At 42.2% G+C, this 72,089-nt stretch overlaps 1 long non-coding RNA gene and 1 pseudogene across 2 annotated transcripts; one reads left to right on the top strand and one right to left on the bottom strand.

Annotated features, from left to right (window-relative positions):
- Positions 1-30,848: 30,848 nt before the first annotated feature.
- LOC123568401 (serine-threonine kinase receptor-associated protein pseudogene) lies at positions 30,849-33,139 on the top strand (annotated as a pseudogene).
- Positions 33,140-37,718: 4,579 nt separating this feature from the next.
- On the bottom strand, positions 37,719-43,792 carry LOC123568400 (uncharacterized). 2 transcript variants are annotated; one of them, XR_010580509.2, is made up of 3 exons: positions 43,723-43,792; positions 41,960-42,325; positions 37,719-41,397 (listed from the first exon to the last, which is right to left on the bottom strand). It is a non-coding gene; the product is annotated as an uncharacterized lncRNA (long non-coding RNA). The 2 variants fall into 2 exon arrangements; XR_012422466.1 differs by having other exon boundaries at positions 37,719-40,981.
- Positions 43,793-72,089: the final 28,297 nt, after the last annotated feature.

Below are 72,089 nucleotides of genomic sequence, written 5' to 3'. Positions count from 1 at the left end.
GGGAAGCACCACCCCGGTTTATTTTCAGAGGTAGAAACTGAAGCAACAATTATCTCCCATCACAGCAAATTAAAAGCCCAGGCTCACCCATCCCAGGAGCGGGGTGAGCACAGGACCATAATGACAGGCCAAGGTTAGTGCATTTCCTTTAAAGGCATGAGCCACTCATGAAACACACAAAATAAACAGAGACATAAAAGTCCATGGAAAAGGCCCACAAGTGAGAGCAAGTGTTTGTGCCAAAATCAGAGAGTGTATTTTGATTTTTGAGGAGATTGAGGATTGTAGCAGCAAAAAAATGCTTGGCGGATGAGTTGTGGTCTGTGTTTAGGATAATGTGGAAGCTATTGTGTACAACGCTGCAGAGGGTCGGGGCCGAGTGGCTCTATCTGTCACACATGTATATTTCTATGGCCTTAGAGCCTGGTCTACTTCCACCCACTCTTACCAGAATCTCCATTCCTGCCCGGACACCTGCTCGACAGAGCAGTGTGGCCCTGCTGGCCAGAGCTTTTGCTTGGAATGCCTCTCTTCTCATCTCTCTGTCTCTTTTTTTTTTTTTTTTTTTTTTTTGAGATGGAGTCTCACTCTTTCGCCCAGGCTGGAGTGCAGTGGTGCGATGTCTCACTCTATTGCCCAGGCTGGAGTGCAGTGGTGCGATGTCTCACTCTATTGCCCAGGCTGGAGTGCAGTGGCGTGATCTCGACTCACTGCAACCTCCGCCTCCCAGGTTCAAGCGATTCTCCTACCTCAGCCTCCCAAGTAGCTGGAATTGCAAGCGTCCGCCACCACACCCGGCTAATTTTGTATTTTTAGTAGAGGTGGGGTTTCCCCATGTTGGCCAGGCTGGTCTCAAACTCCTGACCTCAGGTGATCCATCTGCCTTGGCCTTTCAAAGTGCTGGGATTACAGGCGTGAGCCACTGTGCCCCTCTCTTATGTACTATGCCAGCATCATTGCCAGGAACTTAGCCAAAACTCACCTCTTTCAGGAAGTCCTCCAGGACTAATGCTTCCAGGCTCTAGGACCCTCCTGTTGCAGGTTGTTTATATAGCTGTCTCTGCTACTTAATGTCAGTGAAGATGTGTGGTTGTGTCAGTTTTTTGGGAGTTCTTCTGAGCTTTGTTATAAGATCTTCAGGAGTATAGATTTTTATTTTTCTTTATATTTATGCTACACATGTTTAACTTCCAAAAAACATTTTCCCACGCACCACCTAATTTTATCTTCAGTATCACCTGGTGAGGTGGGTAGGGATTCCATATGAAAGAGGGGAACTTATATAGCAAGATGGCTAGGAGTATGGGCTTTGGCTTGGGCAGGTTTCTAATCTCTCTAAGCCCCAGTTCTCTCACCTGTAAAGCAGGGATAAAAATAGTTTCTGCCCATAGGTTATTTTAAGGATTAAATGAGATAACACAGGTAACATGCTTACCTCACACAGTAAAATTGTTGTTGTTTTAATGATGGTAGAACTCAGGCTCAGAGAAGTAAATGCACAAGAGGTGGCTCAGTGTGGTGTGAAAAGCAAAGGGCTTGGAGGCAACAGATTCTGATGGTATCTGACATGTGGTGACTTTGGAAAACCACTTTGCCTCTCTGGGTCTCCGTTTCTTACTCTTTTAAATAGGAAAAAAAATACATCATATGTCACATATGTGTTGGGAATTTTGAGAGGATTCATTCAAAAGTACTTTTGAAAGCATAATGTAAATTGTGGCATGCCTCAGAAACGCTAATTTAATTAACCTGCTTAAATTCATGCAACAGGTCCGTGCTGGAGCCAGATTTCCTTATCCCTGGTGTCCTTTCCAGCAGGCTGAGTCCCCTGGGAGCCTCTATAAATGACGCTGGCTTGCTGACGGGGCACATAGGTGGACTGCGTACCACGCTCCAAGCACTTAGCATTGAGCAGTGGTGGGTTCAGCTGGCAGTCTCACCCTCTCTCCTCCCCACACTCACGGACATTGAAGTTGTGTGGAGAAAGCAGAGCTCAGAAACCAGAGCCATTTCTGCTCTCCCTGACTCCTTCACCTCATCTCTGCTGTTGACAAAGAGAACAAGAGGGGCAGTGAGAGAGATTTAACTATTATATTGGTGCAGAAGTAATCGTGGGTTACATTAAAAGTAATGGCAAAACCCGCGATTACTTTCGCACCAACCTAATAAAATGGATCCTAGTGCATTAGGGATGGTGGCACTGGGACTGAACCTAAGAAGGAAGGGAGGACTCTTAGAATCTACACGCAACCTGCGTCCCAAAGCATGTGGATTTTATTAGTGTTTTCCCATTGGCCCATGGACTAACTTCTCAGAAACCAGCTTCTTTTTTTGATCTTCAGGGAGAACGTGGTTTGGTTTTCACTGCACGAAGTCACTTCGGCCTTCTTCCCTGTCTGTGGGCAAGTTTAGGGTAGAAACTACCAGATACTCTGAGAACTACACCATGGCCTTCCCTGCTCAGAGAAGAACAATCTGCTTCTGACGTTTCACTTTGGTTGTAAAGGACTTCAGGGATCATCTCAGCCTCTTCAGACCAAAATTCCTCTGAAATGCTTAAATTGGCCCAGACAGGGTCAGGTCTGGAATAATCAGTTCAGCTTATGCTGAAATACCTTATTTCTATCCTGCCTGTTTCCATATCCACTTTTCTGAGCATTATTTCCTCCAGAACCATTTAGAGATCTCTGAGGAGCTGATTACATGATGATGAGGTGAGCATGCTCTCACCACATGGCCGCGAGGATTGATAGAGATCAAGGACTGAGAGGTTTGGCCCCAAGCTTGACTGAGGATATCAGGGGTATTCCCAAGACCCTCTATCAGACAAAGATGGTCTGACCCTTTATTGGTCATAAGGATGAGGTGGAAGTTAATGAGACTCTCAGCTTGGAACTCCCTGGATGTAAGATTATAGTATATCTGTTTATCCGAAGAATTACATGTGTTAGAGCAGTAGGTCTTCACAAATTCATTAGGTTCATAACAATCAACCATAGTTACAGGAGAAAGATGCTGTGAACTCCCTTCTTACCCCTGTTCAGTATCTGCACAATCTTAGCCTCTAAATGTATTCCTTCTGTCTCACCTTAATCATTTATTGCTTATCTATTTCCTCACAACAGTCTACCTCAAAATTTAGTGGCCTACAATAGCAACCATGTAAACCATGTATTTGCTTATGCTTCTATAATTTGGACGAGGTTCAGCTGGGCAGTTCCTCTGCCAGTCTCACCTGAGGTCATGTACACTGCAGTCAGTTGGCAGGTGAAGGGGTGGGGAGTTGGAGAAAGACTAACTGGTCCCAGCCAGCCTCCATCACGTGTCTCAGGCCTCAGTGGAGATGGCCGGAACTACTGAGAGGAGTAGGACACTCTCCCCATGTGATCACTCATCCTCAAGGAGACCAGTCTGGGCTTTCTTAAGCCTGGAAGTCACAGGGCATCAAGAAGGTGAAAGCAGACACTGAGAGCTCAATGTCACTTCTGCCACATTCCATTGATCAAAGCACATCATAGTGCAGCCCAAATTCAAGGGGCAGAGGAAATAGACTCTGCCTTTTATTGGATGACAAATTAACATTGCAAAGAAGTATGTATCTAGAAATGGAAGAAATTTCTGGGGCCATCCTCATAATATATTACAGTCACTAAAGCTGCATATTTATAAATTATTCCTTTCACTCTTTAGAAATGGCTTGTTCCTTATTGGCAAGGGCAGATGGAGACTCCAATTGGCATGACTCATCTAAGTGGGGCTATAGAATGAACATTTATGGAATGTCAACTGTGTGTAAGCATTGTACACATATAATCCTATTTAATTCTCAAAACAACTTCATGATAGGTCTTATCTCCATTTTATTACTAAGAAAGCTGATATTCAGGGTGAGTTGTTGAATTACTGAATGTCAATCAGTTATAATGGAGGGAGTTGAGGCTTTCTCCACCTGTAAAATGGGAATCATAATACTTACCACCAGTAGAGTTGGGAGGATGAAATGAAGTGCTGTTTGTAGAAGTGGCTGGTAAACCCCAAAGCACTGTACAAATGTTAATTTTCATTTTCATTGAACCAAGCAGACATTTTGTGGGGAGGAGGGTTGTCTAGGAAGGCGCCAGAGTCATCTGAGCCAGACACCAACTGTTGTGTGTCTCTCAGCTGCTATTTACTTTGGCTTCAGCCCAAATCCTTCACGCAATGCCTTTGGCGGTCACAGACAAGAAAGAGCCCTATGGGCCAGGCTGGCAAGCCAGGACATGCTACAGGTGAAGACAGATACGCTTCCAATGGAAAAAGGAAGAGACTGAAACAAAGCTCTAACTGCCTTGCTGCTATCCTCAACTACCCTAGCTGCAAGGTTTTTTATTATTTCACTCAAGGTCACATACACAACTTTGAATTGCTCTGAACCTACTTTCTCCCAACTCTTCTTTTCATTAAATCTCATCCCAATTCTTTCCAAACCTCATTCTCTCATTATCCCATCTACATCTTCAGTCTATATACCCAATGTTTCCTCCCCCTCCCTGTCTTATTTGGATTCTGTAAGACCTAATTCTGTGACAGACCTCATTCTTACAGGGACCAGGAGGGAGGGTCAGCCTTTTGCAAAGTCAGCCTGCACCAGTCTTCTTTTTACTCATCTACTATCTACCCAAACTAAGATCTCTTCCTCCTTTGAGATTTAGGCTGCTCAGATACACCATGTTCTTTTTGCCTGCCTCATTGCTGTCATCTATTGACCTCCCATCAGTCACCACCATCCTTCTTTGGGAGTTCTGGCATCTCACTCACAGGCTACCTGCCATCACCAAGGACAACTTCAACACTCATCAAACATCGTAGACTCAGAATCCCTCAACTTTTACAACCCCATTATGCTTCATCCATGACAGCTGAATACCATCCATCCACTGGCAAAAAAGACTGCCTTGCAGATTGACTAGTTCAACTCACAGAAACTGTTCACAAAAAAATGCCTGATGCAGGTGACAAAAGAAAAGTCAAATTTGGAGTCAGGAAATCTGGTTTTGGAGTCTTATCTCAACTCCTTACCAAGTAATGAAAATTGAATAGGGTACAGCTTCTCTAAACCTGAGTTTTCTCATACTTAAAAATGAGGAATAATAGTTTCTATAACACTAGGACATAGTAAAAACCAAATGGGATCAAGAGTGGAAAAAAATTATAAACTGCAGGATACTCAACAAATATCACTATAACCCCTGGAAAGAAAATGTGTATGACTGTATAAATTATATGAATCAAATTTTTGTGTTAAGCCAAAAATGAAGAGAGAACACAAATTGTGAATTCTGGTTCAGATGGTGGATTGAATGCATTCTGCTATTTTCACTCCATCCCAAACTCCTGGATATTTTAAATCAAGGGTGAGAAGAATGAGAAAAGAGACAATTATAGCAATGTGTTGGAAGCATGTGGTAAATAACAACAAACCTGAGAAAACTACATCTTTGGGCAGCTTTGGGAAAGCAGAGAGGGAACTGGATTTACACTACAAAATTTCCAAAACAATCAGCTGCAAGAACACTGGAATCCAGGAGTACACCTTACAGGCAGAAGATTGGACATACCTTCTCTGGCAAACCTGACTAGCTCAAGAGGAAACATCTTAAGATATTGACATTGAGAGTTCCAGCCAGATCGCCCTATAAAGAAACTCATATTCAACAAGACCCACCCATGTTTTGAAGCCTTTAATCAGTTTTTTAGTGCCTCAAATATGTAAACATAACCAAAGACCATCAGACATATGAGGAAAGCTTCTAATGTGAGCAATAGAAATACTACTGATTTTTGTATGTTGATTTGTTTCTTGTAACTTTACTGAATTCATTTATTCTAACTTTTTTTTGAGGGGGTGACATTTTTAGGGTTTCCTAGAAACAAAATCATGTCATCTGTAAGAAGAGACAATTTAACATTTTCCTAATTTGGATGCCTTTTATTTTTCTTGCCTAATTGCTTTGGCGAGGATTTCCAGTATTATGTTGAATAGAAATGGTGAGAGTGGGCATCCTTGTCTTCTTCTGGATCTTAGAGGAAAAATTTTTAACTTTGCACTAGTATGATGTTAGCTGTGGGCTTGTTATATATGGCATTTATTGTGTTGAAGTACATTACCTGGTTTGTTGAGTTTGTACCATGAAAAGATGTTAAATTTTGTCAAATGCTTTTTGTGCATCTACTGAGATAATCATATGTTTTCTTCCTTCATTCGGTTAATGCAGTATATTACAATTATTGATTTGCATATGTCAAACTATCTTTGCATCCCAAGGATAAATCCCACTTGATTATGGTGAATGGTCTTTTTAATGTGCTACTGAATTTGGTTTGCTCGTATTTTGTGGAAGATTTTTGCATCTTTGTTCATTAGGCATATAGGCCTGTAATCTTCTTTTCTTGCTGTGTCATCATCTGGCTTTGGTGTCAGGGTAATGTTGGCTTGTAGAATGAGTTTAGAAGAATTCCCTCCTCTTCGATTTTTTTGGAAGAGCTTGAGAAAACTGGTATTAATTCTTCTTTAAATGTTTGGTAGAATTTAGCCTTGAAGCAAGCCCTGAGTTTTTCTTTGATGGAATATTTTTATTTCTGGTTCAACCTCCTTACTCACTATTGATCTGTTCAGGTTTTCTATTTCTTCATGATTCAGTCTTAGTATGTTATATGTTTCCAGGAATTTACCCATTTCTTCTAGGTTGTCTAATTTGCTACTATGTAATTATTCATAGTAATCCCTTATAATTCTTTGTATTTCTGTGGTATCAGTTGTAATTTTCCCTCTTTCACTTCTAATTTTACTTATTTTTCTTTGTTAATCTAGCTAAAGTTTTGTCAATTTTGTTTATGTTTTCGAAAACCAATTATTCACTTTGTTTATCTATTGTTTTCTAGTCTCTATTTCATTTATTTCTTCTCTGATCTTTGTTAATTCCTTTGTTCTTCTAATTCTGGGTTTAATTTTTACTTTTTTCTTCTTTATTGAGGTATGACATTAAGTCGTTTATTTGAGATCCTTCTTCTTTTTTAATGTAGGCATATATTGCTGTAAACTTTCCTCTTAGAAACTGCTTTTGCTGCATCCTATAACCCTCGGTATGTTGTGTTTCCATCTTCATTTGTCTCAAGATATTTTTAAATTTTCCTTTTCATTTCTTCTTTGATCCATTGGTTGATTGTTCAGGAGCATGTCATTTAATTTCCACATATTTGTGAATTGTCCAGAATTCCTCCTGTTGTTAACTTCTATCATACCGTTGTGGTTAGAAAAGATACTTGATATTATGTCAATCTTCTTAAATTTGTTGAGACTTGTTTTGTGGCCTAACATTTGATCTATCCTGGAGAATGTTTCATGTGCACTTGAGAAGAATGTGTATTCTGCTTCTGTTGGATGGAAACAAACAAAAAATAAATAAATCAATTTAGAGGAAGTGAAGATTTTGTAAGAGAAAAGAGTATAAGTACAATCATGTGCTGTATAACTACATTTGGGTCAGTAACAGGCTGCATATGTCATTATGGTCCCATAGGATTATAATGCTTATGTATTTTTTTACTGTAACTTTTCTATGTATAAATATGTTTAAATATGCAAACACTATTATGTTACCATTGCCTACAGTACTCAGTACAATAATATGCTGTACAGATTTGTAGCCTAGGTGGCAATAGGCTGTACATATAGCCTAGGTATATAGTAATCTATACTATCTAGGTTTGTGTAAGTACACTCTACAATGTTTTCACAACAATGGAATCACCCACATTTCTCAGATATATCCCTGTTGTTAAGTGACACATGACTGTATATGTACATTCCAGTCCTATATCAATATCTTTAGGGAGAAGATATTGCAATCATGAAACAACATCAGGATGTTTTATTAAAAAGAAACAGTCATAAAGAAAAAAAGAGCTCTTAGAAATTAAAAATATGAGAATCAAACTAAAAAACTCTACAGAGGGATTGAAAGATAAAATTGAAGAAATCTTTCAGCAAATAGAGCAAAAAGATAAGGAGATGGAAAATAGAAGAAAAAAAAGAAAAAATAGATTAGTTTAAGAAGTCCAATATGCAAACAATGGGTGACACAGATAAAGGGAAGAAAATCAACACAGAAATTATTTAAGAAAACTTTCCAGAGTTGAATGACATGAGCTACCATATTGAAAGAACTACCAAGTGCCCAACCCAATGAATAAAAACATACCCATATCAATGTAAATTATTATGAAATTTTAGAATGCTGGGGACAAAGATAAGATACAACAGGGTTTCAGAGGGAAAATACACTTACAAAGAAACAGGAATTAGAATTTTATCATACTTTGCAGTTGCAATGTTGGAAGTTAGAACAACGGAGCAATGCCTTCAAAATTCTGAGCTAAAACAATCTACGACCTGAAATTCTAACTCAGACAAACCATGAGTAAAATGGGATAGAATAAGAACATTTTCAGATATGCATGATTTCAAAAAATGTACTTTCTATCAATCCTTTCTTAAGAAGTTTCTGTAGGGCGTGCTCCATCATAACAGGGGATTAAGCCAAAAAGAAATGGATATGAGGTACAGGAAAAGGAAGATCCAACACAGGATAAAGGCCAAAGATATGCCCAGGATGATATGGAAGGGTGAGCCAGGACAGCAGCTATAATACCAGACCATATAGGAACAGGCCAGAAGGCCCCAGGAGATTCTCTGAGATGAAATTGACTGACTATCAATATATTTGAACATATTGGCAGGAGATTTGGACAATTGGTGAAGAGTTTGAAGTTACTTTAATGTAAGTATATCAAAATCAAGCAAAAAGACCAAAAATAATTATTAAGTCTAGGGAAAATAAAAGGTTGTTCAGGAAAGGAAAAATGTTTACAACATGGCTCAGCTATGGAAACCATTTATATAGTTATAAAAATGTAAACCCTGAATATTGATTTAACCAAAATTATAACTGCAGTGGAAGGATGGGGAAACTGAAAAGTGTGTGGTGGTTGGTGGGAGGGGAGATGAAAGAGAACTAAATTCTCTGTCTTCCATCATGGTAGGAAATCAATAAATAATGCCGAAAAATGAAAACTCCAAAAGTAGCAATACAACCATGTATGGACAGTCATTTCAGCTGAAAATCATTGCTTCTGGGAAAGGGAAAGTGAAGGTGGGGAAGCTGATAATTTTTGTGACAAACCTGGTGAAATCGTTTAATTTAATAAAATACACATGAGTAACTTTGACATAAAAATTTTTTAAAACTTAAATAGTGTAGATGATCCTCCCTGCCATTCCACTTATAAGGCTGTTTATGCCCAAGGGTAAGAGTGAGACCAGGGAAACAGCTCTGCTTACCACCCAACCCCCACCTTCATTGCTTCAGTTCCTACAAGTCTTTCATGCCAGGATTGTCAAAGGTGATGTTGACAACACCTGATTTTGCCCTACATGCTGACTTTAGAACCTAATGCCTGATTAAGAGATGCCTACTCTGTATGAGAAGGGCTTCCTGCCTTCAAATCGAGGTTATTCTATAACAACCTCTCTAGTTCCTTCCAACTCCCAGACAGGGCATAAAAATATGCAAAACCAACTCAAGTTATACAGACTCCTGCCCAACGGCCTATGGGGTTGATGAATGGCTGATGTGACTGGAGTCAAGGAGAGGTCAGGGAAGGCACTATGGAGGAAGCTGTCAGCTCTGTCAACATATTCTGCCTCTTAAAACTGTGTACCAGAGTGGGAGGAGGGAAAGGATCAGGAAGAATAACTAACAGGTATTAGGCTTAATATCTGGGTGATGAAATAATCTGTGCAACAAACCCCAATGACACAAGTTTACCTGTGTAGCAAAGCTGCACATGTACCCCTGAACTTAAAAAAAGAAAAATAAAAACTAAGTAGTATTTTAAAAAATAAAAAACTACACCAGCCATCTTATTGCTGCATTAACTTAAAGCATGTCTGAATTGAGGCTTCTTAAAGATTTCCTTTTTCTCCATGTAGTTGAGCATGCAAAGTCACAGCTGAAGAAACTGATGTTTTCAACACCCCAGTATTGAGGCATTGTATTAAGCTGTTCTGGTGTTGCTATAAAGAAATATCTGAGGCTGGGTAATTTATAAAGAAAAAAGGTTTAATTGGCTCACAGTTCTGCAGGCTGTACAAGCACGGCTCCAGCGTCCACCTCTATCTATGGCCTCAGGAAGCTTACAAACATGGGGAAGGGAAGGGAAGCCAGCATGTCACATGGTGAGAGTGGGAGCAAGAGAGTGGAGGTGCCACACTCTTTTAAACAACCAGATCTTGTGTGAACTACCAGAGCAAGAACTCACTCATCACCAAGGGGATAGCTTCTAAGCCATTCTTGAGAGATCTACCCCCATGATCCAAACACCTCCCACCAGGCTCCACCTCCAACATTGAAAATCACATTTCAGCCTGAGATTTGGAGGGCACAAACATCCAAACCATATCAGGCATTATATAATAAAAGAAGTCTGTGTCTGCTGTCCAGCTGAAATGCCTCATAATGAGAGGGGTTCCAACAGTCATCAAAGATGCCAAATTGCAAGCAGCAAGTAGATGAGTAATAGGCTGTTTGGTTTTCTTGGCTATATCTTTCATTGGACTTCCACCTGTCTCACTGTTGGCTACCAGTGGTGGGACTACCAGAAATCACAGGAGTGCATCATCCCTGACAAGGCAGAAGCAAAAAGAGATGAAGGGGACATAAGACTTGAAGCAGTAGTTGGTTCTTTGGCAAAACAAGTATCTTGTGATAGCTTCATTCCAAGCATTAACATATCTTGTGCCAAAAAATGCAAAATGCCAAAGTGAAAGAAAAGCGCTAGACTTCTTACGGGTCTCATCCAAGAGCCCTCTTAAACCTCATTCAAATGCAGTTGTTTCCCTTATTAACTCCAAATGTGTTCAGTGTTCCTCCCTGCCCATGGAGGAGTGCTCAGGTTTCTTTCAGGCTGTGATCCAAGCTTGCAAAGAGCCAATGTTGGGGGTGCTGACTTAGAATACCCCATTCTCTGGTCTAGCCACCCCCATGAGATGGCATTTTTGCATGAATAACATGAGGATCCAATGGCTTTCTTCGGGGGGCATTTCAGAAAGGCTACAGTTGCTGTAGGAGGCACTGTGCATTCAAGTTAATAAAATCTCTCCATCATGCCTTAAGGAAGATAATATATCTGTCCGAAGTATTGTGTAGATGCGTTAGTACAGCTTCTCTGGGAAACAGACTCTGGGGGTGGAGATAGGAGTGTAAGAGATTTATTGGGAAGTGAAGTCTGTGAAAGATAAATGGGGAGAGAGTAGCATGGGGCAGAGAAAGTCTTGAGACTGTGATGAATATCTGATACCTGAAATACAAGGGAAGAGGAAGCAAAATGGGGCAAGGAAAACCTCAGCTCAACCCAAGGGAAACTCTGGAACACAGACTGTCACTAGAAGAGTTCCACACTGGGCAGAAATGGACACACGATAGTGCCCCCATCAAGCTCAGTCATTGCCTGGGAGCTGCAGCAGAGCATGGAATCAGTTCCAATGCCCAGGATGCAATCTGAAGGCACTGCTGATGGAGGCTGTCCACTAACTGCACTTTGTACAGCTGAGCATCAAATTCTTTTTTCTTTTAATATAGAAATGGGGTCTCGCTACGTTGCCTAGGCTGGTCTCAAACTCCTGGGTTCAAGCGATCATCAGCAACTGTTTATTAATGTTTTATTATGTATCAGCCTCTATGCTTGATCTATACCCACAAAGAGTTCACAGTTTAAAAATCAAGTAATTAAAACAATACATGATAAGAGCTAACAGAAATGCATGTGAATTATTGCAGAAGTTCAGGGGAAGGAACAAGAAAAATATGAAATGATTTAAGCATTTGTTTTACCCTTGAATAAGGGCCCTGTCAATCTACTTCATATCACACCAACTCTAGTATGTGTGTTGCTCAACTGAGCTTCCAAAGTGGGTTGGTAGAGTTAGGAAGCTGATTATTAGTAACCTTCTCTGGAGCAGAAAGTTGAAAAGGAGGTCAAGGTCTCAGTTTCTAAATTTAGACCACACTGGGATTCAAACCAGTCCATTTTTAGAAAATGAAGCACCTACCCCATGTCAACCAAACTGGACTTCAACTCCAAGTGGAGAATGTCAGGCAGATTTCAGCTACGGAAATGGAAAGGTTATGAGCTCCTAGATAATTTTGCTACTCAAAAGGCTAGGAGATGGCTTTTTCCCATTGGGATTTCTTTTGGTAGCGTAGACTTGATGCCCAGGAGTGTAAATGATGATCAAAGAGTTCAGGTGTTCAACCAACCCCTGATGTGCATGGCTCTAGGGTAAGGATCTATGGTAGGTATTGGGGAATGGAGTGGGGTGCAAAACATGTTCCCGACCATGTTAAGGAGCAGATAGTAGCAGGTTTTGAAAATTCTACTAGCTCCCATGGAGCTCTCCTTGGTTCTATGACTGTCTTCAGTCTTTTCTGATATATCTGATCATGACAACCTCAGACTGTTTGAGTCTGCATCTTGCCTGGGCCTTGACTATTACTCTGAGCCCTACTGCCCCCAGACTGCCTCACTATTCAGTTTCTAGCTTGTTACTGCTACGACCCTCATTGGCTTAAAACTGTGTTGCCTTAAGATTACCTGAAGCCATTTTGCTCATGTGACCTAAGGGGTAGAATTCCCATTGTCCTCACAGGCATGGAATGGGATCAGATCGAGTCCTCATACCATCCATATTAATGTGTAATTATCTGCAGTGGCTCAGAAATCAGTGGCATTCTCTGAAGACCTGTCATGCATGTCTTGAGATGTTTTTATAATCACAGGGAAAGTAGGTCCATCCTATGTAAGTTAATACAAAACCAACTTCCAAGTGCCCAGTGACTTAGAGTCTTAATGCAGAAAAAAAATTCAAAAATGTATTATAGTTCATTGTCAAAGCTTACCCTTTGTTTCCCTGTTCTGAAGAGGGGTAATAGGAATTCTGTTATGTTTTCTTTATTCTTTTCCTTTTTAGCCCATGGTTTTTATATTTTAGCTACAAATCATCCCATTGGTAAAAGAGGCTCTATTATGAACCACATGCTTCATCAAAAGTAAACCTCACATTCTTTTCTAATTGTTGCACCCTGACAGGGCAGGGAAGATAGTTTTGTTTTCATAGTGAAGTCACAGACATAAATCTCCCAGGGATTAAGGCCCTTGCAGCAATCCAGCATGCTCACATCATCATGAGGGGTGCTTCAGGTTCATTTCTTTCTGGGAAGGAGAGAGAGACAGACACAGAGAGAGAGAGAGAGAAAAAAAAAAAGATGGGGTGGGGAGAGATTTCTTTTAGAAAAGTCAAATTCTGGAGGAGAGCAGAGCATTTGTCAGCCCCCAGCTCAAGGTTGACCACTCCACTGGGGGCCATAAGTTACAGGTCTTAACCTAACCTTGCATCTAAACCAGGCAAACTTCTTCCATATTTTTTTCTTTTGTTCTCCTTAGAATTGAATCATGGTATTTCCTCCTCCTCCCTCTCCCTGTCTCCTCTGCTTAATTTTTTGGTTGTTTGTTTTAACTTGCAGTCCACAGTGATAGGGGAGAAAGAGCACTGACCTTGGAGTTAGAAAGAAGCAGGTTCAAATCCTTTTTCCTCTGCTTTCTGGCTCTGTACTCTTTGGTGCTTGTTCTGAGCCTGTTTCCACAGCTGTTGCAGAGGAATCGTGATTTTACAAGATTATTGGGGGAAGCAAATGACGTAACATAAATAGGGTCTGGCACAGAGGCCCTGAATAAAATCCACCAGTTTCCACTGCCCTGACTAAATGGTGGCCTGAAACAGGACTCATAACCAGTAGTCCACTCCAAGAGCTCACCTCCCCAAAGCGAGGATAGCTGATTTGGAAACAGAAGTCAGCTGCCATGATCAGCTATGAAGGTCCAAGCTTAAGATGAAAACTCCTCAGCTTGACTGCAAAAATCAGCAGCCATGTACCTCTCAATTGAATTCAAGCTAAAGGCGTCTGCAGAAATGAAAGAATCCATTTGTTCTTCCCTTGCTCCTCTCCCTGTATTTGAAGAGCCTGACATTGTCCCAGGGAAATCAAATTAGAAAAATCAGTTTACATGAGTGATTAGTTTTATCAAAATATTTTCCTTTAGCCTACTGAACCACCATACTCTCTCTATCCCTATCCTCTCTCCCTCTATGCTTCAGCCTCTTCACTTCCTGCCAAAATCATTGTTGCTAAAAACAATCACGTTTAAAATGGCCTAAAGGATTGTTAAATGAGATGAACTGGTTGCATCATTCAAATGAAGACTAGAAATCCCAAGAACAGCCTTTGCAGGGATGAATCATGTGGAAACTCCTCAGCTTGTGGTTCCAGGGCTCCCACATTTGGCCCTCACTCAGTTTCCATCTTCAGTTTTAGCTGAGTTCTAGCATGAACCTCATCCCAAGGAGGTTGGCCTCCCCAGCTCTCCCTCCCTGCCCTTACTCCTTCCTCTCAGCCCCAGTTTGAATTTCTCCTCTTTGACTTTCCCCATACAATTCCCACCCACCCCTCCAGGCCCATCACAAGCTCTCTCCATCGCCCCGCCTTCCTGTAGGCATGCAGCACAGACAAGCTTCAGATTCAGAGGGGTTTAGGTTCAAATCCCCTATCTGCCACTTATGAATGAAACTTGGAGCAACTCACTCACACTTTCCTTGCCTCAGATTTCACATCTGCAAAGTGGGGATAACAACACCTCACCGTGTTGCTGGAAAGATTAAATGAGAGATCGTAGAGCACAGAGGCTGTAAGTAGTAATCAATAAATAAGGGCCATTATTATTATCCTCTCAAAATATCCAACACACCTCTAACTTATTTGTCAACTAATGTCAGTGCTCTACCACTTGACCATAGTATATTTTGTTCATGACCAACGGTGGAGATTTTGTGAAAACTTTTATCTTGGAAGAATTTCTCATGGAGGAATATATAAACCTTATGAGAAAAATTGGATTAGGAAAACTGAGTTCATGCATAAATCTATCAAATTCATGGTAAATAAGATTATATTCATTAAAGTAAGTCAGTAAAGGCAGAACATTAAACAATGAGACTATAGTAATATTTTATGCATATCAAGTTAGTGATGACTGATTTCCATTCACCGTTTCTTGCTTACCAGAAACTTTTCTGGGACTCTTTGGCTATGAGGTGTTAAAATGAGGCCTACATATTCAGTTTGTTCTGTAACAGATCATGCCTACTTGAAGAGGCACCCTGTCTGTGCCTGTTTCTCCACCCAAACATGTCATGCCTTTTTGACTTGATGATTTGGAGCTATTGATTCCAGGTCTGCCTTCCAATGATTCTTTCCCCAGTCTGTTTTACACCACCTCAGCACCCTTGAGGAAACTGACCCATGCCTGCCTATTGACCATGGGGGACCAGAATTATCCTTCCTCCCTTCCATCTTTCTTTTCTCTGCCTCCCCAAGGAGCACCCAGTGTTTGGAGGAAGAGTGAAGCCAGTTTTCACTGAAGGGCTTCAGTCTTGTTTTCAAAGCTGACCCACCCAAGGAGAGGAAATCAAGCATTGTGGACCCAGTCTAGCTCCTCTTTCCTTTCAATGCACAAAAGGTGAGACCTCACTGCCCAGGCCTTCTGAGGGTGTTCCTTGCGGACATGTCCTTTCTTCTTCACCCACCCTTCTTTCTCTTCCCCTCCCTCTACCCTCTGTCTTTTTCTCCCATGTCCCCCTTTGCCATTTTAATACCTCTCCTTTCCCCATTTTTCCCAGGGAATATTTTTCTTCCTACAAAAATAATTTGACTCCAGGCCCTAAGATTCTTCTAGTGATTGGGCAGCTTTGGCTGTGTCAGGCATTCTCAGGATGCCTCTGGCTTTCCTCCCCAGTGACTGCAGACTCCTGGGATGGGAGGGAGAAGAGGGGTCTAGTCTTCTCAATGGGGAAAAGGTGAAGGAACTTCTACTCTGAACTGAGATTTATTCTCCCAAATTCCTGAAATTAAACACACCTCACCTTAGGGATTTGTTTCTCTTCAAAGACTCCCAATTGGGCTCAATTTATTGTACTTCTAGTAACATAACATAGCTCATTCTCGTGAGAACCTACAGCCCTGACATTGTGCCATTATAAAGATTTCTTTTAAAAGGTAAACATACGGCCGGGCCCGGCGGCTCATGCCTGTAATCCCAGCACTTTGCAGAGCAGAGGCAGGCAGATCACGAAGTCAGGAGTTTGAGATCAGCCTGACCAATATGGTGAAACCCCATCTCTACTAAAAATACAAAAAAATTAGCCTGGCGTGGTGGCATGCCCCTGTAATCCCAGCTACCCAGGGGGCTGAGGCAGGAGAATCGCTTGAACCTGGGAGATGGAGGTTGCAGTGAGCCAAGATAGTGCCATCGCATGCCAGCCTGGGCGACAGGGTGAGACTCCATCTCAAAAAAAAAAAAAAAAAGGTGAACATACAAGGTGCCATGCTTAGATTGCTTCTCCCTAAACGCTAGGTTTTTAAAAATATTTTTTCTATATTTTTTATATTTTCTATATATTTTTTCTATAACTACAGAGGTGTGGAAAGGTAACAAGCAGGAAAAAAGCCTCAGTTTACCCTGCTATGCTTACAACCCTAACAAACCTAACTACTACATTCCCTATTAGAAGCTACATCTTGGAACTGCTCAAAAGAAACATGGAAGTGAAAGTGAATTCATATAGGCCAAGACATCTCATTAGGGAAGAAAAATGTCTATTATAATAATCTCTAATTTATTTATCTAACAGAGAACACTCTACTGTATTTTGATACTTGGCTATTGAATATAATGCTGTCCTATTCCATATATATATTTCCCAAATATCTATGAGTGTGTGTGTGTGTGTGCATCTCCATATAAAATTGTTCTATATTTATTTTCCTTTTGCTCCTAGATGACAAAGTTCTTATGGGCAGAGACCACATCATACATTTCTTTTGTACCCCCATGGGCCACTTCCTCTCAAAAAAGTATATTTTGAGAGCTGATTCTGCACCAGTGGATTTGAGAGGTGTCTCTGAGCTCTGTTATCCCGACAATAGCTGCTTGAACCAGGGGTCAGCACCCAGCCCCCAAACAGCCATCTATCTATAGGTTGGCCAGCATCACAGAAAAGTTGGTTTCATGAGACAGCTTTGCTGTCTGGGTGGTGATGGATCAAAAGATCAGCTTGTTTCTTAAAGAGAGTTTAAACAATAGATATAGGATCTTGTCATTCAGTGTTTTCTGATATAAAAATACTCCCTTGGGTAATTGATGGCAGCAGGGGAAAGAGAAATTGCTCATAAAAACAGACTCATACATCTGAAAGAATAGCCACTAATGTTGCTGAGTTACTGACCTTTCTGCCCAATGACCAAAACTAACATTGTTTGCTAAAGGATGTTCTAGTGGCCACAAGGCTTAGCAGGGCAGCTGCTGGGACAGTTTTGCCAATTCCTGTCTTTCTCATGTGTCACTATGTTGAACATCCTTTATTGGAGTTGATTGGAATGTTTCTGTTTCTTGCATTCCGAAGGAACTAACTGATAGGGTGCCCAGTGCTAGGAGATATAGAAGAGCTTGTGGTCTCTGTTCAAAGAGACGGAATTATGAGTGGAAATGTCATTAAGTGGAGTGTTTTAATTTTCTGTGACTGCTGTAGCAAATTACCACAAACTTGGTGACTTCACCCAGTGCAAATTTATTCTCTTACAGTTCTGGAGGTCAGAAATCTCAGAGCAGTTTCTCTGGGCTAAAGTCAAAGTATTAGGGCTGATTTACTCTGGAGGTTCTAGAGGAGAATCCATTTCCTTGCCTTTTCTAGCCTCTGAAGGAAGGTTGCCTGCTTTCCTTGGCCTGTGACCTTTTCCCTGCATCACTCCAACCTTTTGTTTCCATCATCACATCTCCTACTTCTGTGTGGCATGGGCTTCTCCTGTGTTCCTCTTATAAGGACCACTGTGATGACATGGGGCCCACCAAGATAATCCAGAAGAATCTTCCCAGGTCAATCAATGTCCTTAACTTGGTTGCATCTACACAGCCCCCTTTGCCACATCAGGTAACATTGACAGGTTCTGGGGATAAAAACATGGACATCTTGGGGGATATTACTCAGCTTATTTCAGGGAGCACATCCTGTGAATGATATAAACAGAGGGCTGTGGAGTCTCCACAAGGGGCAACTGGACCAGGGGAGAGAAGGTCACACACATAAAAAGGTTCTCAACAAAGCCTCTTTTAATCATAAAAAAGTTTTCCTCTCCCCCTACTCGCTAGTATGTCTATCATTTCAGGATTCCAAGAGAGATACCAGTATAGAGATTTGCCAAATACATCACTCAGCATTCCCCATCCCATCCTGATCAAAGTTAATGAACTTGCCCCTTTCTCAAAATAGAACTTGGAAAATTGTCCCACTAAGTCCACTTCCCCCAAACAAGGGAGTGCAATGATGTAGAACAGGAGTCATAAATGGGAGCAAGATTGCTTTGCTAAGAGATGACAGGAGTTGAGATGGGCAGAGACACAAGGTGGTGTTTCTTCAACAAACTCCCAGGTGTGTGGGTTTCTGACTATGAGTGAAGGACTGTGATTTGAATCAGAGCTGGGGTGTGTATCTGAAGAAAATAGTGAGGCATTTATCACTTAGATTTGGGGGAGGAGTTTAAGATGCAATAAGTAGATAGTCATTAAAAATTATTCCGGACACCCAAAACTTGACATGGGGGAGTTCTATTAGGAAAAAAGGTTTTATTTACTGGAAAATGGGGAGGTTAATTAAGAAGTAAGAGTGTTCATAAGTAGGATGTTCAGAGGAGGTGGTGATGTTGTCCTTGTCATTAAATGTTTTCTGATATAAAAATACTCCCTTGGTACTTACGAAGAAGGCTGATTTTCATTTCATTAGACATTCACTTATTCATTATAAAATAAAAGCATGTGTGTATGTCTGTATGCATGCATGTATATTTCCAACCAAAAGTCAGGAGTGTGGACTATATTATATAGAACCCAGGGATTCAAAGACCTGATTATGAATGGATAGTTACATGGATAGATTAATGATGGATGGATGGAAGAAGCATTGATCATCTGTCAGGACTGGTGCCTCTAGCTCTAAGATGTCTGACTTTGAATCCAGAGGAAGAAGTGGGTTCACTGGGGTTAGGAGAGTATCCTTTAAAACTTTTGCCAAAAACATTTGCAGTCACTTTTGGTTTATCTCTGCTGGTTGGATTTAGTTTTCCTGAAGCCCTTTGGGGCAGGGCCATCTGTGACTTATGCTTAGGGCAGTGGAAGGTGGCTTTTTCTTCCCTTTCACCAAGGAGCTCTCAAGCTGCCTCTTTGCTTCCTTCTCTACCTATCTACATGGATTTTAAGCTTATCTGGATACTTGTGAATACTCATGAGGGCCAATTTCACCGCATTGCTCCACAAAAGAGTTCCTGGATTTCATTTTCTGGAAAATTTAGCACACTTCAGGATGAATCAAAAGAAGCTAGTCCCTGAAAAATGTCCACCAACCTCTTAGTTTAATCACCACTTACGCTTTAAGGGTATGTTGTAACACAGCTGGCATAGACAGCCTCTCTCCTGCTCCCCTGGCTCTATGGGCTTTCCTCCAGCCCAGCCGACCTGTCCAGGTTCACCTCCTGCCCCATTCCCACTTTGCAGCCTACACTGAAGCCAAATCAAACTATTCACATTTGCCCCTGTGCTCTGGACTATGTCAACTACCCTGTGACTTTGCTCATGTAGCTGGAGGGTTCTGTCCTCTTCCTCCATGTCTCCCCATGTTCCCTTCTCTTTCCCCATCAATCTTTAAAGACTCTCAAATCCAAAATATTCTACTCTAAAAAAGTTTTCATTGAATCTTTTCCTCCACCTCCACCCACTACCAAGTACTCTCTCCTATACATACTTCTATTAGAGCAATGATAAAACTGCAAATAAATTCACAAGAAGGAAAAAAAATCTCAAGCCAATTAGCAAGTGAATAGAGTCCGAGGGAAGTCCACAGTGGAGATGAGTAAGAGGCCTTGTAATGCAGAAGAGCCAAACAGGGATTAAGGGATAATGCTGTAAAAAGGCAAAATAAATAACCAGGGCAGGCTCTGTTGAATCTTACGGAGATGCCCTTCTAGGTTAAACATTTTCGAAGTACAGACATGCAATGCTTAACAAGGAGGATATGTTCTGAGAAATGCATTGTTAGATGATTTAATCATTGTGTAAACACCATAGAGGGTACTTAAACATGTATTGAATGTACTGAATACTGTAGGCAGTTGTAATGCAATGATAAGCATTCATGTATCTAAACATGGAAGAGTACAGTAAAAATACAGTATTTTTTACTGGGACAACCTTCCAATATGCAGTCTGTTGACCAAAATGGTGTTATGTGGCTAATGAATGCCCACTTAAATGGAAAATACAAATATTCCAGGACTGAAAAAACTGTGTCTCTGAGAACCTCTCTCCCTCCTCTACCATATATAGATTCTCAGGGATGTACTCAGAGCTTTGGCTAAGGAAAGGGGTGCTTACCAGGGCAGTCACATGCATCCTGGACATCAAAGGGATGACATTGGTCACAACCAGTTCCCTTGTTCCCAAAGATTCCAGAAGGACATTGGCATTGTGGCAAAACAGCTGCAATGCCAGTGCTCCCACCAGGCATGTCAAGTTGATTTAGAATTAGGCTGAGGAAAGGGGACACTTCAGCCTAGTCCAGGAGACCATGGGGTGTTATTTCCTGGCTTGTTCTTAATTTCTCAGCTGAAGGTGGTGCAATCTCCTGTAATAGACACTGATTACTTGTGGCGACCTAATATCTCTGAACCCCCTCCTTATCTTTTTCTTTTGTGTAACAGCTTTATTGAGATTTAATTCACATACCATACAATTCACCCATATAAAATGTACAATGCAATGGCTTTTAGTATATTCACAAAATTTTGCAACCATTACCTCAATCAATATTTTCATTACCCCAAAAGGAAACCTTGGCCCATTAGCCATCATCTCCCAAACCTCCCACCACTGTCCAGTCCTAGGCAAATAATGTGGTTTGGCTGTGTCCCCGCCCAAATCTCATCTTGAATTCCAACATGTTGTGGGAGGGACCCGGTGGCAGGTGATTGAATCATGGGGGCAGATCTTTCCCAGGCTGTTCTCATGATAGTGAATAAGTCTCATGAGATCTGATGGTTTTAAAAATGGGAGTTTCTCTGCACAAGCTCTCTCTTTTTGCCTACCGCCATCCATGTAAGATGTGACTTGCTCCTCCTTGCCTTCCGCCATGATTGTGAGGCCTCCCCAGCCACGTGGAACTGAGTCCAATTAAACCTCTTTCTTTTGTAAATTGCCCAGTCTCAGGTATGTCTTTGTCAGGAGTGTGAAAATGGACTAATACAGCAACCATCTGTTAATTAATCTTCTGTCTCTATATGTTTTCCTATTATGGACTGTTAAAGGCTGAATTGTGTCCTCTTGATATTCATATGTTGTAGTTCTAACTCATAGTTCTTCAAAATGTGACAGTATTTGAAGACAGGGTCTTGAAAGAGGTAATTAAGTAATAGTGAGGTCACCAAAGTGGGCTCTAATCCAATGCAACTCATTCCTTAAAAGAACAGATTAGGGCACAGGCACAGAGAGAAGACCAGGTGAAGACATAGGGAGAAGATGGCCATCCCTAAGCCAAGAAGAGCAGCTTCAGAATGAAACCACCCCTGCTGATACCTTGATCTCAGATTTCTAGCCTCCAAAACTGTGAGAAAATCCATGTCTGTTGTTTAAGCCATCAAGTCTATGGTACTTTGTTGTGGCAGCCCTAGAAAATGAATACATTTCATATAAATGAAATCATACAATATCTGGTCCATTGTGATGGGCTTCTTTTACCTACCATAATGTTTTCCAGGTTCACCTATATTGTAGCATATATCAGTACTTCATTCCTTTTATGACCAAATAATCTTCCTTTCTATAGATATACACATTTTGTTGATCTATTAGTTAGCTGAGGGACATTCGGATTGTTTACATTTTTTGGCTATTTTGAATAATGTTGCTATGAATATTGACGTAAAAGGTTTTGTGTGGACTTACATTTTCATATTTCTTGACTATATATCTAGGAGTGCAATTGCTGGCTGACAGATAACTCTATGCTTCACCTTTTGCAGAACTGCCAGATTGTTGTCCAAAGTGGCTGCACCATATTACATTTCCAGCAATTCATGAGAGTTCCACTTTTTCCACATCTTCACCAACACTTGATGTTATCTGGCTTCTTTATTATAGCCATCCTAGTGCATTCATAATAGTATCTCAATGCAGTTTTGATTTGCATTTCCCTAATGGCTAATGATGTTAAGCATCTTTCAGGTGTTATTGGCCATTTGTATATCTTTTTTTGGAGAAATGTATATTTTGATCTTTCCTTACTTTTAATTCAGTTATTTTTCTTTTCATTATTGAGTTGTAAGATTCCTTTACAGGCAAGAAATGCAAGTCTCTTATCATATATATGATTTTCAAAACTTTTCTTCCATTCTGTTGTCTTTTCATTTTCTTGATGGTGTTCTTTGAAGCATAAATAGTTTTAATTTTAATGATATATTCTCTACCTTTTAGTAACATCCCATATGATAAGTTGTACCTTCCCAAGGTAGAAACTAGAAATCTTCCATACCAAAACTCCTTTGTAGCTAGGATAACCTAGATTCCACCAATCAGATCTACCCATGATAGTCTTAGATTTTGGAAATGAGCAACCCAAGGAATTGGCTGCATGGAGAGGAATTGATATGATGATGGAGGCCTCTAGATCTTCAAGATCAGAATTGGGAGAAGCTGTTGGTATCCATCCTGGTTTCCTCATTGGTACAAAGCAATAGTGGCAAAGGAAAATTTGCTCAAGAAGCTCCTGTGGTATTTCCAGGAATTGTTCCTGAATGGCTCAGAGCCTGCTGTCTGCCCCTCCTTGATTTTCTGTAATCTGCCTAATATTCTTGAATAAACCCCCTTCCTGATTAAACTAATCAGAATGGATTCTGTTGTTGGCAACTCAGAACCTTGACCATTAAATACCCAGTCTTAACAGAATAAGGGAATTCTAGGACTTCAGGAACTATAGACCTTGCTACTTCAGCAAAAGTAAACTGCTTTATGTCTTTTAAAAAGTGACCTAACCCTTATCTGTTATCAAGTAGGCCCCATTTTCCTACAATTGTACTTTTAAAAACTTTTCACAAGGTACTTAAGAAAAATATAATCCTTAATATAAACTCAAAATAACCTGGCAAAGACTTTCAAACTGCATAATTTTCCTTGATGGTAGGTGATATGGTTTGGCTAAGTCCCCACCCAAATCTCATCTTGAATTCCCATGTGTTGTGGGAGGGACCCAGTGGGAGGTACTTGAATCACAGAGGGCAGGTCTTTCCTGTGCTATTCTCCTGAGAGTGAATAAGTCTCACGAGATTTGATGATTATATAAGGGGGAGTTTCCCTGCACAAGCTCTCTCTCTTTTTGCCTGCTGGCATCTATGTAAGATATGGCTTGCTCTTCCTTGTCTTCTGCCATGATTGTGAGGCCTCCCCAGCCCCGTGAAACTGTGAGTCCCATTAAACCTCTTGTAAATTGCCCAGTCTCAGGTAGGTCTCTAATCAGCAGCATGAAAACGGACTAACACAGTAGATTTCCAGGAGTGAAGTGAATCTGCTTAGTTTTTCCATACACTTAACTTACTTCATGATCAGTGGTCAGAATTTGCAGGTGGTTGCACAGATGAACCCAGATGTTGAAACAGAACACAGGTGCTGGCCACATGGAAATTAGCTATGAGCATTGGTCTTACTGGTTTTGTGCTTAAGTTGCTCCACAATAACCAACAGATGAGAACAACCTTTCCTCTGAAGGAGAATGAACAACAAATTGGGGAAAAGGAAAGATTTTCATGCTTCCTTAAGAGTTGCTAAACCAATAGCAACTAGAATTAAGAATGAGAGATACTCTCTCCTTGATTCAGGGCCCCATCTGGATTCCTAAGCCAGTTCTACATGCAAAGTTCTGAGAGTCACTTACAGTGATTTCATGACTTCTTAAAAGTTTATTTCAGCCTAGCTATACTGTTCCAAATTTACCTGATATTTTTCCAATACTGTATTGAATTGATTAATTGGACTTACATAAGGGAAGCCACATTACTGGGCAACGGCATGTTCAAAAAAGCAAGACATTAAGGAGCTTAAGAAATATTTTTGCAAACTCAAGGCCACCAATGCTTATTCCAAAATTTAAATCTTTAGAGATCAAAAGTCCTGCTAGAGGATAAAGCATACCAAAGCCATAGAGAAACGTTAGTTTTGGCAAGATGAGCAAAGAGAAGTGGAAAGAAAGGAAGCAAACAAAATACAAAGAGGAAATTCTACCTTGACTCTCTTCACAGAATTTTTATTTAAAAACAGCAAACAATCAGTCAGCAGTCTTTTCATATCATCAAAAAAAATAATAATAATAATAACTAAAAGAAAGATACTGGAAATGAGCGACCCCTGCAGGCTCTGCTCTTTCAACATGTGAAACTCTGAGGTTAAAAGGTTTTGTGGAATTTAATCCCTTTGGAAATTAAGAGAAGGGCCAAAGTCATGTTATCAACCTCAGGAGTTGGCTAGTTGGTTGTCTCATTCTAGATAAGAAATCCACTCTCCCTTCATATATATGGATATTCCATTAGGTCACACCCCATCCCTGGAATATAACAATTCAATCCAGTGGCCTTTAATAAAGGTACCAAGTCCAACACTCCAACAAGAGAGTTAAGAAGTCATTCAGCGGGCCGGGCGCGGTGGCTCAAGCCTGTAATCCCAGCACTTTGGGAGGCCGAGACGGGCGGATCACGAGGTCAGGAGATCGAGACCATCCTGGCTAACACGGTGAAACGCCGTCTCTACTAAAAAATACAAAAAACTAGCCGGGCGAGGTGGCGGGCGCCTGTAGTCCCAGCTACTCGGGAGGCTGAGGCAGGAGAATGGCGTAGACCCGGGAGGCGGAGCTTGCAGTGAGCTGAGATCCGGCCACTGCACTCCAGCCTGGGCAACAGAGCGAGACTCCGTCTCCAAAAAAAAAAAAAAAAAGAAGTCATTCAGCTGTGTTTGTCTAACAGAAATAGCAGAAATACAGTTCAAATCCTTTCCAAAAGTTGTCAATTTAGTTGACTTTAAAAAATGAAACCCTATTGGTCTATAGAACAATAATGCTATTTGCAAAGTTTTATCCAGTATAAGAACATTTCTTCCTTCCCTAAGACGTAAGTACTCAGCAATGATAAACACATGGGGATAGAGTAGAAACCTCCCCCTTTTCATGCCTCTCCACTTCAAATTTACTGGTCTCAGAACTAGTAAACTCAAATCCACAGTGAGAATTCTTTTTTCTAGCAGAACTCATGTGAGTAGGGTGAATAATGGAAATTATGTTTCATAGTAAAAGCTCCACAAATCAGCCCTGTACAGCCGGTGTAAGCCCAACTGCAACATTTGGCCTGCACTCAAAGAAAGAACAAAATACAACTGCAGCCCATACTTGGGTACACCTGAATTTATGGCTCATTTCTCTGCTTGCTCCATGCTCCATGGGACTGATCTGAGTAAGTTTCATTTTCATTGAAAGAAACCCAACTCCAGGCCACAAAAATCAATAAGAGCCCTGTACTCAGTTTGGCTGCAAAGCTAGAAAACAAGGTGAGAAATGATCCCTATGTTAATAAAAGGAAATAGAGTACATATACATACACTCATCCACATACAGGTGATTGAACTCACTTCCAGATGGGTTGCCAGAGGAAGCTTATTGTAACCAAGCTGGCAGAGGGCACAGAAAGTGATTAGTTGTCAGAAACATAACAATGAGGCCCTCTCTCCCCACCCAAAAATATGAAGAAAGACCAGCAACATTAATGGGAGTGAGATCTGATTGTATCACTAAGGCCAGCAATTTCTATCTTTTGCTGAGATCTGAGTGACTTGGTAAGTCATTCTATATATATATATATATATATATATATGTATATATATATTAGACTTAGTCTTAGGGGGTACAAGTGCCATTTTGTTACGTGGATATGTTGCATGGTGGTGAAGTCTGGACTTTTAGCATAACCAACATCTGAATAGTGTATATTGTACCCATTAAGTAATTTCTCATCCCTCACCCCCTCCCATGCTCTCACCCTTCCGAATCTCCAGTATCTGTTATTCTACTCTCTATGTCCATGTGTACACATTATTTGGATCCCACTTATAAATGAAAATATGTGGTATTTGTCTTTCTGTGTCTTAATTGTTTCACTTAGGACTTAGGATAATGGCCTCCAGTTCCATCCACATTGTTGCAGAAGACATGATTTCATTCTTTTTTATGGCTGAGTAGTATTCCATAGTGTGTATATATATATCACATTTTCTACATCCAATCATCCATTGATGGACACTTAGGTTGATTCCATCTCTTTGTTATTGTGAATAGTGCTGTGGTAAACATGCAAGTGCAGGTATTTTTTGGATATAATGATTTCTTTTCCTTTGGGTAGATACCCAGTACTGGGACTGCTAGATTGAATGTTTCTTTGAGAAATAACCATACTGTTTTTCATGGAAGTTGTACTAATTTACATTTTCCCCAAACAGGGTAGCACAAGGGAGAGGGTAAGAAAGGAGTATTAAAATTTTAATGTGTTATCAGTGAAGGGAGAACCCCTGTCCTAAGGACTCAAATCTGGGTTCTTTCTCTGGAGAATATCTCAGAAGTCTTCTAGCAAATCTAGGTGGTATGTGTGTAAGTGCACGTGGGGCAGGGTGTGTGGATGTTTACCGTGAATATCCCAGGGAGTTAAGCCTACCATTGAGGAATATTTCACTCTCGGAAAACAAGCACAAAGGGATCCTCACTTTATATCTAATTTGCCTTGTGGATTCTCAATGTTAATAGAGTAATCTCTATTCACATGGGGAAAGAAAAACCTTGTTCTGGGTACCGTATAAATATTCTTATAAAGAGAATTTCCAGGAGCCCAGACTAATCCTTCATATCTGTCCCCGTAGATTTAAGCAAATAAGCCTTCATCCACATGCCGATATCTCACGGGAGCAGGTCTGAGCAGAGCTGACTTCTGGTTTCCCTCCTCTGGAAAACTCTAGGAATCCACAGAGGGGGTCATTTTGACCTTCTGCGGTCCCCAGAAAGCTGCTGAGGGTGACTTTTCAGTCTGAAGTGTGAAAGCAGAGAAAGTAAGAGCAGAGCTCTTACCACAATAGGCACAGTATTAAACTCTCAACATTTATCATCTTCATAAGTGTTGAAGAAAATTCAATTATTTTTCATATTTTGTAGATGAGAAAACAGACGCTAAGAGGGCAGTGGCTTGCCCAAGCCTGTGTAGCTTAGGCATCTGCTGCTGAGCCCCTGTTCTTAAACACATAGTTCTCTGCCTTAGGAAGGGTTTCCATGGCCAACCTTGTTCTTTGCAATTCTCGTGCTAGGTAACTGACATCTCTAAAATGACCAATTCCATACAGCAAAAACTTTAGCAAGATGTGTGATGTAGCTTGCTCAGAACTGGCAAGGCCTTTCTTTCTTCATGCTATTCCTGACATAGATATTCCCAACACACATGTTCCTGTCAATATACTCCTGATACATACAATGTAGCAGAATTATTTTTCCTGCCTAACTGACCACCTGCTACCCAAAGGTTGTTTCTACAGACATCTACTTCTACCTCTGCGACATGGTGGTGACAGCACAGACTTTCAAGGTGGTTCTGAGTGTGAATCCTGGCCACTGACATATTACCTTGAGTTCAAGATGTAATAGGACCAAGGCCCAGCCAGCACTGGGGCACAGGGCATGAGAGTGCAGTTCAGGTCTGTGAGGCTGCAGACAAAGCTGTGCATCCTACTGCAGAGCTGGCTCACCCTGAGGTGTGACTGTGTAAAAACTAAAAGCCACAAGCCAATCATTGTAGGCCAGGCCATGGAGGATGTGATGTCCTCTAAGCTGAACCTGTGGAGTGTCATGGTCCCCCGAATACTGCTGTGAAAGCATCCTGCACCACCAGCACCTGGGATCACTGCCAGAGAAGAGGCCTCATCCCCCCACGCTCTTCAGCAGCAGTTCCAGCGTGGAGCTTTGCCTCCCATTCCCCCTACCTCCCACGGGCATCATCCCTCTATTGCCCATGCCCACGAGGTGACTTACTCCAGAACCTCCTCTACTCCCGCCATCCTGTGCTGGGGCTGAGTGAGGGAATTAGAAGTGCTTTAATGAAAAGAGACCTGGATGCAATTCTGGTTCTGAAGAATTCCAACACTGGGGCAAGATGGTGTGCTTGTACCTAAGGGTGCTGGAGAACCAGGGAACTGGACTCTGCCTGCTTCTGTGCCTTGGGCTCAGCCTTCCCCAGGGCACCGTGTACTCAGCCATCAGTACCCATCTGTTGTGAGGAGTGTTCTGAGATCAGCCTGCGCTGGACATTTGCAAGCATCTGGATCCCTGAACTGCTAATAGAAAGAGGTTGGTCTTTTGAAGAAGGTTCCATCTGACTTCTGGACTCCTGGCTATTTTCAGAAAGTGTGTTTTCTGGAACTTCATTCTAGGGATTGAAGGAAACAGACTACGTCAGTTTTAAAACCTGCTTAATTAACGTGCTCTAAATCCGGAAATGATTCAAATGTTTGTCAGTTGGTGACTGGATAAATAAACTGTGGGATATCCATACAATAAGATACTTACCAATATAAAGGAATGAACTATTTTTATTATACGTAATAGCACGAACAAATCTCAAAATAATGGTGAGTGAAGAAGTCAGATGAAAAAGGGGCCACACTGCATGATTCCATTCATATAAAAATTTAGAAAATACAGCCTATAGTGACAGAAAGCATGTGAGTGGTTGTCTGAGGTTGAGGGTATGGGTCAGGGAGAGGTGAGAGGGAAGGATCAAAAAGGGACATCAGGAAATCTTTGGGGTGATTGATATGTTCATTTTTGATTGTGGTGATGGTTTAATTGGTATATACATATGTAAAATCAAATTGTACATGTTGAACATATGTAATCTATTGTACATCAATAACATGTCAATAAACCTGCAAAAAATATGCAGTATATACAAGATACTTAGCAGTGTGCCTCGCATGCAGTCTGTGCTTAGTAAATAGGAGCTATGTTGCCATTTTCACACTTGGCTTCACTCTCACCTACTTTAATGAGAACAGGAGCTAAAGACGTGGAGACCCCAATCCTACGATGTGTCTCAAATGGACTCTGCCCAAAAGCTGAGGGAAGCTCTGTATACATCAGAACTAGAGCCAGTATGGAAAGAGATTCAGAAATTGGTTTAGGAACATCTTCCAACCAAAGTGACACTTCCCAAAAAAACATGTTATAATATGAGTGTTATAGGAGGAAAAAACCTTTTTGAAATATATTTCTGATAATGCCTATAATTCTGAAAGCACATTTCGGCCTGCTTTCTTACCTTGTCTAGACTGAAGAATTGTTTCAATTTAGTATCAATCAGCCCCTTGATTCTAAAATGCCATTGCCCAGGTGTAGACAGCTCACCCCATGGCATGAGGACTCTTCCTCGTGCATTTCTGCAACCCCGGGCTCTAGGTTTGGTTGAGTACTGCAATCAAGCTTCCCCCACAGTCTGAGTTCATCTCTGCTGAGTTCAACAAACATTCATTCCAAGGAATATCCACTCTCCTTCATAAACATTGAAAATTTCAGAATCTCCCCTGGCCATCCTGTCATTGTTCATATGTGAATTAGGTGATTGCTTCTTTGGAGGGTTTGAGAGACCCCAGGAAGACCACCTTGATATGACAAAATTCCCACTGCACCCCCAGTGATTCCTTTTTCAATTAAATATTAACTTTAAAAAACACAAGCATGCCTTGGGTATAGGAGGTAAGTAGTGAGTAAATAGTTTATTTCTAGAGAGAAAAAAAGGGAGAATAATAATATTGGACCAAAGGATAAAACATCAACAATGGGCATTTTTCTGAAAGATAAGTCTCACCAACTTTACCATTTGGGGGCCAGGGCCTCCCACTTCCTCTCAAAGGCCTGGCATTGGTAGCTTTTGCATTTGTGTCAGCAAAACCCAGGGAGAGTGTTTCAGCCTGCTCTGAGGATCAGGCATCCAACACTCTTAAAAAATCTGTTGACAACGCCCTGTATAAAAAGGGAAATTTCAGCTGCTATTTTAATTAGGCGAAAGCCAATTTGAGACTTCAGTAATTTGACACTTTCTGATTTTCTTGGCCCCAGAATTTAGTCTCTTGGTTAATGGACAAACTATGTTTGGTTGGTTGGTTTGGTTTTTTGTGGTTTTGTTACTTTTCTGAGCCTCTATCTATCTGCCCTCTAATCACACAAGAGCTGTAATGTTTAATGTAGTTTCATACAGAAGTATCATAAAACTGATCAGAGAAGGTATAGTTATAAAAACTGAAACCTGAAACAGTGAGGAGGCCTGTGCCTGGGTTCATGGGGTCAGGCCAGAGAGATGGGAGTCCACCGGCTTCTTGGCCTCTGATGGCAATGTTGCTTTTTCTTCTAGGCCAGGCACCTGACTCAGGGACTTCACCTACAACTGCATGTCACACTTGGAATCAGTGCCTATTCAGACTCCAGGAAGTCTTAGATGAGGATGAGGGATTGACCTGTCTCCAGGAGAGGCCATACCACATACACCTCTGTTCGGGGCTTCTGGTGATTCAGGAGGCCAGAGATGTAGGGGTTTGTACCCACCTCAGAAATAACACAGGAGAAGGTCAGAGGTCAGGGAAAAGCGTGTACACAGAAGCAGCGGACCCAAATCCCACGTTAGTCAGGTGATTGATAGCTGACCCTGGGCAAAAGGGCGAAGCCAGCAAAATGCAACTTTTATTCTACAAACATTCATTGAGCAACTATTGTACACCAAGCGCTATACTAATCTGTGGAAAAATATTGGCGAACAGGAAACAAGAACTTACTGTTCAGTGGGAGATAGAGACTTAACTCAAATATCAGACTCTAAGCAAGTGGTCTCCCTGCCGTGAGGGCCCCCTTCTCCCTGTGATCAGACCTCTGAGCACATTTTTGTTCTTTAAGGACAGCGTCCTGTTTCTCCGAAATCCGTTTTTCTCTGGCATCCCTATTCCTTCAGTACTTTAAAATACTCAGTTTCTTCCTTTCCCTCCCTGGTCGACTGTTACTTGCCTGTCTCAGACTCCCTGACCCCTCCCTCACCCGTTCCTAACCTCGGTGCCACCGGATTGTCCTCCTTCTCCTGTTTTGCAGCCCAGCCCGCGTCAGGGCGGGGGCGTGGAGGAGCCCAAGGCGCTGCAGCAGAGGAGAGAAAAGACAACAATGACCCTCAGCTGGTCAGTCTGGTCACTGGGTTCGCCACCGCCATGGCAATGAGACAGACACCACTCACCTGCTCTGGCCACGAGTGGCCTGTGGTTGATTTGGCCTTCAGTGGCATCATGCCTTATGGGTATTTCTTAATCAGCGCTTGCAAAGATGGTAAACCTATGCTATGCCAGGGAGATACAGGAGACTGAATTGGAACATTTTGGGGTCATAAAGGTGCTGTTTGGGGTATAACACTGAATGTCACCAAAGCAGCTACAGCAGCTGCAGATTTCACAGCCAAAGTGTGGGATGCTGTCTCAGGAGATGAATTGATGACCCTAGCTCATAAATACATTGTCAAATACATAAATATCCTGTGTATTTCATGCAGGATAGTAATTATTTGTTAACTGAGGGACAGGATAAACTGTTACGCATCTATGACTTGAACAAACCCGAAGCAAGACCTAAGGAAATTAGTGGTCACACTTCTGGTATAAAAAAGGCTCCTATGGTGCAATGAGGATAAACAGATTCTTTCTGCTGATGATAAAACTGCTTGACTTTGGGATCATGCTACTCTGACAGAAGTGAAATCTCTAAATTTTAATATGTCTGTTAATGATATAAAAATATATTCCTGAAATTTTGGTTATAACTTATGGACAATCGATTGCTTTTCATAGTGCAGTAAGTTTGAAACCAATTAAATCCTTTGAAGCTCCTGCAACCATCAATTCTGCATCTCTTCATCCTGAGAAAGAATTTCTTGTTGCAGGTGGTGAAATTTTTAACTTTGTAAGTATGATTATAACCATGGAGAAGAATTTGAATCCTACAAGGGACACTTTGGTCCTACTCACTGTGTGAGATTTAGTCCTGATGGAGAACACTATGCCAGTGGTTCTGAAGATGGAACATTGAGACTAGGGCAAACTGTGGTAGGAAAAACTTATGGCCTTTGGAATGTGTGCTTCCTGAAGAAGAGAGTGGTGAGCTGGCAAAGCCAAAGATTGGTTTTCCAGAGACAACAGAAGAGGAGCGAGAAGAAACGGCTTCAGAGAATTCTGATTACATCTATTCTTCAACTCCTAATGTGAAGGCCTGAGGGTCAATCATATGACGCAGTTAGTATCCAACTTATGGACTAAAACGAGCAAGCAGAGAAAAGCATCAGCCTTCCAGAGTTACTCTCTGCTTAAGGCAGAAAGATCAGTAAATAATGGGGAAAATAAATTAGCTCCAGTGCTGGAACAATTAACTTGGTGTTACCTTTAAGTCAAAACTCAAGAGTATCAGATGAAGAGAGGTGGAGTTATCCTCTTGTAGTACAGTGGCCTGTTATCTTTTTAATGACTATATACAAGCCAACATCCAATTTCTCTTATTACAATTAGGGTTCTTGTAGCTGTTTATGTTATTATGGAGAAGAAAATATTGGCTTATTTTTCTGACTGTTTTCCTTAAAGCAGAATGCTTTTTTTCAATTTTATTTTTTGCTTTAGTTGTAAAGAAGAGGGAATACATGATAAAGTAACTGGTTTGATTTCTCTTTCATTGTACACTGCTTCTGAACATCTAATTGTTTTTAGTTGTCTAAATAAAATGCCTCTAAAACAAACAAACAAACAAAAATCTCCATTTACTGGGGAAAAGAAATCTATTGATTGATCACTCACCAATCCCATGTTACTTTTTTTCAAAGACATTTGCTTTTTAAGAAGGTCACCAAGAGAACAGCCCCTTATCCCAAAGAGTCATACCTCTCGGGTAGCAGAATTTCTGTCACAGGGAGAAAATGGAAAAAATATATACATTTAAAAAATAGTGACAGTATTTTAATATCTCTTTCTATGGATGTAATCTCACTTAATTTCATAACAATCACCTGAAGTAGCTAATGATATCACATAGATAAGGATATAAAATTCAGAAAATTCTGGTGTTTTACACAAGATCACACAGCCAAAAATAACAAAGTGAGACATGGACCAGATTCTCTGTTTCCCAAGCAGGGGTCTTTCCACTGTACCACACATGCTTCCCTTGGCCACCCCTTCGTTCACGTCTTCAGGTTATCAGCTGGCTTGAATTAGGGTGGACGTGGACTCCAATGGAATAGCAATTTTTTATGGGACTTTCCTTAATTCAAACAGATACCTTGGGAATTACTTTTAGTTTTCCTAGGTGATCTGCCAAAAGTATTTCTCCTTCTATTTCCCTCTGAACCTAGCTAACTTAAGCTCCCATCTAAAATTTTGAGGTGTCAGAGAGGAAGGGGATAGAGGCTTATGGAAACAGGTCGATGCCCCCAGAGTCCTTGGGCATTGTTTATGGATTGGCCTGTCCTCTCACCTTCCACCAACAGAAGAATCAGCCTCTGTTGTTAAGAACCTCCCTACCACCCCTCTGGTGGCCTTGGCCCAGCCCTGGCCATAAAAAGGGATTTCATATCATTAGCGACTTCCCCTTCACAGTTCATTAGCATGAAATGTCTTGGCAGCTGAAATGACAAAGGGGACTCCCTCCTCACCAGTGATTTCATGGGGAGAGACAGAAAATACTGCATCCTAAAAGCAGCCATCAGGCAGCTGTATCTGCTGCTTTTGTTTGTGGCTGTGACTCAATAGCAAGTTGAGATGCTGGAAAATACTTGTAGCACTCATCATCTGGCAACCAGATGGCAAGCTGGATTTAACTCTACATGGTAGATCTAGTGGATAAACTAGTTAAGTCTGGAAACCTAACTTTGTTCACATTACTAGAAGGCTCTGCTACCAAGGCTAAGCTGGACATGTGGGGTAAGCTGAGACACTCTAGATGGTCCCAAGGAGTTGTGATGTGTGTACACATGTATAGACACACATATAAATATATACACACATATATACATGTACACACACAGTCATCCCCAGTATACGAGGGGTATTGGTTCCAGACACCAGTGTATACCAAAATCCCCACATGCTCAAGTCCCACAGTAGGCCCTCCAGAACTGTGTATATGAAAAGTCGGCCGTCCCTATACCCAGGTTTTGCATCCCTCAATCTGCATTTGCTTGAAAAAAATCCACCTATAAGTGGACCTGCATAGCTCAAACCCATGTGTGTAGTTCAACAGTTAGCTGTATACTTATATACATATAAAAATGTATAAATGCATTTACTTTTACCCAATATTTGTTGTCTCCCTCTCAAAGAAAATGGAAGATATAGTTGTATTAGGCCCCTGAGCAAGTTGCAGTTGAGGTCAGACCATCACGTTCAAATATCTTTTCTAGAATAACTGAATATGGTTTCATGAGTTACAGCCAGAAAAAATAGAAGTTGAGAACAATAGTCCCCAAGGCTATTTCAAATGTGCACTTCTTTAAAGAACAAAAAGAATGAGTGACACTATTAACCGAGTCTCGCCATTGATACCAAAGATGACACTCATAGCTCATGCTGTACGTTTGAAAATACCAGCATTGACCCACACTAAACTTGCAGATTTTCTTTCTGCCTTGGTCCTCTTGGTTTAACTATCATAAATATGCAGCGTTCCCTCCAGCCTCACCTCTGCTTACTTACCAAGTAGAAATTGAAGGATAGAGGTGAAGGTGGTTTAGTATAGAATTTATTTCTGCCATTTGCCCAGGACAGTGCATCAAATACTCCCTAGGATGGACCACAATGAGCCATGATTCTGGTATTCACACTGTTGTATAATTTTCTCTCCTTGGTTATGTGCTGAAGTTGACTTGCTTCTAATAAATGTGAAAAAATGATGAGATGTCACTTCAAGATTAGATCACAAAAAGATTGTGACTTCCATCTTCGGTGCACATTTGGGTGCATATGGGTGCACATTTTCTTGCTCACTCTCTTTTGTTCTGTCTCTTACTCTCGCTTTCTCACTCCTGCTTTCTTTGTTCTCTCTTTCTGCGGGAAGTCAGCTACCATGTTGTGATTTAGCCCAGTGAAGAAGGACCTGTCAATAATTGCATAAGTGAAATTGGAAACAGATTCCCTCCCTTTTTCTCACTCTCTCTGGCCTTCAGATGAGACCACAGCCCTGGCCAATAGTTTGCCTGCAACCTCAGTAGAGACCTTGACCCAGGAGCACCCAATTAAACTGTGCCTAGCATTTTGATCCTTAGAAATAATGAGATAAATGTTTGTTGCCTGATGCCACCAAGTTTGAGAATCCTTTGTTAAGCAACAATAAATAACCAGTGCAAGCATCAGTGGAAGATAAAGTGATTTCCCCAGTAACCATTGAAGGAATGAGCCAAGTAGTTACAGGACTCAGTGGCCAGTATACTCACTTTATAAATGAATCTGGGTTTTGAAGAGGTGTTTTTCTAACCTGAAGTAGTGGAATCACCACATGTAACTCCGTGCATGTAGGGACCTCATCAAACACATCTCTATCACTGGTTGGAATGGTTTAAAGATGGTCCTGCCCAGGGTACTATTTAAAATTCAGAGGGCAGGGCTCCACCGTAACTTGCTAAAATAGAATCTCTTGGCATAGGACCTGGATCTGCATTTTGAGAAAATCACCCTGGTAATGTTGCTGTTTAGTTCAATTTGGAAACTACTAGAAAAAAAATAACCTCTCCAAGTCATCTTGTATATTGAATTTTATTATTCTTTCTGTGTTAAAGGGGGTTACAAATATAGTGCAGGTAACACACTTTGGATACTGAGTCCTAGCAGTGGGCTTAGCATACTTGGGTGTTGTAAATGTGGGTGTGGTTTCAGCAACTTGCAAAACTGTGGAAATTGAGCAACACCCCAAAACTTACTTGAATTCCTGAATCTAATCAAAGTAGTAATGGATTTTAGCATAATTCCATGAATGGCTTGTTTTCTAATAAAACGAACAACAATGTATTACTCAAACTGAATATTTTCTGAGACATCATGGTATGGGGAAGGAGACATTGGGATTAGTGTCAGAAGAACTGTGTTTAGGTGCTGGCTCCGCTGCTTGGCAGGTATTTGACCTTGAACAAGTAACTAAGTTCTATTTCTTCCAGTCTAGTTTGAATGGATTTACACATATGTTTTTATATTACCATGATCATACTATTATGTAAGTTTTTATCCTGCTTTTTTCACTTAACAGTACATTCTGAATGTTTTCTCATGTCATTAAAAGTTTTCAAAAATATAATTTTAGGGGCTCCATAATATTCCATTGTGTAGGAGTATCATAACCACTTCCTGTGGTTAAATATTTGTTATATCCAAGTTCTTACCATTATAAAAAACATTGTGAGAAACATATTTGCATACAAAATTTGTCTACATTCCTTAGAAGGAAATCTCAGAAATAAAATTACTGCATCTAAATGTATGAATAATTTTCCTGAGACACATTGCAAATTGCTCTTCAGAGAGGCTTAACCAACATGTACTTTTATCAGCAGAAACAGAATTTTCATTTCAATGTCAGCATAACCTTGCCAGCATAAAGCATTATTTTTTAAACGTTGCTAATTTTATGATTTATATATCCTTGCTAGTTTGATGGTCAAAATATGTCTTCTTGTTTTAATGTGTACTTTTTATCATGCTACTCACATTAAGTACTTTTCCGACATTTAGTACTGAGACTCCTCATTGGTAAAATGAGAAAAACAACCCTACTCATAGGGATATTGGAAAAATTTATGAAATGGTTATTTTGAATACCTCTTATGAATGCAATTATATGGTATATTCAAAGATAAAACTCTTATGATCTCAATTTAGTTGATAGCTATTTATATAAAGACAAATCAATCTCTCATGGGACATGGAGTTGAGGGCATGTCATGTAATTAGAGTTCAGTAGCATTAAGAGCTGTAATGAAGGGAACTCAAATAAGTGACAAATGGACCCAGCAGCCTGCATGGTTATCTCCACATTGTTACTCTCAGTAATGGTAGGTGTTGGGGGTGGGATGACTTGGTCAATTTTATGTTACTCTGGGGCTCCAGTTACTTAACAGCAACTTTCCATAGCCACTTCCTTCCTCTTTACCAGCCAGGTCCCTGAGTCATTGCTCAACAGTAGGTCCCAGCAGCAGTTAGCTCTCTTGAAGCAAGAACCAAGATATTGCCCCTTTCTGAATACCCTAGGAACTTGTCTGCCTCATGTAGAAACTGCTTGATTTCAACAGAATGAGAGCATGCACCAAGAGAAAGCTAGAATTCCCAGAATTCTTCTTCCTTTCCTTTCCTTTCCTTTCCTTTCCTTTCCTTTCCTTTCCTTTCCTTTCCTTTTCTCTTTTCTTTTCTTTTCTTTTCTTTTTTGACAAGGTCTTGCTGTTGCCTGGGCTGGAGTGCAGTGGTGAGATCCTGCCTCACTGCAACCTCTGCCTCCCAGGCTCAAGCTATTCTCATGCCTCAGCCTCCCGAGTAGCTGGAACTAGAGGCACATGCCACCATTCCTGACTAATTTTTGTATTTTGGGGGAAAGACAGAGTTTCTCCAGGTTACCCAGGCTGGTCTCGAACTCCTGGGCTCAAGTGATCTGTCTGCCTCGGCCTCCCAAAATGCTGAGATTACAGCCATAAGCCTCCATGGCTGGCCCAAAATTTCTATATTAACTGAATGACTTATATATTATTGCTCATTTAACTTAATTCTCTCACTTATTTGAAAAGAAAAATTAAGAAATAAAAACAAAATTATGATAAAGGCCTGAAAACACAGGGAGAATTTTTCAACAAATTCAATGTAAAACATTCAAGATGTTAAATAATATATGGTTTTCAAAAGAAAAATATGGTAGATTTAAATATAATCAATGTTCAGTCTGACTATAATTTGCTATTAGAGACCTGGAATTAAGCCTTCCTTTTTTCCAGGAACTCTGTCCTCTGTGCCTGGAGGCTGCGATGAAGTGGAAGTTGCAAGGGGAGACTCTGTTCTTTCTTATTTATAATTAAAAAATAAAAAGGGGGATTTGGGAACCACTTGTACTAGTGCCTATAAACCCACAGTAAGGAATTTTGCCCTAGTAGCTTTAAACAGACTATCCTTTTTTCTTCAAATTTATGGAGCAACTTTAAAGGCATTTTGTGTACATAATTATGCAGTCTGTGTTTTAATTCATTGGGAGTTCTGGCTGAGTATGGACTGCAAAGTTAGACATTTTGGGTTCAATTTTCTTTGATATATCTGTCCCAGATATTACTTTATTTTATTCAGACAACCTCATGATGTGTCTATAAACTTGCTTTTTTATCATCATCATTCTGAAATCTCATGCAATAAATAGTGGTTGTGAGGCGGGGGGGAAAGAAAGTAGCCTCTTAACCTTTTTCAATAAGAGAGATGTCATTTTGTCCAGAAGGGCAGCTCATCCATGACTGCCTCCTTTCTGATGACCCGAATTATACAATGAGGCAACTGCAGCCCCCTAGAAGTGACAGTGTCCACAATGCTCAGGAAGCATTTGCCAGAGAAGCCCGCATCCATCATCCCACCTACAACTTGGGTTTATAAAATTGGAGCTCTGGTCAGGTGACCCTGGGTTTACCACAGTACAATGTTCCCCCAGCTCATGGTTGGTTTGGAATGACCGTGACCACTGAAAACTGAGGGTACCCCAGATGAATCACAGTGGAGAAAAAGGCACCAAGGGATTCACCAGTTTGGAAATGGCCATTTCTAATCTTAATGTTCCATATATGGCAACACCAAATCCTTTGGAATGGGATGAACTCAGAAAAGGCCTGTGCGTTCCACCTAAGCATTCTTCCTGCTGCAAGCTCTCTGGCCAGTGGTAGGGCACGCAGCATTGCTCTCTCCCACTTTATTATTTTAAATGCTATTCATATTAAGGAATAATAATAACTAATGTTTATGGGAGCTTGTTAAATGCTAGACACTGAGGCACGTTGAGGATTAAATGAGATGATGTCCAATGCCTCATTGAGGTAAGTGTTGTCACAATCTCACTTGTGAGGCTAGTAGACTGGATCTCAGAGGTCAGATAGCTTTCCCAGGCACTGGTCTAGGAGTGGGCTCAGCTGGAATTCAGACACAGGCAGGAGACCCCAGAGTCCCTGCTCCTCCCCACTGTGACTGCTGTAAGTGGTACAGACCCGTATTCTGGGCACAGGCATTAAATGGTCACAAGACTATGCTCAGTCTGTCTCACTTTTTATCAGGGAGTGAAGGAAAAGGTATCCAATCTATATAGGGAGATGCCCTGCAGATAGCAAGGCCAGCACTTCATGTCCAATCTTTCAGAGCTTTGTCAGACAGTTGATTTTCCCTTTCTAATGCTGTGACTGGGATGAGAAGGCAAAACAAAAATAATTAAAAATATAGTTATTTCTTTCCCTACTTGGCCCAAAGAAAGGTTCCATGGGAAGTTGAAAAACAGATGGTCCAGGGCAAAAATCAACAAGTTTGGCATCCAGGATTAAAAACCAGATGGTGCTAAACAATCTTTAGAAGCCTCTAGAGGGGTTCAAAGAAATTGCCCAAAACTCCACGTATCTTTCCATGAAGGCAAGTAGACTTAGTCATACATGATCTCATGCTCTGTGGCCAGGTTCTCGTCCACCCAAAATTGTTCCCTGGGATGGGATCAAGCTAAGCACTTTGGGAAAGGAATGGGACCTTTTAGGCCACCAAGAGCAGAGAATCCTAACATCTTATGGCTTTAATCAATGCAGTTGTTTCACTGAGTTGACCAATCAGATTAGGCACCTGCCTCTAATCTTCTCAGGGAGGTCAAGGCTCATAGAGAGCCCAGCATCTGAGGAAAATAAATGTTGTTTTTAGTAGGTATGCTGTTAAAGTCCCAGCACATAAACCTCCAGAAGTCACACTTCTCCAACACCAGTCAGATGTAGAGGCATCTGAATAATGGCTCTTGTAGGGAACCCTGTTCCTGCTTCCTGTTCTTCAGCTGCTTGGAAAACATTGCTGGAACACTGGGATCCAGTGAGGGAGATTCTTCCTGAAGTGTCCCGTGTCCCAGACTGTGACTTTTCTAACCAGCATGGACACAGTTGAAATCTAAGCTCCGCTGCATCTGCTCTTGCCATGATAGAAACACTGGCATAGCACGTGCTAGGTAGCAGGCCCTGGTCTAAACTAGTCACCTATGCCAAAGTATTTTATCATCACAGTGAGCCTGGGGGGAGGGTGTTCCTTTGAGGGGACTGATTCGTGGAAGTTAAGTAAGCTGGCCAAGGTCACTCAGGTGGTAAAGGGTGTATTAGTTTCCTGTGGCAGCCATAACAGAGTACCACAAACTGGGTGGCTTAAAACAACAGAAGGTTCTCATAGTCCCATAGCCCAGATGTCCAACACCAAGGCATCAGCAGGGCTGTGCTCCGTCCGAAAGCCCCAGGGAAGTGTCCTTCCTTGCCTCTTCCAGATTCTGCTGGCACCAGGTATTCTTTGGCCTGTGGCAGCCTCACTCCAGTCTCTGCTTCCATCTTTACTTAATCTCTTCTGGGTCTGCATCTTCTTCTGTCTCCTATAAGGAGATACTTGTCATTGGATATAGGACCCACCCTGATAATTCAGGATGTTCTCATCTCTGAGAGCCTCAATGTAATTACATCTGCAAAGACCCTTTAAGGGTCTTCGGTCACATTCACAGGTACCAGGGATTAGGAGATACACATATCTTTTGGGGACCACCATTCAGTTCACTACAGCTGAGCAGCTGGGATTTGACTCAAGCAGTCCAACTCCAGCATGTGGCCTCCGACCATCACGCCACGCTCTCTGATGTGGTTACTTTTCACAGGTGTCAGCAAAATGCCTGCTCAGTGATCTGAAATTTTTTCACAAATCATCACATAGCTGAAATGCTCATTTTTCTGTGCTGCTACTCTGTCCATGTTCCAGAAGGGCAGCACATTAAGTCCGCACCACATCACGCATACCCTGACAGATGGAGAGAACATCGGCAAATCAGGTTGCTTTGTAAAGAAAACAGAATCCAACTTTGCAAATGTTAAAAGCTTGCATATTTTCAAAATTTCCAGCAAAAGTAGAAAACCTCATTACCTCACTTCACAGTTGACAAAACCACCATTGACAAAGAATTATCCTACATGCAATGAAAACCTGATTTAAGGCAGTGATTGTCCAAAACATGGGTGTTAGGTCACTACCTGGACATCAGCAGAGTTGAGGGTTCTACCCTAGTTCTTTTTTGATGAGGGAAAACACTATTTTTAAATGAAGCCTGCCGCTTCAGTGTAGAAAACATAAAGCTGTGGACAATCACCATTGTCATTTAAAGGGTGAGCTGTATTTCTTCTGAAGTAAAGTGATGAGTCCAGGCAGCACACTCACTCTATCAGATACGATTTGAAACAGCTGAAAAACCTCTGACAATAAGATTTTAGGACAGAAATGCTGCCAGGGCTCAAAGTACAGTTCAGAAGAATAAAAAGAAAGTAAACAATGCCAAAGGCCAGACAGACAAAAGGAAAATTCTTACTTTGTTTGTTCTCATGAAATACCACAGAAAAATAATCTGTTAGGCAGCTCTTCTGGAGTCCAAGTTCTTGTGCTGTGCTCATCTCTTCTTTCTGTTAAAGCTCGGTGCTTTGCAAGCTGTTGTTAAATTGCTTACAGGGATGGATGGGGGCCAAGATGGTTTTCAGTCTAAAGACTGTCACTGGAGAGTCTCAAGGCAGATTCTGAAGGCCTTGAACCACCTGAGCCTGGCCAGATGGATTCTTCCTTTCATTGTTGTGACCATTACTTTGGTGTCAGACCCCTGTGGGAGAGCTGAGTCCATGACCAGAATCCTCATGCCTTTCACAACTTCAATTAGCCAAGAGCATGGCACGGAGCAGAGGTGCTGGCGAGAGAAAACAACACGTAGGTGAAAAGCCTCTAGATTAGGCATTTCAAACAAGAGGCACTCATTTTGCCCAACACCCAGAGTTGTCCAATAAACAAGCCAGAAACTCAACCAGGTGATGACGGAACAAGGAATGGATGAGTGACAAACTGGGCTGTTGATTCTGTTGTAACTGAGGCTTGACTGTACTAACAAGCATGCAGTGATTAAACAGACCAGCACCAGAATTTTACCAGCTACCTTGAAGCCTGCTGACTGGCACTGTCCCTGGAGCCCCTGTTATAATGAGGTCCTTCTGATAAATTACTCCCTTGGATAGAGTCCAAGAGAGACACGTGCCCTGTGGAATTCCGCACTGTAACCAGCCATGCTTCAGAGAGATTCCAGAATAATGATGGTATTGCTTATTTAGGCGGAAGGTTATCTGCTCCTCCTCCTCCAGATCCCTGCCAGTCAAGGGAAGGGCATCTCATTGGTGTCAGATGACAAGGGTCTTGTTCCCTTTACTGGAATAAGCTTTTCATGTCATACAGACTCTGGAAGTCCTGAAAAGCCATCTCTCTTGGCCTTTACTTAAAGAAAGAAAGTATCATAACCTGCCACAGCAGTGGGAACAGCTGGAGCCGGGGGTTACTATTCGCCCTTGTTACTATTCGTGGAGGCTCTTAGGGAAATGTCCAAAAAGCTCTTTATGGCTCTTGCAATTAATTCTGAAATTCTGGTTGTCACTTGTGGGTAGAAACATATGTTTTACAAATGGGTTGATGATTATTATTTCAAGGAAAAACTAAAACATTATAATGAGAGTTATAACATAATGGTGGGATAGTATAAATAGGGAGAGAATTTGTAGTGTTTTCTTGTTCGTTTTGTTACTTGAATAGACAGCTAGGGGGAAATGGCATTCTATGGGGGAACTGATGGGATTTATTTAAATAAATAAATAAATTTGTGTATTTATTTATTTATTTACACACCTCTTTTTTCCCATCTAAGTTATAAACTAATTCAGAGATGGACAAAGAATAAGGTAAAGGAAGGTCAAAATATTGCCTTGGGCAGGGCACAGTGGCTCACACCTGTAATCACAGCACTTTGGAAGGCCAAGGCAGGAGGATCATTTGAGTGCAAGAGTTCAAAATGGCAACATAAGAAGACTCTCTCTCTCCAAAAAAGAAAAAGAAAAAGAAAAGAAAAGAAAAGGAGGTGAGGTGGCACATACCTATAGTCCCAGCTACATGAGAGGCTAGGGTGGGAGGATCACCTAAGCCCAGGAGGTCAAGCCTGTAGTGAACTGTGATCACACAACTACACCACAGCCTGGGTGACAGAGTAAGACCCTTCCTCTAAATAAATAAATAAATAAATAAATAAATAAATAAATAAATGAATACCTCAGTTCGTGAGAACAGCAAAGATGTGTGGCATGACTAGCTCCATTCCCTGGAATTAGGAAATATCACCACACTTCTGGTCAATCTTACAAAACTTAAGCCTTCCCACTGAGGGAGGGGCCCATTGACATGACAAAGTAGAGCAGAATGTGGCTGTTTTCCAGGGGAAGCTGGCTTCTAATGAAAAGGGAGGGAGGGAGGGAGGGCCTGGGCTTCCTGTGCAGATTCATTTCCCTTGGTCACCAGCAGGTCACTCACCCCACCTCCATGGGCATTAGCCATGAGGCAAGAAGTAAGTGGAGTTTAGAAAAAATCCTTGTTTCTGGAAACCAGAGAGGAGGGAGACAGGGTTCACTCAATGAGTAGGAACTTCAATGGTTAAATGTATCTTCCTGCAACAAACATCCATGTAACTATTTGAGGCCAGAACGAATTCTTCATGGTGTTTCTTTAGGTGATTCCTCCAAGGGAGGCCTGTGGTATGCAGGGGATTTTCACCAAGACCAGCATTCTCATGAGTCTAGAGGCTTATCCGCCCTTAGAGGATTGGAAGATTTGCATCCGATTCCACAAGCTGCTAGTCCAATCCTCTAAGGCTCAAATCTGCTAGGGATCCATACCATGAAGGCAGTCCTTCACCTGAGTTTGCTTTGGAGTCTGACATTTTTCATTATGGACATCAGTGATTCACACCTTGATTGTACTCCCAGGCCCCTCCTCAAACCAAGAAAACTGAGGACTGTGTGGACAAGCCTGGACATGGATGGCTTCACAAAGCTCTCCAGATGAGTCTAACGTGCAACCCGGCTTGAGAAGCATGGAGTGACAGTTACAGAAGCCTAGGTTGGCAGCTGTCTCAGGCAGGCAATGTAGAATGGCAGTTAAAACTGTTAGCTCTGGAGAAGAATCCTGATCCCACTCCTTACTGCGTGTTGGTTAAGTTACTTAACATTCTTAGTCTCCCCAGGGTGACCAAGTCCATCCATAAAAGGAAATCCACTCCAGTAAGTGAGTTGAAGCCTTGGTCTTCAGCATTTATGATGGTCAACCCGAGAAGGTTCCTTTTGTTTGATCTCACCCTTCGTGTCTGTTGCAAATGGCAATGAGCCAGAATTCTGCCATGCAGATGCTTGGGTTATGCCCATGCCAGAGAGTCCAGTGTGACTCAGGCTCAATCAAAACAGAAAGTACCATCCTAAAGTCAGGGGCTGGATTTCCCCTGCCAAAATATTCAACTCTCATGGTATAATTTTTTTTTTTTGCTTATTCAATTCATATTTTGAATTCATATTATGAATTAGTTGAGTTTTTAGATATGCTTAGTTGTTGGTCCATGTCACAGCTATCTAGCCTGTAAGGACCATTTCTTCTTGCTCTTATCTTGAGAAAATCACACACTGCTGCTTAGTTAATAAATAGTTCTTGATTATGGGAATAATTATGGCCTTGGAAGAATTCTGTTTATATAAGCAAGAACTCTTAGGTCTTAATCTTACAACTGAAAGGGATCATAGAGACCCAGGTCTTCAAGTCGAAGGGAAACTTGCCTAGGGCCACACAGGCACTCAGAGCCAGGCCCAGATTTGACTGTTCTCTCTCCAAGTCCATTTTTCTTCCGTCTTTATCATGTTGCCTCCCTATACAACCCTCTAAACTACTTCTCTCTCTTTTCTAAATCCATTTTATTCTGATTTCTCTTTCTGCCACAAATGTTCCAAATTTATGAAGAAAGAAAATGGAGAAAATATTTGAGTATACATTTCTGGTTTCCATGCTTAGATTGCTTTGGAGGATTAGTTTTATTGTTCCAGCTTGTTTCTCTATCAGTTTAAAGGGCAAAACAATTTCCACACTTCTGAAGCAGCAACAGGTCAGTCCTCTGCCATCCTCCCCCATGGCCAGGCAGAGCCAACTGCAGTCCATGGGTGCCTTCCACCGCCTTCTTCCCTGGGATGGAGCCAGACAGACCTGCAGAGGGACGACCACTCAGCTTGGGCAGCCAAGACAATACCTGTCATCGCTGTAATGGGCTTGAAGCCCAGTGTCCTTCACTGCCAGCCTTGATGGCTTTAGGTGTGAAAACTCTCCTGACAAAGGAGGCTCTCACAGGCTCCAGTCATGGGAGCCCTACTGCCAGGATTTCAGGAAACTAGGGTGAAATGGGCAGAACAAGAGTTTGTCCAACAACTGAACAGGACAGGAGGTTCCTACTGCTTGGAAATCTATCTGTGTGTTCCAGAGACATGCAGAACAAAGACCTGGTTATTTTGGCAAGAACAGGAAGGTTTAGATTATCCTTTTCCACCCCGTGAAAGTGGCCACCTAAGATGTGAGTGTTGAAGGAACATCTGTTTTAACACTAACAGAGCCTCAGTGAGGGTCTCACCATGGCCTTCACTTCGCAGACATAGCACAAGCATTAAGAGAGCTGCAGCTGTTGGATGCATACATAGTTAAAGACTTTGCCTCTCCTTTTTATCTCAGTGTTTCCAACATGACGGTGAGCACCGAGTGTTCTCCAATGGGCTCTGTTCCTTTCTGCTCCCACCAGCAGCTCTGAAGTTTCATGTAAGACCACATGTTGCCTCCTTAAGGTGATTTTTGGAGAGGGCATTTGGGAAATGACAAAATCAAAATATCCAGCATGAGCCTTTGCACATCTTTCATGCATTGGGTGCCTGAGATGATAGAATTGGATCTGGAGGCATATGCTATGTGTAGAACAGCTTTCCCCATCTGGAGTCCAGGTGTGCAGGTTCACCCCTGAGTCCCAGACATAGGTATCAGTGAGTAGTGAGAGTAAGACAAATCCATCTCACCTACCCTTGTTCCATAAAAATGATTTTACCCCTTGAGGTACAAGGTCAAGATCTAATTTTATTCGTAGATCAAGTTTCACAACAATTGAGCATTTGAACACGCTAAGAAAGATGGGATTTTGTAACTCATTGTTGAAAGGCAATGTGGCATAATGGTTAAGGGTTTGCATTCTGAAATTAGAGAGACTAATTCTGAAATTAGAAATTTGTTCTCTCTGTGACCTTAGGAAAGTAATGCAATTTGTCCAAACTTCAGTTTCTTCATCTATAAAATAAAGATCATTATAATTCCTACCTAGAAGTAATGGTGTAGTGATTAAGAAGGAGACCACTTGTGAAAAACATAAAATACTACAAGGCCACTCACGTCATGAAAATGCGATTCACTGGATACTATCATTATTATCAATTTTAGAGGCACAGACTTCCTTCTAAATAAAACTCCTTTCCAAACACTTACATCTACAGCCACTCATTCTATCTTCTCCCACTGTTAGAATGTCCTTATCTTAAGCCAAAATCTCACTACCCTTGTTTTCTGGCCTTTTAATTTGTACCCACTTTTTGAAAGCACATGGAAAAACTCAAATCCCTTTCTGTAAAGGCAGTGACTGGGCCACTGTTTTGCACAGCTCAAAGGGACACAGTTCACACTATAATCTGTGTCAGTGGCACCCCCTGGTGTCCACCCCACTGGAGAGGTGAATAGGGAGGACAGAGGGGAAGAAGTGCTGTAGAGAGCTGGACGTATTATTTTCCATGAAAATCCCTGGTGAAGTAAGGATCATACCAGTGCACTACCTTCCCCAAACAAAACAGCTACAACTCTACCAACTCTACCAACACTTCTTCGCAGGACATGATCTCACATCAGAGCCCATTGTGCTTTGACCACGTTTTTCTGAAAGTGAGGTGCTCAGAGCTAAGTCAACATTTTGGGTGAGACCTGACCAGGGCCCAGGAGAGCAGAATTCAACCTCTTTCATTTTTCTACATACTATAATTAGGATGCTACTGTGATACAAGGTAATCTTAGTACTGAATTCCGAGGGCAGTTATGTTCTGAGCAACAGGCTTGGTTTTTAATCATACATTGTCCTATAATACCACTTCACTTGTCACGAATTGTTACTCATTTCACTTTATATAAGTGAACTATATGTGTGTGTGTGTGTGTTCACGCGCGCACGCCTGTGTGTTTCTTCATACTGTCTATGTTGGGAGTTCCCTGAAATATACGTTTTTAGACATTTTAATGACTCCTGTTAAATCTAGCACATTTCTGGGACCATAAAAATGAATCTAATTTGAATATTTAAGGAGAACCAAAGCAAAGGGACAGCATCTATTAAAATTTAAAATGGCCACGGTGGCAATAGAATCAATCTCTTCTGTGCACACAGTGGATAAAGCACGCTAGAAGAAATGATGGTAAGTTCTTATTCGGTGAATGAATCATAATTCCCCAAAGGACAAGCATGATGCTTATGGCAGCCCTTAGTAATAATTCTTTATGTGTGGTTTTCCTGCTCATATTTTCTATGTATGCAGTGATTTCCAACTACACCCTGTGGAGCCTGTGGGGTTCTGAAGGGATGCTCCCAGGATGTGTGGGGGGAGCAGGAAGAGCAAGAGTGGAGGGCGGGGCTCCTGTCAGCCCTCAGTTGCCCCTGGAGCTGTCAGCCTTTCCCTGTTGTATGTACTGGCCCTCCCTGTAATATTTCCTTTGTGAATAAAAAGTTTAGAAATCATAAGTTAAGCCGCGCTCTGGTCACATCAGACTGGCAGGGAGTATGATCACTTTCATGTTTTGTCTCAGAAAATGGATTTCTAGGTGAAGTATATTTAAAAAGAGGGTCACCAGGCACAGTGGCTCACGCCTGTAATCCTGGCACTTGCGAGGCCAAGGCAGGCAGATTATCTGAGGTCAGGAGTTTGAGTCCAGCCTGGTCAACATGGCAAAACCCCATCTCTACTAAAAATACAAAAATTAGCTGGGCGTGGTGGCATGTGCCTGTACTCCCAGCTACTTGGGAGGCTGAGGCACCAGAATTGCTTGAACCTGGGAGGCGGAGGTTGCAGTGAGCTGAGATCATGCCATTGCACTCCAGCCTGGGTGACAAAGCAAGACTCTGTCTCAACCAAAAAAAAAAAAAAAAAAAAGGTTAATTTCCACATTTGGCCCAAATGTGGTCTGAACTTCAACAGCCGTGGATTAAAGAGAAAGCGACCACACCATCATCACCATCACCCTCTCTATCCCTGTCAAGCCCCAAACACACACAGTGGAAATGGAATTCAGAGCTAGAGTAAACCCAGGGTCTTGATGGACACCTTCAAAGCAGCACTGCAGGTCTGTGATTTCCTTCAGATTTGGGGAGAGTCCCTTGAGAACTCCTACCCTCATCTTCTGTTTCGACGGCAGAAAAAAGGGCACTGTCTGTCTTTGTTTTGCGTTGCTATAACAGAATACCACAGTCTGGGTAATTTATAAAGAAAATTTATTTCCCACAGCTTCAGAGCCTGGGAAGTCCAATATCAAGGTGCCGGCACCTGGCAAAGGCCTTCTTCTGGTGTCATAATCTGGCAGAGGGCATCATATGGTGAGAGAGAAGGAGTGTGCCAGCCCAAGTCTCTCTTCCTCTTCTTATAAAGCCACTAATCCCATCATGGGCCCCCCACTCACATGACCTCATCTAACCCTAATCACCTCCCACAAAGGCCCCATCTCCAAGTACCAGCAACATAATTTGGAGATTATGTTGACTGTTTCCTTTCTCCACCTCTCTGCTTGATTCTCAGAGTCCCATGTGACTGGAGAGACCAGGATGGGGCACTCTGGCATCTACCTTGACCAGTATGTTGTAGTTGTGCTGGACAGACCTCCTTTAAGAATCACACTTTTCATAAGGATTGTGGCTAAAATCAAACTTCTCATAATTTTTTTTTTTTTTTAAGAGACAGAGTCTTGCTCTGTCACAACGATCTCGGCTCACTGCAACCTCTGCTTCCCAGGTTCAAGCAATTCTCCTGACTCAGCCTCCCAAGCAACTGGGACTACAGGCACACACCGCCATGCCTGGCTAACTTTTTTGTTTTGTTTTGTTTTTGTTTTGTTTTGAGACGGGGTCTGTTGCCCAGGCTGGAGTGGAGTGGAGTGGAGTGGAGTGGAGTGTCGCGATCTCGGCTCACTGCAACCTCCGCCTCCCATGTTCAAGGGATTCTCCTGCTTCAGTCTCCTGCGTAACTGAGATTACAGGTGTGCACCACCACACCCACGCCTAATTTTTGTATTTTTGGTAGAGATGGGGTTTCACTGTGTTGCCCAGGCTGGTCTCAAACTCCTGAGCTCAGGCAATCCAACCACCTCGGCCTCCCAAAGTGCTAGAATTACAGGCATGAGCCACCGCACCTGGCCACTTCTCGTCATTTTTATGTGCAATAAATATTTAGAAATATCTTCTCTTAACTCTGTGGATTCATTGTTTCTTTATCTGCAAAATGAAGTTAATAATATCTTTCATAGAAGGCATTTGTGGTAATTAAATGAAGAAGAATGACAAAATAATTTGGAGAAATCTGGAATAAAGTGGGAAAGAGATAGTAGTGAAAATCTATTGGCAGTTGGCTAAGATGGTGACCCAAACCCTAGAGCACTAGGAAGGAGAAGGATGAAGACCACCACAAGTGAGGCAAATGTCATTGCTTTAGAAAAAGGAATATTGTTAGGATGTTATCACTCCCCTCACACTGTGGAGTCCCAGGAAAAAAATCTTAACTATGTTCAACATAAGTAATTAACTAAAACATAATGGACTATTTCCATTTTTCTTTACTTTCAGTGCTGTAAATAAAATCAACTTGTGGCCAGTAAATATGTACGAACTTCCTTCCTACTCTGTGTTAGCAGTACTGAGTATACCAAGAGTGAGAAGCTTGTCATATTGGAGGATTCCATCCAATATGATATTTCCATTACATTTAAGAGAACTCACATGCATTGTCTCCTATATGTGGTGCTATTTTTTTTTTTTTTTTTTTTTTTTTTTTTTTTTTTGAGACGGAGTCTTGCTCTGTCGCCCAGGCTGGAGTGCAGTGTCATGATCTCGGCTCACTGCAAGCTCCGCCTCCTGAGTTCATGCCATTCTCCTGCCTCAGCTTCCCAAGTAGCTGGAACTTCAGGCGCCCACCACGATGCCCAGCTAATTTTTTGTATTTTTAGTAGAGATGGAGTTTCACCAGATTAACCAGGATGGTCTCGATCTCCTGAGGTCGTGATCCACCCATCTCTGCCTCCCAAAGCGCTGGGATTACAGGCGTCAGCCACCACGCCCAGCCTGTGGTGATATTAAATACAGAGTTGAATTAAAATACAATGACCTACAAGTTACTTGGGCCTTTTTATTTCTCTGCAACTAATCCCTGCAACTAATTCTCATAAGTAACCATCCTACTGGGACACAGGATTGTGGGAGGATTGCGGAAGGGAAATCTTTCATTGATAAAGGTCTTTGGATTCAAAACAGTGTCTTGAAGTTTAACTTGATTCTTTAGAGTAACCTAAGTATCTTTGGGAAAATGTTTAATCATTTAGATTCTCCTCCCAACCAAGATGCCATCTGGCTGAAGAGAGAAACTCACGTATCCTCACAGTGACAGGGTAAACTCTGTTCTACCAGTTGGGTTTCTGACCCAATGTGGTCAGCAAGGTCTGTACCCTGGGCACGTGTCTGAAACACGTGGCCAAAGTTCATGGCCAATAAAACTCATGGTCTGTTCTTTGCTGGCTTCAGCTGCTGGTCACTTCAAATGATCTGGTCTGGTTGTTGGTGGCATCTAATTGCTGGCTCTACCATGCAGAATGTTCACTGGTCTTTGGACAACTAGCTAGACAGCCACCGCAGAGTTTCCTGGTACTACAGAGGCATGACCTTCTCCCTCCCCAACACCTAGATAGGGTCTACTTCATAACCATTGTTGGGGGCTCTTTTTCTCCATGGAGCAGCTCTCCCTGGGGCTGGTAGAATCTTGTCTAGGCCCCAGGAAACCTAGGAATTGCCACACTAACCTCATTTTTGAAGAAAATCTATGCCCTATCCCAGATAATTGTGCTACCACCTTGCCTTTGCCAATTACTACCTAAAAGATGTCAATGCAGGAATTCTTCAAAGAGACTTAACATTTTTACTGTCTCGACTGGATTAAGAAAATGTGGCACATATACACCATGGAATACTATGCAGCCATAAAAAAGGATGAGTTTGTGTCCTTTGTAGGGACATGGATGCAGCTGGAAACCATCATTCTTAGCAAACTATCACAAGAACAGAAAACCAAACACCGCATGTTCTCACTCATAGGTGGGAACTGAACAATGAGATCACTTGGACTTGGAAAGGGGAACATCACACACCGGGGCCTATCATGGGGAGGGGGTAGGGGGGAGGGATTGCACTGGGAGTTATACCTGATGTAAATGACGAGTTGATGGGTGCTGACGAGTTGATGGGTGCAGCACAGCAACATGGCACAAGTATACATATGTAACAAACCTGCACATTATGCACATGTACCCTAGAACTTAAAGTATAATAATAATAATAAATAAATTTAAAAAAACATTTTTACTCTCTCTTCTCAGGAAAACCTCTCTGCTTTAGATTTCTTTAATGGTATCTTACTTCTTAGAATCCTTTCTGGAGTTTCAATTCTTCTTCCTGTCTACGTAACTCCCTTTTCCTTCCTGAAGCAGCATTTACTTTTTTCCTGCTCTAAGGTCATAATGGTAGCAAGAAATCATCAAAGAAAAACACAGCAGGAAGTATTTTAAAATTATTCTTTTTACACATAATTTAACTAATTTAATCTCTGTGATAGCTTGCACGGTTCTTTTTGCAGAAGAAGAAACTGAGGTTCAAAGAGGTTATATCACTTCCCTATGTGATTTAACCAAGATCAACAACAAATCTGGTGTTCCACTATAGCAAACCACCTCCCAAGAACCTGGCAGGGGACAGACACTGCTGAGCTGTTTTCCATTCACAAGGAACTGCTTTTCTGCCTAGATACCCCCAGTACATAGATCTGATATGCCTTTCATGCTCCATACCCTCTCCTTTCCCCTACAAATGCAATGCAGGAGGGGAGAGTTACATGGCCTTTTAAGGTGTTTGGTCAGGAAGTCACTTAATAAAGAATTAACACATCATCACTGCAAAGTGGTTTCTGCATGAAAACAAAGGAGATGCTCATTTGTCACCACTCCCTTCTGAGCCAGCTAGGGACAATCATGAGGTGATGAGTTTGCAATAAACAGCAGAAGGTGAGCACCGAGGCCTTTTCAAACAAGTCCAAATATTTGGCTGGAGCCCAGAACACATTATTCTTTGTCCATCAGGATTCTCTCCTACACAGTTTTCCAGAGAAGGATGAAATTCCTTAGGTCATGTTATAAACATTCATCTTCGAAATCACGCCCCTAATAGAAAGAACAGAAGACAGAGCATGTGCTGTAAGTCATTCGCCTGCTGAATGTGCTCTGCACAGGATGATGTAACATGTGGGGTCAGCCTCTGCGTCAAAGACCAAATATACAAGTGTAACAAGATGGGGGGAACAAGACAGACTCCACATGGCCAGCCTGGGGGAGGGCGGGTGTTCCCCTGGGGAGGGGAGTCTTGGAAAAGGCTTCTTGGGGAGGAGCTGAGGAAACAGGGATTCACTAGGCTTTGCAGTGGTCTAGGACAGAAACGGGAATAAACACATGAGCGTGAGGTAGTGCTTGGGTGCCAGGGAGGAGAGGATAGCTAGGGGAGGAGGGGGAGTCAAGCAATTTCTTGGCCAGTCTAGAAGACGGATACAGTTAGTCTAGAAGCAGTCCAAAACTAAGGCCTCCAATTCTTTCTGGGTTCCCAAAATCTTCCTCTCTCATCATCTCCTTATTTTGCCCTGCACCCAAAGGAATAAATTTTTTACCGTACTGGCAAAGCAGGCAGCACAACTAGTGTCTGTCCCCATCTCTCATCAGTCTTCCTCTCTGGCTGATAAATCCTTTAGCTTTTGTAGTCCCGTCAACGAACCAAGCAATATACACATTGACTTTTAGACCTGCATTTCCTAGCACCCTTGCAGGAACTGGCCCTAGATGACCCTTCCTGAATAACTGATAAGTTGTAATTGGTCTCATTTTCGTTAGCCCCACAGCCCCCTTCCCTAAGTTCATAGCCTCCCTTATCTATGCTGCTTAATTCAAGCATCCCAACCCTGTGAGGCAGCCCTAGTAGAGCACTGGGCAAGGAATCTGAAGGCCTAGGTTCAAGTATTGGTTCTGCTTCTAATTAGCTGGGTGGCCAAGAGTATTTATAATAATGATAAGGATATCTACCACCAAATCAGTAATTAGTAGATAAGGTCCTCTGCTAAGCAGTTAAGTAAGAGTTAATCATTACCATATTAGAAAATGATTGTTATCATTTCTAAATTATCTAGTAACTGGAAGCATTGGTACCTCATTAACATTTTTCCCCATGGTTATTAAATTTGAAAACAAAACAACAGTAATAAAGCCATAAAACTGAAAGGCTGATCCTGATTCCCAGGATGAAAGTGAGGAGAAAGAAGGTTTTGTGGCATCTCCTTCAGTGGAATCCAAGTTGGAAAATAGGTGGGTGCAATGGAAAAAGGGAGATGGTTAAATCCCTAGGATGTTCAGGGACAGGAAGGAAGGAAGCAGGATGCTTTCCTGGGCAATAAATGTCCATCCATGTCTTGAGCAAAGGTTGCTCACCTTGGCACTGCTAAATAATCAGTGTTCTGCACTCTCAAGTCTCAACCCTGGTACTCATCCGCTAGGTAACCATGAGAAGCTACCTTGCCTTGATGAGTTTCATGTCCTGCTTTGTAAGATTGGCAATGGTCAGTTACCAAACTCAGAGGATACAACCAGGGTTCAGGCTCCTTCTCCCTGACAAACGAGCTGTCTGTGACCTTGGGTGAAACACTGAATAGGGTCTGAGTTCACTGTCTCACCCGAAATGGAAATACTGATGCCTGCCCTACCTTCTAGAGCGTCACAAGTGTCCATGTGATGATGCTGGAACCAGTCTTTGTGAACCATGAAGACACGTTTATGAAGTGAAGGGTTGATAGGTGATGCGCAGGTCCTTCCAGCTAAGATATATTTGGATTTGACGGTGCAATAGAGTGACCTTAGTTACAGGAGGATGGCCTTGCAGAGTATCCAGCAGCTCCAGGGCTTCTCATGGCTACTTCCCATTCCCTGTAGCTGTAGATGGAGGGAAGGCTCTGAGGGTTGCTCATTTAACAGGCATCATTATCTTATTTCTCAGCTAATCAGAATCTGGCCAAAGAATAAAATATTTCTCTTTTAATCTGGCAGTCATTTTCTTCTTTACTCTAAAGTCACTGAACAAGGTCAAGTTCAGGGAACTGAATTCCTCAGGAAAGGATTCCCTGATCATCTGGGAGACATTAGTTCATAGTTACGATGGGTGTGTTGAGGCCCCCATGGCATTCTCTCTCATAGTGTTTTAGTAAATTAAACCAAAGGTGGATTGTGTTGACCCAGGCATTAACCATGACTGTTTTCTATGGCGTGTTTCAGGTACGCTTTGTGAGTTTTATGATCCCAGCTCTCTTTCTTTCTTATGAGATGGGTGGAGTGGTGATAGGCATTGTTTTTCAGTTATTGATTTAAATTAATAACAGATCATCCTGTCCAAACACTGGATTGTGTACACAGGTGAACAGGCTATTCATCTTTAGGCGTTTAAATCCTGACTGCTTTTGCATATTGGTATAGACAGACGATCAAGCTGCAAAAATATGAGGATCATCTCCCAATGAGCCCTCTCATACAGCTTCTAAAAGGTTAACAAAATAAAAAAGAATCCAGCTTCTATACTGATTAGAATCTATATTCTGATTTTTTTAAAAGTCACAAATGTTAGGGAATGAATTGAATTCTATCTTTAGAGTAATCAAACTTGTTAGCCTCTTTGGAGAGCCCTGACTCCACAACTATTATTAATTGTTTATTCTTTAATTAGTCACTTCACTTCTCTGAACTTCAGCTCAGCTTCTTCATCTAAAGATAAGGGTAGGGTGTAAAACTATACTACATCATTTTTTTAAATACAGTTATTTTAATTCTATGATGTAAGGTCTTTTCTCCTCTACTATCTTTGAACTATGGGCAAGAAGTACCTTTTATTTCATATTACCATTAACATAGTGCCTTGGACATGGTAAATGTTTGACGTATATTTATTGGATGGAATGGAACAGAGTTAATTGTAACCACTTACAATTCCTCATTAGGTTGATTTCCCAATGGCAGACCCATTGAACATCCCCATTTTACGAGGTAGGAACTGGGAAGGAGGGTGAGCTCACCCCAGGGAGGTGAGCCCACAGGCCCATGGGCACAGTCTTGGGTGGTGGACCTAGACTAGAATCCAGCTCATTTACATCTCAGTCCAGTTTTTTTTTTCCCACCAAATACAATAGCCCCTTGCATCTTGTTTGCGCTTACTTAGGGGGCAGAAAAGTAAATGATGCAAAAAACATACATCATTTTAACCACACCTGGAATGATCAGAGTCCCAAATCAATGACTCTTGAATTGCTTTTACATTTTCAAATAATTGAGCATAAACACTATCTTGAAATTCAGAGAAACCTTTGTGTCCTTAGGGTGTGAGAATACAGGAAGGGGAGTGATAATCATAGGGAGTGGGTGCATCTTATATAGGGTGGTCTGTGATGGTGTCTTGGAGGGAGTAACATTTAAGTAAAGACTTAAAGAAGGAGGAGAGTCAGCAATGAAAGTATCTTGGAAAGAACATTCAGGCAGTGAGAACATAGTAGGCAAAGGCAAAGGCACCGTGTACTCAGGCCATCATGCCTGGGGTGGAGTAAGGGAAGAGTGAGAGGAGAGCTCAGAGACTCAACATCCCCATTATATGCCAGGAAATACAGAACCTTGGTAAACATTTAATATGTTACATAAATGAGATGCAAGTCATGGTAGGTAAAAGCAAAAGAGGCAAGTAATCTGATTTACATTTTAGAAGGATGACTTCTATGGAGAATAAGTGGTGGGGGAGTGAGTGTACAGGGCAGACCAGTGATAAGTTCAGGCAAAGGATAATGGCAATTTTGACTGGGTGAGTATACCAGAAGTGGTAAGAAGCGATCATATTTAGGATATATTTGCCAACCAATAGAATTTGCCAACAAACTGAAAGTGGGTTGAAAGGTGGGAGGAAATCCAAGATGACTCCAAGATTTTTGACCTAAACAATGAATAGAAAGGAGTCTTTGCTAACTGAGATGGGGAGGGCAGAAGGAGAGGCAAACTGAGTGTGGAGCTGTGAATGAGACAAGAGTTAGCATTTGGAAATGTAAGTTTAGTTTTTGTTTTTTTGGGTCATTTCTTTGTTTGAGACAGGGTTTCACTCTTGCTCAGGCTAGAGTGCAGTGGTGTGAACACCGCTCACTGCAACCTCTGCCTCCCAGACTCAGATAATTCCTTCCACCTCAGCCTCCCAAATACCTGGGACTACAGGTGTGTGCCTAATTGGTTTTTGTTTGTTTGTTTGTTTGTTTTTGTAGAGATAGGGTTTTGCCACGTTGTCCAGGCTGGTCTCAAACGCCAGGGCTTAAGCAATTCTCCTGCCTCAGCTTCCCAAAGTGTTGGGATTACAGGCGTAAGCCACCACACTGGGTTGGAAATGTAAGGTTTGACATTTATATTAGACATTCAAAGTGGAGAAATCAAGTGGGCAACTGAATGAAGTCTGGAGTTCAAGAGAAAGATCAGTTTGGATTCATGAATTTGAAAATTCTTATTGGAGAGATGGTGTTTAAAGAGAGAGAGAGAACTGGCTGGAGACATATCTGAGTTGATGAGAGAAGGGATCCAGTGACCCTGTGGAGAGGTTGGCCCCAGGCAAAAGCCCAGTCAATTCATTTTAACTAGAGGGCAGGCCAAGTAGGGAAGTGTAGATATAGTTGGTAGAGCCTGTGAAAGTGTTCTTCTGTTAACTTCTATTTTTCAGTGAGTTGAAGAGAAAGGTCATCAGCGGAGAGAGAGGAGGATGAATAAAAGATTGGGAGGCTGAGGACAGAGAAGAGTTGTGAACTAATTGCTAAGGAGAACGATGGCCTAAAGAAATGAATTAGGACCTCTGGACACCTTGCACACTGCCTGGCTCGGAGTCAGGCTCAATAAATCTTCCCTGGATGAACAATGGCCCAAGAGCCTAAGGAAGGGGCCAAATTGAGGATTCAAATCTTAATATAGTGCACGACTCAGCCTGTCAGATTTGGATCCATATTGAGTCATACATATTTGGCCAATTTCCTGAAGTTCCATTGAAGGAAACTATAAAAATTGTAATTTAAGCATCTTTCCTGGCAACCCCAAAAAGGGGCTCCAACCTTTGCCAAATGATAGAATTACAGACTTTCTCCTTGGAAAGCTCCCTTCCTAAATAGACATTTTTTTTACTGTTGCATTTAATCTCCCAGTATAGTACTGTTCTCTTCATTTGTACCTTTTTTATTCCTTATAGGTTTTTAAACATGTTTCCCAGCATCCATCATTTTAGCAGCCCCTCTTCCCTTTTTCCACACAAAAATTCTTCCTTATACGTCCCTTAGGAATGTCTCATTAATTTCATGTGTTTACAAACTTTTTACTCTCCTACAAAGGTCCTTCCCTCTACCCCCAGGGAAGTATCTAGTCAGGGAAATAAAATATGTGAACTAAAGGCCAGCATTCTTTTCTGCTCATTCGTCTACATTTGCAAGGTCTCTTGAGCCTTTAGCTGCCTTTTAAATAGATGATTCACCTGCTTATGGAGAATTTCAATAATTTTTTGGTAACAGTCCTTGGTTTTCAGCCAGAAGTGGCCTATGGAAGGATATCTTTCTAAATTTTTGAGACTCGCAAACTTTGACCAGAGAATAATTTTCTGGAGATCTAATGCCAGGCTCTGCTTCTCCTTTTCCTTTTCATTTTTTTTTTCTTTTTAAGAACGTTTCTCAGGCCCTTTTGATTGAAACCAATCCTTCTATGAAGTAGGAAAACTGTCTTTAGAATTTACTCAAGTCTAAGACTTAATTTTTTGGAAAAGATCTATGATATAGGCAACATTTGGAAGCTATGCTTCTTTAGATAGATTGAAATATGTAAGTAGGGGATTTTAATTTTTTATTTTACTTTTGAAACATGCCAGAAAAACAGAAATATACAGAAAACAATAAAACAGGCACCATTGCTTCTTTTACTCCACATCTTTTTTTCTGGAGTATATCCTTTAGTAGGTGTTTCAACAATACTCTATTTAATGTCTCTTAGTTTTTCCCCAAAATGCCTATATTTTACCCTCACTCTTGAATAATTTAATTGGCCGTATATTTCTAGTATGATTTTTTCTAGTATTTCTAATATGATTTTTAGTTTTTGCTCAGCACATTGATGTATTAGTCCATTGTCATCTGGTCTGTATGGCGGCTGTGAAGAAGTCTATGATAAGTCTACATATTCCTTTTATAGATAAATTGTCTCTTATCTTGGGTTGCTTTTAAGTTCTCCTCTTTCTTATTAGTGGTCTGCATTCCCCCTCTAAAGCATCTAGGTGTGAATTTAACTTTATTTTTCCTCTTTGGGACTTGTGCTTCTTGTCTCAGGGCTCAAGTCATCAATTATGGAAATTCCCAGTCATTCGGGTTTGTTTGTTTTTTTAGAGACAAGATCTCACTGTGTTGCTCAGACTAGAGTGAAGTGGTGCTATCATAGTTCTGTGCCTTCCAACTCCTGTCACTATGTTGCCCAGGCTAGTTGCAAACTCCTGACCTCAAGCAATCCTTCTGCCTTGGTCTCCCAAAGTGCTGGGATTACAGGCATGACCCACCATGCCTGGCCTCATTAGTCTTTTAAATCTTAACTTTCCCCCATTCCTTTTCCTTTTCCTATTCTGAAACTCCTATTAGGCATAGGTTAGCCATCTTAATTTTTCCACCATGCTTTTAATGTCTATTTATTAGTTTCAGTCTCTATCTCTATGATAATTCTGGATAGCTCTTTAGATAGATCTTCTAATTTGCTGATTCTTTCTTTATCTTTATCTTCTCTACCATTTTATTGAGTCATTGAGTTCTTAATACTAATTGATTTCTTATTGTACTTCTAGAAATTATATTTTCATTTTGTTGTTACTTTCTTATGCTTCTGATTTACATACACATAATTTAGAGTCTCTAGTCAGTTGTTCCATTATCTCACATATTTGCACCTCCAATCCTCGCATTAGCTGGGTCTGCTTATTTTCACTTATGTTGGATTTTTTTAAACTTCCTCTGTTTTATAACTTTGACCATCAGTTCATCCTCAGTGGGGCTTGTTTTCATGCAAGAATCCCCTGCAGCTATGGGAGCATCCATCCTTGGATTTTTCATTTGTTCCTACAGGCGTCCCATGGACATCACTGGCTCTGGCCTTGAGGTTCCTGGGGTAACATATATTTGAACCACTAATTTGAGAGAAGCTTAGGCCCGGGATTTGCATTTTGCAGGATGCTTTGATTCACTCATAGCTAGATGAGTTTCCCTATGATCATCTGGGCCACTGGCAAAATGTTTTCTGTGTTTTGGTTTTGTTTTGTTTTTTGTTTTGTTTTGTTTTGAGACCGAGTCTTGCTCTGTCACCCAGGCTGGAGTGCAGTGGTGTGATATCAGCTCACTGCAACCTCCACCTCCCTGGTTCAAACGATTTCCCTGCCTCAGCCTTCTGAGTAGCTGGCATTACAGTCACACACCACCATGCCCAGCTAATTTTTTTGTATTTTTAGTAGAGACGGTGCTTCACCATGTTGGCCAGACTGGTCTCGAACTCCTGACCTCAGGCAATCTGCCCACCTCAACCTCCTAAAGTACTAGGATTACAGGCATGAGCCACCACGCCCAGCAGGCAAAATGTTTTCTAGTCTAACCTTTCAGTGGTGTCCTTTGAGAGTCCAGGCTTTACGTAGCCATCTCAGCACCTTTTGTAGACCCACAATCTTGTCTCTGTCCCTCCACAGCCATTAAAATCCAAGCCAGGAAAGTATCTGACCAATTCCTGACACCTCCCCACACTAGGAAGCTTGCTTTCCTAGTTTGAATTTTCTTTTTACTTTTGGCACCCAGGTATTTCCCATTCTTTCCTGAAAATTGAAGCAGAAATAAAAGAACTTCCACAATGTTCCATTTCATATCTACTCACCTGCCACAACTGTGCTCTATCTTTCCTCTCATTACTATGGATGAACCATCTGTGCCTGTAGGGCCATTCCCTACACTTGTACACCAGCTCCCATTCCCTCTCACCTGTTCAAGGACACCACTCTTGTACTTCTCTCTCTCTCCCTGTCTCTCTCTCTCTCTTTCTCCTCTCTGTCTCTCTCTCTCTCTCTGCTCTCCCTGTCTCTCTCTCTCTCTGCTCTCCCTGTCTCTCTTTCTCCTCTCTCTCTCTCTTTCTCCTCTCTGTCTCTCTCTCTCTCTGCTCTCCCTGTCTCTCTCTTTCTCCTCTCCCTGTCTCTCTTTCTCCTCTCTCTCTCTCTCCTCTCCCTCTCTCTTTCTCCTCTCTCTGTCTCTCTCTCTTTCTCCTCTCCCTCTCTCTTTCTCCTCTGTCTCTCTCCCCTCCCTGTCTCTCTCTCTCCCTCTTTCTCCTCTCTCTGTCTCTCTCTTTCTCCTCTCCCTGTCTCTCTCTCTTTCTCCTCTCTCTCTCTTTCTCCTCTCTGCGCTCCCTGTCTCTCTCTCTCTTTCTCCTCTATCTCTCTCTTTCTCCTCTCTCTGTCTCTCTCTTTCTCCTCTCCCTGTTTCTCTTTCTCCTCTGTCTCTCTCTCTTTCTCCTCTCCCTCTCTCTTTCTCCTCTCTCTGTCTGCCTCTCTCTTTCTCCTCTTTCTCCTCTCCCTGTCTCTCTCTCTCTCTCGCACTAATTTTCCTCTTCTTCTTGGATTACTCCTATCAGCATGCTGGTATTTCTATTATCTTTTTTTTTTCCTAAAAAAAAAAAAAGGAAAAGAAAGAAGGAAAAGAAAAAAAAGAAACCTCAATTTATCTTTCCACCCATCTACTGCCCCACTTCTCTCGTTACAAAAACTTCTCAAAGTTTTTGCCTCTAATTCCACTCCTTCATTCCTCTTTTACACCCATTCCAATCAAACCTTTGTCCTCCCCATTCCACCAAAAGTACTCTCTTCAAGGTCGCCAGTGACCTCCACATTGCTAATTCAATTCTCGGTCATTATCTTACTTGACCTAATAGCATAATGTGAGGTAATAGATGATTCCCTTCCCCTGGAAATCCTTTAATCTTGCTCCGTTTAGGACTCTACATTTTGTTTACCTTCTTTCATATCAGCCACTTCTCAGTCTCATTTGCTATTTGTTCCTTTCCTCCCCAAACTCTGGAGTACCTCAGAGTTTAGTCCTTGGATGTCTTCTCTTTTCTAGCCCTATTCAGTTTACTGATGACCCCATCCAGTCTGAAGTGTTTAAATGCCTTTTGTAGGTTAACAACTCCCAAATGTATACCTGTAGCTTGTATCTCACTCCTGAGTTTCAAATTTATATATCAAACTGTCCACACAACATCTCCAGTGGGCTGTGTAGATTTTTCAAATATATCTTGTCCAAAAATGACATCCTGCTATTTCCTATCAATCATGCTCTTCCCCATCTTAGTTAATGGCAGCTCCATCCTTCTGATAGTTCAGGCAAAAACCTTGGAGTCACTGTTGACTTCTTCCCCTCACCTTGGATCTGAAAATAAAGCTCTGGAATCAGGGCAGTTGTTCCACTCAAATTAATAAAATGGTATGAACACAGAACAAAGGGAGCCTATGTTCTGTTAGGAAGGGGTAAGAGAATAAATAAGTGTGACATGAAAGTGGACATGCCAAATGGGAAGCATAAAATGCTCTATGGGTTGAAAGGCAGGAGAGCTAATGCCTAGAGATAAAGATTCTGATGGGAATCTGGAAGGCACAGGCTTCTGAGGTGTTCCTGAAGGTTGTGTATGATTGGATTACTTAAGGTGGGGGTAAGTGGGAATTCTAGGCAGAAGGAGCAACTGAGCAAGACCCACATCTTCACAGTTAGCTCTGCCTTCCCCTAGAGTAGGACTCTTTCTGCTTACCCTGGCAATATGTCTTCTGGGAGCCTTTCATAATCCCTGGACCCCAATTCCACCCCATCCTACCTGCCAACACAGATTAAATCGCAGTTGCTCTGTTTCACCAACATTAACTTCCAAATTGTCTCTCACAGGCTTCCCGCTCTCAATTCATGTTACCCCCATCCCAGTCCACACTTCCTCTCCTATGTTGTGTCTCATTGCCTGTCTCTTGGCCTTTGGGCTGCCTCCCCCTCTGTCCATTCTGTTCACTGCAGCCAGACTGATGGTAACAGCGATGATGACTCTTTCGAACAACATGTAAGAGCCTATTCTGCACCACACCTTGCTCTCAAGGAGGCTTGCAATCAAGAAAAAAAAACACACACACATACTTGGAAATATCTACAGGATACAGATGTTTCTGTAACACTTAACAGAATACAACGGGCACAGGATAAAAAATGATAAATTCTACCAGGGAGGGTGGGAGCAATTATAGAAATCACTCAAAATCTATGTGTGCCTCCTCATTATCTACAGAATGAGAATCTTCCATAACATGCCCCTAACTACCTGTTCTGCTTTATTACCCCCCAGCGCGCTTCATGTACCCCACCTTCTAACCACATTGCTCTGTTTGCACATGGGTCCTGAGCATTCCCTCTGCATGCTTTTGCTCTTGCTGCTCCATCTGCTTGCAATACAAGTGCCCCACCTTGCATGTGTAAATGCTCCTCAGCATGTAAAACAGCATAGTGCCCTGCACATAACAAACACTAAATAGTGTCAGTCATCTTCATCATTATCATCATCATTATTCTGGAAAGATTAGTTCAATTCTCACATCTCTTAATTTTTAAAGTCATGGTCTTGCTTGTGTTGCAGACATACAATCTTATTTCCTTGCCTTTGAGGGCAGGGAGTGAGTCACATAAGATTATCTTCCCCTTTGGTAATAGAAAAGTACGTGGCTACACACTACTATTAGCCACGTACTTTTTGATTGCCAAAGGGAAAGATAATAGTGAATAGTGTGGAAAATGCTATTTATTTTGTCTGTTTTATTTCAATTCATTTCCCACTTATTATAAAATGAAATAGTCAGAAATGACTCTTTTCACTTGTTGAGTTAAATGACCATAAATTAAAGACCCAATCTAATTCAAATAGGATGGAGTGAGCCTCTGAACTTCCTCAGAGAATGCCTTAAAATACAAAACGATTGAGTGAGTCCAACCTCCAGTCACAGCTGATTCAAGATACCCTTACTCCAATAACACAACTTATGCCCAACAGTTTACTGATTCAGTCAGAGGCAGTCACCCAGGGCTTAAACAGCCTGTAAAAAGAAGTTGTAAGGAATCTGAGTAAGTCAGTTGGACGTGGTTAATAGGGAAGAGGGTGTTCTGGACGGGGAGATATTGAATGACAAGTGTGAGAAGGATAATCTTCTGAGTGGAAAGAGGACAGGACACTCACTTTTGTTGGTGGCAGCCCTTTCTCCTTCTTTCCCAACGTCTAATATGGCTCCTCCCCGTGTCTGCTCTCAGAATCCAAACCTTATGCTTGGCTCTGCTTTATGAACAGTGTGATGTTTGAGTTCTGTGTGTTGGATACAGTCAGGTCAACATAGCTTCAAGTCCTGGCAGCTTCATTCCTTCTGCAGTCGTGAACAGATCTCTGCTCTTATTGCAAGCCCACACTTTGTAGGCATACGAAAATAATATACACACTGGAGCCATCTACCATGAGTAGAAGTAGGATGTGGCCAAGCTTTCATTCTCTTGAGGAAGTGATTAGTACAGTTTCCCCAGGCAAAACTCATGGTATTGGTTTCAGAAATTTAGATATTTTAACTTCAGATCCTTCAGACCCACCCCATTTGGTTTCTTCTGCCTAAATTTTGTGCAAAGACTTAAAAAATATCCACCCACCTTACCCCTATTCCCACACTCCTTTGTATTCTTTTTCTTGACTTGGGAATTTAATTTTTTTTCAAAGCATGCTCCACTCTAAAATATGGTACACAGTGGAGATGGCACTACATAGGGAAAAGGACATGGGCTTTGGGGCTACATAGCCTGGATTTAAATCCTGGCTTTGCCACCTACTCTCTAGAACATAAGAATGTGAGGTACAGATTGGGGAGCCCCTTCTCCTCACCAATCCAACCCAATGCAAGGATGGACAGATTGCCCATAGCTAAGAAGAGAAGGTGCCACACCCGGCCACAGAGTTTCTAACAGGGAGTGAACCAACAGCACCTTTATGATGACTTCTCTCTCATCTTTATTAAGGAGATGAGAGAAAAGAATAGAAAGTTCCCTTCCTGTGCAATCAGTGACTCCTGACTTGCACCCCTGCCACCACCACCACCACCACTTCCCTCACCCTCCCATCTTAGTCAGGTACTGGCTCAACTTAGCACTAAACCACTGAACTGACAGATAGCCTGCTGATGCAAGGGTATGGGAGAAAGTGGAGCAGAAAGGGTGAGTGGGAGGTTGAGGGGTCGGGGGAGACAGCCTGGCCTCTTACCACTCAATGTAGGAACAAAGATAGAAACTTTCTCCATGTAGGTCAATCAAGAAGATAGTGTAGAAAGTAGCTGAGACCTAGGCCATCATGATATGGTCACTGCAAAACCCATCCACCAAGGATGCTGAAAAGAGACGGTGGTGGAATGGACTGAGGGGTGTACTTCACATGTGCAGTGAGGGTGGAGAGGAGCTTCAGTGAGTTCCCTTCTTCACCACTACCAGCCAAAGAATCAATCCACGAACCCAGAGGAAAGTCCACCTATGGAACCAAGAGGTAGGACATCTTCTGTGGGTCAAACAATAGGAGACTGAGCCAAAACAATCTGCCCACCACTGACAAAGAGGCAAACACACAGGTAACTCCTTTATCACCCGCCCCAGGCACCAACATCAGTGCTGCTAGGCCTAAGACATAGATAGGATGGAGAGAGATGAGACCAAAACTGTAACAATCAGACAAGACTACAAATCACTGAGTCACGCTAAATGTATTTGATGCACTGAGATACCTTTATTTACTTTATTTTATTATTTATTTATTTATTTATTGAGAGAGAGTCTCACTCTGTCACCCAGGCTGGAGTGCAGTGGCGTAATCTCAGCTCACTGCAACCTCCACCTCCTGGGTTCAAGCGATTCTCCTGCCTCAGCATCCCAAGTAGCTAGGATTACAGGCACCTGCCACCACGTCCAGCTAATTTTTGTATTTCTAGTAGAGATGGGGTTCTACCATGTTGGTCAGGCTTGTCGGGGTTCCCTGATCTAAGGTGATCCACCCCCCTCAGCCTCCTAAAGTGCTGGGATTACAGGCGTAAGCCACCACACCTGAGACACGGTTAAAACTCAGTTTTACATTTTCCCCCCTCCAGCTAGTGTGTCTAAGGTAGACACTGGTCAAAAAATGTTGATATTCATTATTTGGAAGTACAAAAGCAGCCAGTGCTTGTCTTTTCCTGATGTGGCACATTTCTCAACCAAGCCTGTTATACTTTCTGTACAACCCTGGCCAAATTCTTTAACCTCCTGAACTGCCTTCCTATTCTGAAGATCAACCCATCTCACAGCATTGCAGGTTAAGAAAGTTCCTGCACAAAACCCTTAAATGTTAGTTCCCTGGCACCGGGAAGTTGGCTCAGACAGAGAAGTAGTAAATTATCTATTCTACTCTTTTGTAGACATTAACTACATGGCTAGAGAAAGAGAACATGCCCTCTTGTTCTTTTTCCTCCTACACATCTCAGCTTAAATGTCACTTTCTCAGGGAGGTCTGTCTTGGCCACCCTACCCAAAGAAGGTGGTGTCCTGTTTTATTCTTTAGCACATTTCCTGTTATTTCCTCTGCAGTCCTAATCAGGACGTGAGCTTAGTAATTAACTTACTTGTGAAGTTGTTCCTTATCTCTGTGCTGCCCCCTGTTATATTACCCGAGGTCAGGCCCCTCTCTGTTTTCTCCCTCTTGTATTTCCAGTGCCTTTCAATTTGTACCTCTTAAATGTGTTAAATCTTGTTCCTGAAGGTTCCAGGGCCTTGAATATGCGTGTTCTTTTCCTTTATTTAAAGAATCTGAAATAAATTATCTACTTAGTTTGGTCCTTCCTGTGGCTGTTTGCTTGCTTTGGCAGAGTGAAAGTGAAAGGTATTTTGATTTTTTTTTTTAACAGAAGCCATTAATATAAACCACAGAAGTGGTAAGTTTCAATACCTGAAGTTCTGTGAATAATTACTGGGTGGAGCTATTCACACAGGCAATTTTCTGCTTTCCCCATGAGATAAAACCCCAAAAATGTGTTACTATAGCAGCCTGTTCCTTACTGAGACAAAAGCAAAGCAACCTATGAATTAATGTCAACCATTCCCCTGTACTGTGTATCCTCCCCGTTCTTAGTCTCAATGTGCCGGGAGACACACCAAATGTTGGGTTAGTGAAATGTTTGACACCTACACATGTGGAATAAAACGTGTGTGTACACAAACTATAATTTAGCAGTATCAGTAGTAACTGCTGAACTGAAAAAAAAAATTGCATTTAAACAGTGGTGGGCAAGTCACATCAACAGCATCAGGAAAGAGCTGTGCCCTAATTTGGGAAAATTTTCTCATTTTCCTGTTGACTTTGGCCCAACGAAATGAATGGATTCCATTGGGATGCTCCCTGGTGAAAATCCTACCATCCTGAGCAAATTCAATGGCCAGCTCATGTCCAGTTCCTGTCATTAGTCAGGTTTCACATGAACAAGTGTGGTTTTTCCAGAGCTAAGTACTTTCCACAGACAAAGCACCATAAAGTCACTTCTCTGACAGTGAAGTGAAGGCAGTGACATGTGGAACCCTCGTGGAATCTAGAGAAAGGGCTCAGAAAGCCCCTTATGCACCCCTGGCTGGGTTCCCAAGAGGCCCCATCTAGTCCAAGATGGTTTCTCAGAAGCACTGAATCCAGAAGGCCATTCAGTAAGCACAGCCATTTCTCGTGGCATTGGTCCCTTTAGAAGCATCCTCCAGATATGTCCAATGGGAGAGGACATGGTGGGACTGACTTAGAGAGACCCAGGTAGCAACTGCCTCTGGGCGGGGTCCAGTGGCTGCAGCCTGTAATCCCAACACTTTGGGAGGCCAAGGTGGGAGGATCGCTTAGGCCCAGGAGTTCAAGACCAGCCTGGGCAACGTAGTGAGAACTTGTCTCTACAAAAATTTTTTAAAAAGTTAGCCAGGTATGGTGGCACATGTCTGTGACCCCAGCTACTTGGGAGGCTGAGGCAGGAGGATCTCTTGAGCCCAGGAGGTCGAGGCTACAGTGAGCTGAGATCATGCCACTCCAGCCTGGGTGACAGAGCGAGACCTCCATCTCTAAAAAACAAACAGACAAACAAAAAACCCAAACCAGCCTCTGAAGAGCAGACCTTTGCTCCTCAAAGTGGGCCAGGACCCACAGCATTACATTTCTGATGCAAAGCCGCAGGGCCATGCCAGACCTACCGACTCAGAAACTGCATGTTCACAAAAGCCTACAAGAGTCACAAGCCTAGTGAAGGATGAGGTGCACTTGCTGATTTTGTAGACGCTCAAAATAAACTTTGTAGAAAAATAAGCCTGGCAAATATGAGCTCATGGAGGAGAAGAATGATGCTTCACTCATTTTTTATTTTTTTTTTTTTATTTTTTTTTTTTTGAGGAGTCTCCCTCTGTCGCCCAGGCTGGAGTGCAGTGGTGGAATCTCGGCTCACTACAAGCTCCACCTCCTGGGTTCACGCCATTCTCCTGCCTCAGCCTCCCGAGTAACTGGGATTACAGGCGCCCGCCACCATGCCCAGGTAATTTTTTCTATTTTTAGTAGAGACGGGGTTTCACCGTGTTAGCCAGGATGGTCTCAATCTCCTGACCTCGTGATCCGCCCACCTCAGCCTCCCAAAGTTCTGGGATTACAGGCGTGAGCCACTGCGACCAGCCACTTTACTCATTTTTTAACCACCAGTGCCTGTAGAAAACTAAGCATATGAAATATGAGTTGAACAAATGAGTGGATAAAGTGAAGGATTACTGCACTGTGTGGTGGACATTGTCCTGGGCCACACAGAGCCCCTTTTAGCCATTCATCTCATCTACCACCTCCAACTCCCCATGTCCTGTGACACAGGATATACAAGGCCTAGATTTTGAGTCCTGGTTCTACTTCTTCCAATATTGGGCAGGCCACCCTTGCTCTACACCTCAGTTTCCCCAGCTGGAAGTAAAATATAACAAAAACAAAACCAAACATTAGATTGGTGCAGGGCTATGATGGGCTAGCCATCCTGGCCCAGGGTGGGATAATTGTGAAGAGCTCCAGGGCTGAGCCTGGGTGGTCTGTTGAGGCCATCACGGGTTTGCATGCAGCTCAACTTCCTCCCCTGGCCACTCCCACTTGTTTTCCCTCCCCTCAACAGGTGTTGATCAAAACATAAAATAAAATAAAACCTCCCCCAAAACATCCTGGTTGCTAAACTTCATCTCAGAGGCTGCTTCACTGAGAGCACAGCCACAGCACTTATGAAGAGAAAGCTGGTCCTCACCTAAGATCTAAGGTGGTTTTGTGGGAATTTACTGAGCAGCTTTTGGGTTGAGGAAAAGCAGAAATCAATATTCTTCAGTTATTTATCATATGGCTGGAAACTGAATACTACAACTGAATTATCCTCTAGCTTTATTAAGTTTATACCAGATTCTGCCATATAATGATACTAATAGAACTTAATACCTTACTATTATGGTGGATAATTTTGTTTTTACTAGTTTGGTGGTTTTTTGTTGTTGTTGTTATATTTTATTTCTCCTTGGTGGAACTGAGGCATGGAGCAGTAGTGACCTGCCCAAGATAGGAAGAGATAAGAGTCAGAACTCAAACCCAGGTCCTCTAATTAGCCTGTGTCACAGGATATGGTTCCTAGGTGGTGGTAACTGGAATGAATGGGGCTTCCTTAGCCTTTCATAATGGAAAAGATTTCAGATAAAGCTTGCTGTCAACAGATTGTGAAAAAAATGCACCCGGTGTCATCCTGTTCTATTGTAAGTCCTTGTTCTCTATGCAAGGGGTCATTAGAACATTTTAGTGGGCTTAACCTTGGTCATCAGATTGGTTACCTGTAAGCTTTGCATTGGGGTACAGCTCAGCAAGCACCTATGACCCTAAACCTCAAAGCCTTGAGCCCCACTGTGAGCTCCCTGGGGACAGCAGCCTACCCTTCACCCTTGTACTTCCTCACCATCTGACCAGGGAAGGGAATAAACTTAATGTCCTGTAAGTGTCTGCTCAGTGACCGGGTGGATAGGCAGTGAACATGCCACGCATACCACCTGCCTTAGATCCCGCTAACTAGTGGTGAGAAAGAGGCAAAAGAATTGCATTTTGGTACAGACCTAAAACTCTCCACACACAGTGGCCAAGAGGCTCAGCACTCCTACATGACCTTCCAGCCCATGTCACCTTCCCTTTCTCAGCATTCTTCTGAGCACTACAGCTTGTATACACAGTTCAGAATTGGATTGCAGAGTGTCTTATCCTGCTTAAGCCAGCATGTTGAGACAAGAGCCAAGGGAACGGCAAACCCCTAGGAAATCAGTGAATGCTCAGTGGGCCTGTTGTGGGTTCCAGGGCTCTCGTCTTTACTGTAGCTCCTGCCAGGGAAGTGAAAGCAGCCGGGTGTTGCTCTCCAGGGGCTCAGCCAGCTTCCCTTGGCAGGAGTGAAGCCTATTGTTGGAGCGGCTAGGTTGGCTGCTCATGGGCCGGACCAGTGAAGGCGTTCCCAAGGTTCATGTCAGAAGCCACACATGGTAGCAGGAGCTCCCAAGACTGGCCTCTCACCTCTGTCACCCGAATCTTCACTGTGTAAATGGGTGGTTATCTTCTGATCCAGTCTTGTGGGTGAACAGACTATTTGTAAAAGGAAGGAAAAGAAATGTTGGCCCGAAGCCGGTGCAGCAGAACTGAGGGCCAGGAAAGCTGCCTCCTGCCTCTCTGCCAAGGCATTTCCGCTCTGACCTGCCATGTCCAGTGCACACCATTCCTGCTACACAGCCAGAAGTCAGGGTGGGATGGCGGGCAGCCTGTCTGAGGCCAGGAACCACAGAAGAGAAAAGAGCGGGCTTAGGTCCAGGGAGGGCAGATGACAGAGCCAGGAGGAGCAAAAGCAATTCCTCCTTAAGAGTCTGAAACAGGAAAACAAATCTGTTGGACAAATAGTGTCCAGGTTCAATGACTTGGCTAAGGCGCCATGGCCAGGGAGAGCCTGAGTCTACCAACAGACACCAGCAGTAGGTCTCTGGCCATCAGGATTACAGAGCAGCCCTTGCAGAGGCAGCAAGAGTTTTTCTGCCATGCTGGGCATGGTGTGTCTGCAAAATTTCAAACTCATTTCCTGAGATAAGAATGACATTTATTAAGGCATCCTGGAAATTAAAAATAAGTGGCAAGAGCCTCCCCACCCCGGCCCACAGGGCTGTCTGCCAAAGCTGGGTGACCCAAGGGAGCAGGACAAGAACACAGCCCTTGGGGAAGCTGCTCTGCTCCCCTCCATCACGATGTCCTGTTCTCTCTCTTCCCTTCCTCTGGTCCTAGCCCACAGCACTGGCCAGGCTTGGGTGGGGTGGGGTCAGAGAACATTTGACCATGATCCTGGCAGTGAGAGTGATGGCCTGGCCATGAGACTCTCAGCCTGAACCTCCAATATGGCTTTGAAGTCCTCACGATCAGTCCCCTGGTTCTCTCTCAGGTACCTCTCCATGCCTGCCACCTCACGCCCAGGCCTCCAGGCTGATCCAGCCTCTGCCAGCTCTCAGAATCCACCATGCTTCCTCCTTTCTGCATGCAGCTCCTTTGAGCTTTGTCCCCTCTGCTGGGAGCATCCTCACCAGCATCTTTTCCTCACCCCAACTCCCAAACTCAGACTGCCTGTCCGACCTTCACTCATTCTTCCCTGTCTGTCCTCCTCCACCCCAGTTCCCAAGCCAAGCAAAGCCAAGGCACCCCTCTGACAGTGCCCAGAGCTCCCGTAATCAGCCCCTTCACCACACTACAGAGCAATCGCCTGGTGCTCAGCTCTGTTCCCAGCTAGACAGTAAGCACCACAAGGTACAATGTTAGTTACTTCACCATTGGTCTGGCACTGAACAAATGCTCAACAAATATGTGTTACGCAAAAGAAATTAAAGATTAATTAACTAACAGGCTGAGCACAGTGGCTCACGCTCGGAATCCCAGCACTTTGGGAGGCTGAAGCAGGCAGATCACCTGAGGTCGGGAGTTCGAGACCAGTCTGATCAATGTGGCGAAACCCCGTCTCTCCTGAAAAT

This window comes from Macaca fascicularis, chromosome 13 (assembly GCF_037993035.2).
Source record: "Macaca fascicularis isolate 582-1 chromosome 13, T2T-MFA8v1.1".
NCBI classification, from domain to species: Eukaryota; Metazoa; Chordata; class Mammalia; order Primates; family Cercopithecidae; genus Macaca; species Macaca fascicularis.
Note: the sequence above shows the minus strand (reverse complement) of the source record. Positions and strands in the feature narration are given on the sequence as shown.